Source organism: Alosa sapidissima, chromosome 20 (genome assembly GCF_018492685.1).
Source record: "Alosa sapidissima isolate fAloSap1 chromosome 20, fAloSap1.pri, whole genome shotgun sequence".
Classification (NCBI taxonomy): domain Eukaryota; kingdom Metazoa; phylum Chordata; class Actinopteri; order Clupeiformes; family Clupeidae; genus Alosa; species Alosa sapidissima.
In genome coordinates this window covers 22,845,271-22,917,359 of record NC_055976.1, presented here as the reverse complement: position 1 = coordinate 22,917,359, position 72,089 = coordinate 22,845,271, and the positions used below count along the sequence as shown (strand labels likewise).

The window sequence follows — 72,089 nt, the reverse complement described above, 5'->3', positions numbered from 1 at the left end:
TCCATTGCGTTCAATGGCCCTATGGATACCACAAATATGATTTAGGAATATTGGAATATAAATAGGGATATTTTAAGTCCACATCAATTGAAAGCACTCAAAATGAACATCTCTTTGAATATCCTTTACATTTCAAAAAAAAAAATCTTATCGGAGTGCTAACTATATATGAATATACTGCTACTCAAGTACATGAGTCAATAATAAAATCAACACACAGCAAATGCAGCTGTCCACAGAGGAAGGTGAAATTCCCACCTGAAACACTGCCAGCTTGGTGAAAGTATCTGTCATTGGATCAATCAATCAATCATCAATCATTCTGTCATGGGATGAAATCAAATGCAGCAAAGCACACGTGGGCTTACATAGCCCCTAATAGTGGCAATTTATTTTTAGAGCCCCATTTATGCATTCTTTCGCAATAAATTTTCTTTCTGCATTCCAGTGTTTGCCAAGGCAGGACAAAAAGTGCTAGGCTATCAAAAGTAAAAAAAGTAAAAAAGGGTGGATTGTCCGCACACTTGCTCCCATCAGGAATTTCACCTGTGTGTACACCTGTGTTTGCACTACAGTGTGTGTGTGTGTGTGTGTACAGTGGAGATAAATAGATAGACCATTTACGGATAGCCATATTTTAACACTTCAGAGAAGGCCTGTCAGACACTTTTTAGGTAGTCTGAAAAACTATATACATTTACATTAATATCTGTAATCACTGAAAAAAGGACCACTTATGGTTAATTCTGGACATCCACGGCAATGATAATATGAAAGTTAAAGGCATTTAAAGGCATACACTTTCATAGTAAACCTACTTTCACAGTTGCTCAGATATTGTAAAACAAACACACATTTCTGGTAGCCTGGCAAACTGGTCTGGGAACTATACATTCATTTTCTCGTATTTGAAACGTGGTTTACAAATGCCCAGAGCCGTTTATTGGGCGCTACGAATGTCTATCAAATGCGTCTGTATGTAGCTCATAACCGCTTCGGTGTGTCGTCATCATCTTGCTGTCCCCTCTCTGTTCTGTGATTGGTTCCTTTGTTGAGGTGAAAACAAACTCAATGGAATCCAGGCTGCCTAGCAGCAAGAATAAAATTGCGTGCGTAAGGCAGCATGGTGAAACCCAGGCTACATTTCTGGCCCAGTCTTTTGAGCTCTGGGTTGGCTACACATTGGTGATAAAAGCCTTCAGAAATGTAAAGTGGTTTCACTACTAATAATCAGAACTTCAGAGTCCATTTTCCTTGAGAACCAGTGGCCTGAATATTAATGAGGTAGGTGTCTGTCCTCTTCTCCAGCAGCAGTTATCCGGGCACAGAATAATAGCAGTACCCTGTTAGTCCACTAGGGGGCCTCATAATCCAGTACAAGAACAGGAGTGTCAGCTCTCTAGCTCCGGCATGACCCTCCTCAGAGCTTCACCTGAGTAATGCCCAAAGGGTTTAATCATTTACATTAAGGATCTGAGATACAAGAGGTGAGGAGAGGTGAGAAGACCCACAAGGCTCCAGGACCTGATGGTGTGTCCCCCTCTTGTCTGCGTGTCTTCTGCTGAACAGCTGGCGCCAATCTTCACGCAGATCTTTAACCAATCCCTAGAGCTGTGTGAAGTAGGACTCCTGCTTCAAACGATCCACCATCATCCCAGTCCCCAAACAATCCTCCATCACAGGATTAAATGACTACAGGCCCGTTGCCCTGACGTCTGTGGTCATGAAATCTTTTGAAAGACTGGTGATGAGCCATCTGAAGGACATATCAGGACCACTGCTGGACCCCCAGTCGACTCCCCAGGAATGTATGCCAGAATCCTGTTTGTGGACTTCAGCTCGGCGTTCAACACCATCATGCCTGAACTACATCAGAAGCTCACCCAGTTCTTAGTGCCTGCCTCTACCTGTCTGTGGATCATCAGCTTTCTGACTGACAGGCAGCAGCATGTCAGACTGGGGAGCATCTCATCCAAAATCCGGTCCATCATCAGTACAGGCGCCCCACAGGGGTGTGTCCTCTCCCCACTGCTCTTCTCCCTCTACACTAATGACTGCACCTCAAAGAGCCCGTCTGTAAAACTCCTGAAGCTTGCAGATGACACCACCGTCATTGGTTTGATCCAGGATGGTGATGAGTCTGCATACAGGCAGGAGGAGAAGACTGTGGAGATGACATTGGACTTTAGGAGAAGCCCCCCCTCGCCATTCGGAATGACACAGAGTCCAATGTGGATTCCTTTAGGTTCCTGGGATCAACCATTTCACAGGACCTAAAATGGTCTCCACATCGACACTATCCAGAAGAAGGCCCAGCAGAGGTTATACTTCCTGAGACAACTAAAGAAGTTTAATCTGCCTAAGGAGCTGCTGATCACTTTCTACTCAGCCATCATTCAGTCTGTCATCTGCACCTCTATCACTGTCTGGTTTGGGTCTGCCACCAAACGGGACAGGGCCAGACTGCAACGGACAATTAGGGCTGCAGAGAGGATCATTGGAGATGACCTCCCCTCCATCCAGGACCTGTACAGGGTCAGGAAAAGGGCAGATAAAATCTCTACAGACCCCTCACATCCTGGTCACAGACTGTTCAACCTCCTTCCCTCTCGTAGGCAATACAGGGCACTGTTTGCCAAAACCAGCCGACACAAAGACAGCTTCTTCCCCCAAGCAGTCACTCTGTTGAACACTCAGTGACAGCCTCCACCCTTACACTGAACAAAGTCAATCAACACTGTACTGCTCATCTACCTCATGTGTACTTCAACCTCACAGTTACAGTATTGTTATTAATACATTATCATTGCACTGAACTGCCTTGCACTATTTTTATTTTTAATCTTAAACCTCAGTCTATACTGATATCTCCACCCTTTCAACTGTATATTGCATCTTGTACATATTTGCAAATGTACATACTGTATTTATTCTCATACATAGACATATTCTACTGCCTTCATTCTATTCTTACTGTTCTGTTTTTATGTATGTCTGTTTTATGTTTTTTTGTATCCTTATATGTTATGTGAATGTTGTACTTGCGAGCAAAGATTAACCGGAGTCAAATTCCTTGTTTGTGTACGCAAACCTGGCAAATAAAACTGATTCTGATTCTGAATCGTCCATATTCAAGGTAATGCAGGTAATGATGGGGCATTAGAGCTGCTATGAACTCTGTTTTCTTCAGGATGCTTGTTGCTTCCCATATCTCCTCTGGGGGATTACCTAGGCCTATATATAATTAATGTCCATCTGGTCATAGCAGGATAACATCTGAATATAAATCAAGTCAAGTCAAGTTTATTTATATAGCGCATTTCATACACAGAGACTCATGAGTCAAATTTCTTGTTTTTATATGCAAACCTGGCCAATAACGTTACAGCTGATTCTGATTCTGATTCAATGTGCTTTACATAAACAAAAGCAAACAGGAATAGCTAATAATAGCATAGAATAGTCAAAGAATATTATAAAAAGTAAATAATAAAAAAGAAAACATAAAACAGTGGAGATAAATAGATAGACCATTTAAGGATAGCCATATTATAATACTGAAGGCCTGTCAGACACTTTTTAGGTAGTCTGAAAAACTATATACATTTTCATATATTTCCCCTATCTGTAATCACTGACGCAAAAGGGTCACTTATGGTTAAATTCTGGACATCCTTGGCAATAATAATATGAGAGTTAAAGACATGAAATCTTTTTTTTTTATTTAAGGTATATGGAAACATACACATTCATATTAAACCTACAGTACTTTCACAGTTGCTCATTGTTGTTTTGTAAAAAAAAACACACACACATTTCTGGCCCAGTCTTTTGAACTCTGGGTTGGCTACACATTGGTGATAAAAGCATGGCCAATAACGTTAAAGCTGATTCTGATTCAATGTGCTTTACATAAACAAAAGCAAACATGAATAGCTAATAATAGCATAGAATAGTCAAAGAATATTATAAATAGTAAAGAATAAAAGATATAACACACAAGGTACAAAACAGCATAAAAGGGCAATAGTTTAAAAGACATTCATGAAATGACATAAAATCGGTCATAGTGATACTCGGTCATAGTGATACTAGTCAAGCACCCAGTGAACAGCATCACTCTATGGAGATTCTTGAAGTATAAATAGACTTTTGCTCTGCTCAGTGAAGGAATATTTTTTATTTAAAAACAATTTGCCATAATTAACATTACAATCATTAGACCACGTGGCCTACACGTGTATACATGGCTTGCAAATGTACCACCAAAAACATATATATTGCAAATAAATAGGCCTAGTTAATAAATAATAATAAATAGATGAATAATAACCTCTCCCATGGACAACATGGATGCCACAACATAGGTTAAAACATACGCTCACTAATCCTAAATAAACAAGTGTATTTGCTTAAAATAAAGTGTGAGACACATGTGAAAGAAAGATATGCAGCTTTCAAGTAACAAAAACGGCAAATTCCCAAGTTAACATTAAAACTGTTGGACATGAAAGGCCACATGGACTACAAACGAACTACAATGTGACGACAAAAGTGATGACGAGCCTCTAACTGCGCAACATGTTAGCAAAATCTAGCCCTACTTTCCGACCTCTGACTCACAGATTACCTGACGTGAATGATGCGGAATGATGACGTTTTCACTGGGAAAAAGTTTTTTCCCAATGCCCATGAACGCTAGGTATGGCACGCTTTCTTGTTCCAGGCTTGCATGTACTGTATAAGATGAACCCCTTTATGAGCGTGCTTAATGTCCTCCGGTCCAAGATCATACGATCCCTACTACACTTCTCCACCTGAAACAGAAAGATCGAGAAATACATAATACATAGTGAAATATATATTTCTTGTATAAATTAATTATGTGTAATAAATAATATTATATAATATAAGTGAAGTATAATAGTGAAATGAGAACAGGTGAAATTCCCATCGGTGCATTGATCAGCATGAGAAGAAGAGAGGTGACTAACCAAAGTCCCATCTTGTAAAAGCACACACACTGATTGCATTGATTACTTTTGTATTGCATGCCTAGCCCCTGAAGAAGGTCAGTGTTGAGGGAGGTCTACTGTAAATAAGCATCCTCAAAGAGACTGGACTTTGGCTCACCCCGTCTGCTTTGGGCTCCAGCAACTTTGCCTCCAGGTTTGTCCTGGCCCTGTCCAGACACCTCCCATTCTCTGGTTTGCTGGCGTGCAGGAGGTTCAGAGTGGTGTTTAGGTTCTCCACAAAGGACGTCTCACACTGGCACTGTGACAACAAGTTAGTATTCTGGAAGAGTTAGTATTCTGGAAGGGTGTGGGTGTGAATGTGTGTGTTTAGATGCGGGTGGATGCATACACTGTCAAACATTTCTTCTGCAAGATGTGATGAACTAGACTGACCGGATTTATTGAGTGCTACAGCCAAATGTCAGTGCAGAACCCTGTGAGAAAATGTCAGAGCAAAACACTCACCACATGAGCTTTAGACATGAGCAGTTTCTCGTTGCCCTTTTTTGACTGTAACGAAAATATGAAAATGAACAATAGATCAAATATCTATCAAAAACTACTACTGCTGACTCAAGCAACACAGGTCAGAATAATTCATTTTGCATAAGTTACACAGCAGGTACTTACAAAGTTGAAGTTGATGTCTCCTTGTTTAATATCATTCACCAGACACTTGAGATTGTCTAGCAAATCATAAAAATTGCCTGCTAGGCAAAGAGGCAGAAAGAAGGCCATGATCATAATGTACTTCATCTTAAACAGTGTACATCTGCGCATGCAATCACAATGGCCAATGGCAGCTAAAGGCATTACTTATACTGCTCAAACAGGAAGAGTTTGGTAGAGACAGAATGTTTAATGTTTCTCACATTAAGTGATGCTCGTTTACTGATGTTAGAGTTCATACATTTCAAGTACACCTTTACAGTTTGCACAGCACTGGTATAGCAGTTAACAGATCCAACATGACAGTCTGCAATGTCTGATCATAGCTCGTGTAACCGAGGCAGACTGAGCTAGCGTGCTAGTTGCCTGTGTAAATCCTCACAGCCCTAACCTTAAGAACGCTTCTAACCGCTGAGTTAGAAGCCTGGGCTTTTAGCTCAGTGGTTAGAGCGTTCGTCTCCCATGCCGGTGTGTGTGTCAAGGTGGCGGGTTTGAGGCCCGTGAGCAGCGAACGAACCGACCTTGTGACACTGGATTGTTTTGAATTACCGGTATTGCAAAAGCAGTCTGTCTGGTCACAGTGGGATACTACTGACTTTGCAAGTAAAGCTTCTCTCTGTGCTCTGTCAGTGTGTTTAACATTTGTCTGCACATGTTCAAATATTGTCTTGGAGGTCCTCTGGCAGAAATAAATGATGACAGTAACACTATGTAAGTGCTACTGTTTGTGACTATTGTGCTGATATTGTAGCAACTTTGTCTGAGTACTGTAAGTGATATTTACATATACAGTATTGTAGAGAGAGACAGAGAGAGAGATAGCATAGAAGAGCAATAGTCCAAGAGTAGTGTAAAATGTTTTACTTAAGTAAATAATTAAAAAGAAAACCTTTAACAGACAATCACAAAGCAGTACAAATCACATCCAGGATGACGTGACACACATACAGTATACATAACCTCATGATTGAATTTAGCTGAAAGACTTTCCCAAATTCAAAAATGTGTAATTCAGTGATAATGATCCTAGTCAAACACCCAGTAAACAGCAGCACTCTATGGAGATTCTTGAAGTATAAATAGACTTTTGCTCTGCTCAATGAAGGAATATATTTTTTTAAAATTTAAAAACAGTTTGCCATAATGAATATTACAATCGAGACCACATGGCTTGCATGTGTGTACAGGGCATGCAAATGTATCACCAAAAACAGATAGATAAATACATTTCAAATAAATAGTTTAATAAATAATAAATAGATAAATAATATAAAAAATATAAAAAAACAGCAACATACTGTTTTATCTTTGCTCAAGTTTTTCTTGAAACAGTATAATTTTTCTTGTAGTAGTAAAACTGTCAGAAGTTATCTCTCCCATATACAACACGAGTGAGTTGAGTGAGGGATCATATTTTAAGTCAAGGGCACGGTTTCTTGTTCCAGGCTTGCAGGTATAAGATGAACCCCTTTATGAGCACGCTTAATGTCCTCCGGTCCAAGATCATAAGATCCCTACCACACTTCTCCACCTGAAACAGAAAGATTGAGAAATACATAATAGTGAAATATATAATATATGTCATGTATAAATTTAATACAAATATTATATAATATAAGTGAAGTATAATAGTGAAATGAGAACAGGTGAAATTCCCATCGGTGCATTGATCAGCATGAAAAGAAGAGAGGTGACTAACCAAAGTCCCATCTTGTAAAAGCACACACACTGATTGCATTGATTACTTTTGTATTACATGCCTAGCCCATGAAGAAGGTCAGTGTTGAGGGAGGTCTAAATAAGCATCCTCAAAGAGACTGGACTTTGGCTCACCCCGTCTGCTTTAGGCTCCAGCAACTTTGCCTCCAGGTTTGTCCTGGCCCTGTCCAGACACCTCCCATTCTCTGGTTTGCTGGCATGCAGGAGGTTCAGAGTGGTGTTTAGGTTCTCCACAAAGGACGTCTCACACTGGCACTGTGACAACAAGAGCAATAAGAGTTAGTATTCTGGAAGTGTGTGTGTGTGTGTGTGTGTGTGGATGCACAATAGATCAAACACTGACGAAGATGTGTTGAACTAGACCGCATGTGTGCGGATTTATTCAGTGTGCATGCTACAACCACACGTCACAGTGCAGAACCCTGTGAGAAAATGTCAGAGCAAAACACTCACCACATGTGATGCAAACATGAGCAGTTTCTTGTTCCCCTCTGTTGACTGTAATGAAAATATGAAAATGAACAATAAATCAAATATCTTTCAAAAACTGCTACTGCTGACTCAAACAACACAAGTCAGACTAATTCATTTTGCACAAGTTACACAGCAGGTACTTACAGAGTTGAAGTTGATGTTTCCTTGTTTAGTTTCATTCTCCAAACACTTGAGATTGTCTAGCAAATCATTAAATGTGCCTGCTAGGCAAAGAGGCAGAAAGAAGGCCATGATCACAATGCACTTCATCTTGAGCAGTGTACTGTATGTATGCACATGCAATCACAATGGCCAATGACAGCTAAAGGCATTACTTATACTGCTCAAACAGGAAGAGTTTGGTAGAGACAGAAACTGTGATGTCAGATGTGAAAATCGTTGGGATTTCCCAATCAAATCAATTGATTCCTTTTTCGACTGAAATCATGGTTTCTGTGAGTCATTCATTATGGATAATTGATCATTTTTCTTACATTAAGTGATGCTTATTTACTGATGTTAGAGTTCATTCATTTCAAGTACACCTTTACAGTTTGCACAGCACTGGTATAGCAGTTAACAGATCCATTCATGTTCATCTGATTCTCATACTCAATAATACATGACAGTCTGGAATGTCTGATCATAGCTGAATTCTTTTGCATTACTGCAAAAGCAGTCTGCCTGGTCACAGTGGGATACTACTGACTTTGTGCAAGTAAATCTTCTCTCTGTGCTACTGTATCTGTTAGAGTGTTTAACATGTGTCTGCACATGTTCAAATGTTGTCTTGGGCTTCAGCACCTCTGGCAGAAATAAATGATGACAGTAACACTATGTAAGTGCTACTGTTGTGAGTATTGTGCTGATATTGTTGCAACTTTACAAGAAATATTTAATACAGTATTGAAGAGAGAAAGAGAGAGAGAGAATGTGTGTGTGTTCACTTGCCTGTGCTCACAGGTACTGTAGACACATCACAGGTTCTCTTTGTCCACTGTTCTGTAACAATCAGCAAACTCAGGCTCAAACTGAATGTATAGGCTTCTATTGAAGAGGCTCAAACTCAATGTATAGGCTTTTATTGAAGAGGCAGAGGACACAAACAGTGATATAGGGAGACACGAGAGTACCCGCAATCATACACGCAGCACACAATAAGACTTGTTGGAAGTACAGCCCCCAAACCATGCAGATGTGCCACCAGCCTATTGTGCTCCTCCAGCAAACCAGCGTCCCATTGGGGGTCTTGTTGTCGTGTTGATACCCACTTCCCATTGGGGGTGGGGGGGGGGGGGGGGTGTTCTTGTTGTCGTGTTGATACCCACTTCCCATTGGGGGGGTGGGGGGGGGGGGTGGTCTTGTTGTGGTGGTGATATCCACTTCCCATTGAGGGGGGGGGGGGGGGGGTTGGTCTTGTTGTCGTGGCGATATCCACTTCCCATTGGGGGGTCTTGTTGTCGTGGCGATATCCACTTCCCATTGGGGGGTCTTGTTGTGGTGGTGATATCCACAAACTTGTAGTTGATGACTCCTTGCAGTTGAGCTATTGATGGTGATGAGGTCTGCCCTCACTCCTTTTGTCCTGTAGTTGACAAGCAGGGTTGTTTTCCTGGCACTATTGTGACAAGTTGCTGACCTCTCTCCAATAGGCTGTCTCGTCATTGATGGTGAGTAAGTGAGTAAGTATTTTTTTTCTATAGTGCATTTTTCATGCACAAAACGTACCTCAAAGCGCTCCACACACAAACACAGACAGAGCAGCGAAGTCACCAGAGTACCCGTTAGGTAATGAGTGCGGTACATAAAACACATAATCAGGCATAATGATAACATGTGGTAATCAGGTCAATCACTGTGGGGCCGTCTGCAAACTTGATAATCATGTTGGAGCAGGCCACAGTGAGTAAAGGAGTGGACTCAGGACACAGCCCTGGACGGCTCTTGTATTAAGAGTCGGAGGGGGAGAAATGTTAAAGCCCATTCTCACCACCTGGTGTCATCCTGACAGGGAGTCCAGAATGCTGCAGTACTGTGCTGATGGCATCTTCCATAAATCATTTTTTTTTGTCAGCAAGCAAAATGATGAGGGTCCACATCATTAGGGTAGGTGGTAATATGACATAGTCCTTTCCATCTCTAAAAGCATTTGCACATGATAGGAGTGCAACTAGACGCCAGTCATTTAAGAGTGCTGCTTTGCTTGTCTTCGGCACTTGAACAATGATAGATGATTTTAATACACAGGGGGACACAACTTCCATGGAAAGTGAGTGGTTGAACTTCTCAGTGACCACTCCAGCTTTGTGGATATTGACCCACATGAAGGATTTGCGCAGGACAATCTGATTACTGTATACCTTTGTGATGATTAGAGCATTGGAGGTGTTAGTGGTGGTGCTTTGATTGTTCTCCGAAGTTCATGACTAACACTGAGATAGAAACCGATCTGAGAAAACTGCTCTTTAGGATAACAAGCTGAAGCTAAGGTGCTAACCACACCAGCGTCACTAGTTTACTTTCAAAGAAACATAGACACATTATATGAATACAAATATTTTTTCACTGAAGGAATTTGAGATTTAATGTTTAAATCTTCATCTTTTTGATGAAGAAACTGAGTAACGTCAGTTTTCAGTGGTGGGAGAGATATTGGAAACAGCAGCAGGAGGATTTAAAATAAAGTTGATGGTATTAAACATTATTTTAGGTCTGTGAGCATTATTGGCAATCAACTTAGAGTAATACTCTGTTCTAGCTGACTTTAATAGAGTTTTGGTACATCTTTAGAGAATCTCTACAAATATCATAAGAGACTTTTTTTCCGCTCATTTCTCCTACACACTTGTCTAAGAGAATGGGTAGAATCATTAAACCAGGGAGTGGAGTTGGTTTTAGATCACTTTAGGTTCAAAGGGGCAAATCAGTCTAGAGTAGCAGAACAGGAAGTGTTGAAGAGACTAACTAATTCACAGCAGGTGGACAGGGCATCATTGATAGCAGGTGATTGAGTAAGCATAAAGTTGTTAGAGAAATTTAGACATTTTTGTTAAAGAAATGTTAAAGCTGTGGTTGAATTGATGGCTCAGACTTCGGACTTGGGGGGAGTGACAGGGGAACAAAACATAGAGAATTCAAACAAAGTCATAGAGTGGTCAGAAATACCAATATCAACCATTTCTAAACTAGATGTACCGCAGAGCGGTACAAAATATGACTGCCGCCCAGTCCAGCACATGTTTTCCACAGAAATAAGTCACGCTGAAAGGCATATATTATTCTAACTGTCTCACTGAATTGCATTATGCACACTCAATTCTCACTGGTATCTGCTAGACAACAAGTACCAAAACATGATTAGTTCATAGATTTCACATGTAATATACATTTTATACAACCCCACCCCCATCTTGCCTGTTCATAATTCTGAGAAATTCTTGAATTGTGTGCATGTGTGCGTGTACATGTTTATGTTTATGTGTGGGTGGGTGTGTGTGCGTGCATGTGTGTGTTTGCCTGTTCATGTGCCTGTGTGTGTGCATGTGCATGCATGCGTACATATGTCTACTGTGTGAGTATGTGTCATATGTAGGATTACTGTGAAATGTATGTGTGTGCGTGTGTTTATGTTTATTACATCTGTTTATGCACATGTGTGCATATGGAATGGGTTTACATGACCCCTGGAGGCAAACATACACAAAAAAATGGTCATCCTAGGCCCTACGGTTCAAGATATTCACAGAAAACTGTGTCTGCCCTACCCTCCTTTCGGGGGGTCCAGTCCAGCGGGGGGGCTACAGATCAAAACGAAAAGCGATGGTTCCATGCTATCCATGTGGGGTTACATGTCCACCAAGTTTCGTGTACCCCGGTCTTTCAGTGTCCCGGGAATCCTTGTTGGTGTACGGTCACTAAATGTACACATAAATGATTTTATTGTAAGGCCCCCCATGAACGAAAGTCCACGAAACTTGACATGCATTTGGAGGGTGTCATAATGATCCTACACTTTCAATTTCGTGCAGTTTTGACCATGTCAGCCAGAGATATTGTGATGAAAACACCTAATGTTTTGCTTTTTAATTTTTAACTAGGTGGCGCTATACATGAAATAAGTGGTAATGGGATAGGTTGACATGCCCCCTTAAGACCAACATACAAAAAAAGGTGGACCTCCTAGGCCCTACGGTTCTCGAGATATTCACAGAAAACTGTCTCCGGCCACCTACAGGCCTGTTGGTGTATAGTAACATAAATTAATTTATTGTGTGGCCCCCCATGAACGGAATTCCACGAAACTTGGCGTGCATTCAGAGGATGTCATAATGATCCTACACTTCCAATTTCGTGCAGTTTTGACGACACTGTAAAAAATAAGACTTCCATTTATTTGTGATAACTTTATTTGTGATTAACTGTCATAATAACTACAAAATATGGGAATTACCAATTGCCAATTTTTTGGTTTTTGAGGTCTGAACTCAATGAAAAGTTCATTAGACCTCAAAATGCTATTTTACTGAAATTAAAAAAGATAGTCAAAACCATATCCAGATGAATGCTTTTGTGATTGGCTGGTTCTTCATACAGCAACTGCAAAGTTGATGCAACCTGTTCGCCATTTTCTCTCGTTCACTACAAGGCGATCTGAAGATCTTTGCTACTGCTTTGGAGAAACTTCACAACTAATAAAGTAAGTAACTTAAAGTTAAACAGTTATTAGCTTGGTCTATTAAAGCAACTAGCTGAAATGCTGTTAGCATCTAAACTGCAGAACATAGATAGAAAATGTGCATGTTCCATAGTTAGGCTAACGTTAGTTAATGGAGACTGTAGACTGTTATATGTGGTGTTAACGTGTGTATGTCAGGTTAAAAAACATTTTTGACAAATGAAAGGACATGAAGCAAGATAGTAGTGAGTAGTGATACTGTATGCACTTTAATAAGATTCGAAATTACAGTGTTAAGCTTTTAAACGTGTATTGGTTGAATATTAAGGGCGATTAACACCAGCAATGACGTGCAAAACAAATGATTGGACCGCAGTGTGGCTTTTATTACAGTCTAGAAACGTGGTAGTTTGAGTCATGAAAAAGAAAAAGGGGAGCCCTAGCTAGTCGACATGTTGTCTCTGTAGGCTAGTGCTACATTTGTTGGTGAGGTACTTTTATAGCCTACTATATTTTGTATTTATATTAAGGTTTTCTTTTAGCGACCAAAACGTGGACGTTACCAAAAAAATGCCACAATGCAAGTGATGACCACTTAGCTCAGGCTTATTATCTAGATATCACAGCATTTGTGTATGTTAAAGGAGAATTCCGGTGTGATATTGACCTAAAGTGTGTTGAAACATGATACCGAGTGTGAACGTATGTCTCATAGCCCATCTCGGCTTGTCCCCTGTACTCCAAAATCTGGCGCTAGTTAGCCGATGCTACCAACAGCTTTTTCAATGGTGGTGCTTCGGCATCTACTAACTTTTTTAAGTTAAAACCATGTTTTATTTTTTACAGTGTATGTTAGGTCACAGATACCTGCGATTACAACACCTCATTTTTACTTTTTTGTGTTTAACTAGGTGGCGCTATACATGAAATGAGTGGTTATGGAATGGGTTGACATGGCCCTTTGAGATCAACATACAAAAAAAAACGGTCCTCCTAAACCCTACGGTTCTCGAGATATTCACAGAAAACTGTGTCTGCCCTACCCTCCTTTCGGGGGGTCCGCTGCGCGGCGGTCATAATAAGACACAGAGAAACCGGAGGAAAATACAAGGTCTAGAGTGTGGCCTTTCTGATGTGTTGCCATCACTGATTGAGTAAGGTCAAAAGAGTCCACTATGCATAAAAACTCATGAACCAAAGGTTTTGATGGGCAACAGATGTGAATGTTGAAATCCCCTAGAATCACCCTAATTTGTCAGAATGAATGGCCATGAATGATAAAAGGTCAGAGAATTCTTGAATAAAATTAGAAACCAATTTTAGGTGGTCTGTGCACTAATGCAGAGAGGACAGGAGAATTACCATGATTTTTTAAAAGCTGAACCTCAAAATTAGAGTAAACATCAGTTGGTATAATTCTACAATTAAAACCGTCTTTTAAACACTGTTGCTAGACCACCTCCACAACCAGTAGGGGAGTTGAAAAAGCTGCACTTAGGAGGGAAAAGTTTACCAAATGGAATGAGATCACCATTGTTAAAGTGATGGTCGACATTTCTTCCGTGATTTGGATAAAGCCCGTAAAAGTCCTTGCAGGAAGCGATTACATCAACGTTTTTTGGTATATCCAGTTTTTAATATTTTTTTCCCGAAGTGTTTACAACTTAGTGTTAACTAATAATTGTTGCAAACTGGACTACGAACAAAATATTAGTGCATTCCTGGATCTACATCCTTATGCATGCTTCCTGCCAGGACTTTTACGGGCTTTTCCCAAATCACGGAAGAAACGTCAACGCAGCGGTATAGTAGCAGATAATCAGGCAAGTCTTATTTAAATAAACTCCTGGTGCACTTACAAACTTTCTAATGCCTCGTTATTGGACTAAAGGTCATAGTTGTATACAGGAGAAGTTTCGTACCATTCAGGGCATTATTAGTGGGGTAATCTACGAGGTAAAGGTTGGTTCCATCACGACTGCAAAACGTCATTAGTTTCTGACAGCGCTACTCGACAATGGTTCGACCAAGGGAAAAAAGGTTCTGGGAGGGTGTTTAGCTCGGGGTCATGGTGCAAAGGACCCTAGGGTGAAATTACTCCGAACCATCGCTTTAAGCCAAGTCTCTGTGATAAATGGAAAGTCCATCTGACGAGACTTAAAGTTGTCCTGGAGAACGAAGGTCTTGTTCAAAAGAGACCTCACATTCATTACAGCAGCTTTGACTGCGGAAGGGCTCTGGATGTACTACAAAGCTCGCTGGGATGGTGCACCAAACATCTGGCACTGTCGGAGATTAGCAGCATTAATTCCAGCGGTATTCAGTCCAGAGCATAGGGAGTTGGTGTGTGATGAAGCAGGAGACACCAGGTGACACTACGTCACTGTGTGTGTGCTGTGGCTGTTTATGATCCAATCAGCAACATCAGAAATATAGAAAAGAACATGTAACACAATAATAGAGAAGAATCAGTCATTCCTCTTCATTGCTGTGGCCGTTTATGATTCAATCAGCAACATATCAGAAATACTTAGCAGTATATATATAGCCTATAGGGTTTGCTAACAAATTCTTAGCCTAACAAATGCTTAGGCTCCCGTTGATGTGGACTCTAAGCGGTTAGCCTTAGTATGTTCTTAGTATGTGTTGTGATTGTATGACTTTATATACAGACGTTTAATGAACGACTGGAAGACTGGCAGCTTTAACCCTTAACCCCCTACAAGCATGGACAGATTATGAACCACTGGGCCCCTGGGCACAGACATGAAAAGGGCTACAAGTAGTCTACAAGCAAAGAAAAACTCCCATATTCCAGGAAGAAACCTTGAGCAGAACCTGACTTAATAGGGCGAGCCCATCTGCTTCTGGCCGGCTGCAGCTCTAATGGCAGCAGTTGAATGTAGAATCTGAAAAAATAGTCTACAACAGGGATTCCCCAACTGTGGCACGAGCTCCCACTATACAGATAAAAAGGGTAAGGTCAGAAAGGTGTTAAAATTATTAATTAATTAATAATCCAATTAATTCATAAAAAATAAATAATTTTGAATCGAGTTATAATGATATGAAACGTGAAATTAAAGGAAATCATTAAACTCTATAGTAGGCTATGTTTTCATTAAAAAATAAGCTACCCACAATGCATGTGATTTCCTGCGGGAAGCCAGAATATCTGGCACGTTAAGTTTGTGGAAGTGTAGGCTATGTAGAAGGCAGGGTTGTGCACAATTCCAGAATTTCATTGAAACTGGCTTTTAAATTCCAATTAAATTCTTGAATTTCACTTGCATTTCAATTGAGGTGGCAAACAGGAAGCAGAATTGCAATTCGAATTTTGCACAACCCTGGTAGAAGGCTATAGCCTGGGTGCCATTCCGAACTTAGTCCCGCCCACAATATTTGAGGTCGGGAAGTTCGGTCTGGCATTGCTCCATTGTGGAGCAGGCAAGTATGCGCGCCCTAGATCAGGCGGACCAATCAAATTGGGTTTTACGATGATGGACAGGTGAGCAACAGCACCTGGTTTATCACGTCATCTGAGCACACTTAGATTAGGTTTATGTTTGAAACAAAAACGCTGTAGCTAGAGGGATACATGGCTTTTAAGACCCCATATGGAAAATTCATATGCATTGCGACATGTTCCCTCGTTCGTTTGAAATCTCTAATTGACCACCTGTTCGAGGGATTTGCGACAGCTTTTCCCAGCTGTTTAACATGTTTGTAGCATATCAGTGTTCAACAGTATTATTTTTAAAAACGGAGAGGATATAAGCTGTCAGTTTTTTCCTAATAGCCTACCCTACTATGTATCTCTTAGATTTCGCTAATGAGTGTTGTAGGCTAGGAGTTATTGACGGCACTAACTTTTACAAAAGACCAGAAAACAATGTTAAGGCATTTGTGGAGAAGAAGGATGGTTCGTGTGCAGGGGCGGAGTGGGGCACTAAAATCCACCAGGAAAATTCTGACAGCACCTGTGTTAATTTAAGAACAAACAAACAAATTAAATTGTCATTTTTTTTTTATTTGGGACCATGAAAGTTCTGTAACGCCTGAATAAGACAAAAATGAATTAAGGTAAAAAATTAAGGCTAGCCTTTACAAAAATCAGCATGGGAGAGATGAGTGTGCAGGGTAACCATAAATGACATGTAGACAGTGAGCGAGTGGTATAAATATTGGTTGGACTTCTCAAACCCCCGAAGTGTAAATCTCAGAGATTTTCGCGGAAAAATCTATATGTATTTCTTATGTACGACTCATGGCTGCGTTAAAATATCTATGGGCCGGCCCGCACCTCGGCCGGCCCACTGGGAAAACTCCTGACCGCCCCGATTGCCATTCCGCCCCTGTTTGTGGGTTTTCTTCCTACACCTCACGGTAAGCTATTTCGTTGCTCTGATTGGTTAGGTCTATCCAATTGAGTGCAGAGGCATTCCCCCCCTGTATCGGTTGAAACACGCCCCATAATTATGCCCCAATGGAGCAGTATCAGACTCATATTCTGACTAGTATTGAGTATGACTACGGTCAGGCTAAGAAGGCTACGTAAACATGGAAAACTGACTAATTAAAGCCATCGAAGAGGAGAAGCGAGAGAAACAGCAGGAGACAGGTAATGATGGAATGGGATGGGGGGCAGAATCATGAGGATGAAGGTGGGGTGCAGGGGGATAAAAGAAAGGACGAGATAGAAATGACTGCGCGAAGAAAATGAAAGTAGCCAATGATGAGGCATATAGGCCTAGGCTTCGCGTGGATTGGGAGACAGACCCAAAGACTGTACCCAAAGCCACAATGCGTGGTTTGCAGTGATGTGCTATCTAACAGCTAATTAAGAACTCGCCCCTTTGATGTACAGAGGCAGAGTGTTCCATAACTTTGAGGCATAATGGATAAAAGCAGCTTCTCCACTTTGCTTGTGGAGAACTTTGGGCATGGGCAGATTATGAACTTTCGGGCCCCTGGGCCCAGATGTACAGTATTAAGGGCCCCCCACGTATTATCGTATATGTGGGAGGGGGGTTTGGGGGTCCTCCCCCAGAATTTTTTTAATTTGTTTGATGTGATTTCCTGTATTCTGGTGCTTTTTGGGGATGGCCAATACTAAATTCAATCAGATTCATAGCCTACATCCTGATTTGTTGATATTAAGGCAATGATTCCATGCAAAGGCTTGGGCTTCAGGGCCCCCTGACCCCTTGGGCCCCTGGGCCTGGGCCCGGTAGGCCTGTGCAGTAATCCATCCCTGACTTTGGGTACAATTAAAAGATTAGCATTGGAAGATCTAAGTTTCCTTTGTGGTTGATAAGATATTAAAAACTCATACTGTCTCTATTTTTCATATTTTAGTAGTGTTGGCCTAGAAAAAGATATTGTAATTTTTATACCAATTTGTCTGTAAATGTGTGAAAAAGAGATTGTAGCGCTCTTTTTTTTTACACTGTAACGCTAAATGTGCTAAAACAATTTAAAAGGTAGAGTACAATAAGAACATGTGCATCAGTGAGTGCTGAACAACAAATGAGAAACGTTTGAATTGGCCGGAGCGCACTAGTGGGGGAGCTAGACGTCATTCTTCTGAGGAGCTCAATAGTCGAGAGATAGCCTGTATGAGGGCATTCAAGTAGGTTGGAGCAGAACCAGAGATTACTTTGTAGACTTGTGTTAGAGACTTGTTTTTAATGCGAGCGGCCATAGGTAGCCAGTATACTGTAGCTGGATGAGCAGCAGGGTAACATGTGCCCTTTTGGGCTAGTTATAGACCCAGTGGCGGTCTTAACATAGAGGCATATAGAGCCTTATCATCATGAACGCTTTAAAAGCATGGTAAATTTGTATTAATATTCTTAAGAAATACGTTGAAACGTTGAAGTAGTAGTTAAAATGTCCAGTTCATGGTTATGTCCCTACACATACACCCCCTACTTTCACAATGAAATGGACTAGTCTGTAACGTTGTGCGGCACGAAAGATAAACAGTGAATAAGTTTGCCAGATCGGGTAGCGGATCTGTAGTTTGATGGAATGAGACATAAGAAACTACAAATTTGACTTGCATCTGATGTTGCAATACATCGTACTTTAATAAATCATACAACATATTCTACCTTGTCTGTGGACGTTGTTATTTGCAAAGCCGGTGCTGGATAAACAAATAGCGTGCGTGCGACAGAGGGAAAGTTCATTGGTGTTGCTTTAAGTCTTGCTTTATGAAGTATTGATGAACATACTATGAAGCATTCATGTAAGCTTTTTTGAATGTGTTATGAACTCACCCATCAAGTAAAGTGTTACCAAAATACCTGAGGGTTTTTTTCCTATTGTACAATCTCTCTCTCACACACACACACTCATACATACACACATACTCACACACAAAAGCAATTAGTAATATCTACTTTAGTTTGAATTTACAGACAGCACCATTGCAACACCAACAAACAAAACATGAATAAAACATACATGAAAGGAACACATAAATATATGTGAATGAATGAATGAATGAATGAATGAATGAATAAATAATAAATAAATAAATAAATAAATAAATAAATAAATACATCACTATTAAAACGAATGTGTTGTCCCTATCTGGGCACAGAGATGTGTTAAAAACAACACAAGTGAATACATCGTTGGTCTGTTTTGAGGAGCTTCCCAGTTGTTGCACTGTAGGCCTAGCACTGTATATGCCATTGTGCGATGTAAAATAGGAAGGGGCGTACGCCTTTGTGAGTAGAAGTAGTCAAACAATCTTCCTAAACAAACAAAAAAATAAAATAATAGTGTCAGTATTGATTTGTACAAAACAAATTACAAGAGATACAGCCTGGAATAGCTCCAGGGTTTCCTAAACAATGTTATGCTCACCTGCTCTGTCTGTGTCAAGTTTCCCAGGTTCGTTTTAAGTATGTTTAGGTTTGTCTTGATGTTGTCAATGATCTTGGATGCATTGGCATTGAGTTTGAAATTGTTTAACAAGTTGTCCATGAAGACTTCTACATTTTTTGCCAATGAACTTTCACATCCACACCTGGACTGGAAACGGGTCAAATGTATTTGTAAAATGGATTAGCACAACACATTTAAAAGCAACATAAAAAAAAAATCAAAATGGACAAACATAATCAAATGAACAAATACAGAGACATGATAGCCCTTTTTACAAATTGAGTATCTGTAAAGCATTATCAACACATTCATCAACACATTCATTCAAGAAAGGGGTAGTGTCCACCGAGGTGTGTGTGTGTGTGTCGATATACAAAATTATTGGACGAGGCAGAGGCAAAGAATTCCACTCAATGCATTATAGTTTCTTTCACCTCTGTAATGTCATCACTCATGTTACACTTTACAGCCTTTTATGGCTGAATGCTTGAGTTTAAGGCAGTTGTTCTCAAACTTTTTCTGTTATCATTTGAATTTATATGTCAGTCTGTTTATGACGCCTATGTTTGTGCGTGGCTATTTTGTTTTGAATATATGATCTTCCTTGTCAAAAAAGAAAGGTATTATTAAAGATGGGCACAAAAAAAACAAATGTCCCCCTACCCATCACGCCCCACCTGTCATGTCTCTATTCCCCACTAGTGGGGCCCGCCCCACACTTTGAGAGCCGCTGGATTAAGTTAAGTCTTACAGATACCGTATGTCAAGGGCACAGATATGTCCTGAAGGTCAACAAAGGTGTGCATGCAAAATATAAAGGCCAACACTGAGAGATATTTCTTATCTTTTCATGACTGGAAGTATAAATCCGATCCAGTTAAGGGATTACTGTCTCTACATGTCACTGACAGCAAGCTCAAATGCAAAGCCCAGTGTAAAACAAAAGGACATGAAAAAGAAATAAACTTACAGTAGTTGGGTTGTAATACCGGGGAGCTGGAGCTGTATACAGCTGAATGGAATATGAATAAAAATGTATTGTTGTAAGAATCATATAAGAATATATATATATATGATTATATATATATAGAAATATATATATATTTCTCTCATTTCAAAAAAGCAAAGTTACTTACCTTGTAACTGGTCAGATTTTCAAGGTTGTTCTGAATTTCTTTAAAAATATTTCTAATATTTTCTTTTGCCAGACAAGTTTGAAAAAGAACGGCCATAATCACGATAAACTTCATCTTCTGCAGTGTACAACTGACTGTAATGGTACTGTGTTAGCTCTGTTGCTGTTGATTTCAGTTCATGATAAGGATCCCTGCATTCATCGGTGACTTATAAAAGGAAGCCATGATGTCACTAATAGAAAAAAACTAGTGGAGTGGATTATTCACCAAACTAACCCACTTTGTCACCAACATTAGGTGAATCCCTCAAAACTGTGGGGTGCAATGGGAAAAGTACCTCATTTTCTTTCATTGTCATATAAACATTTTATTTGATTAATACTTAAAATTAATAATTTATTGTTTAATATGGTAATCATCATCAACATTTTGTAACTTGCTGTTGGATGTCAAAAGCTGGATTTGGGGTGATTGTTTTAGAAGTAGGACTTACAAGTTACTGTACATCCTTCAGTTTGTCACAGCTGCAACTCTGAAGAGCTTTCATTTCTACTGGGATTGCACCAGACACAGCCAAAAATCAAGCCCTGATCTGGTGTGGATCTGGTAGCCATGCGGAAGGGCAGGTCACCAGGACTAAGCCACAGAAGTAAATCCCAGTAAATGGCCTTTTCTATTAGAATTGCAGAATTTTTTTATTTATTTTTTTAAATACAAATATTTTTTAGGCAGGTATCGTACTAGTTTTTGATCAAAGTTCTATAAGCTGTTTACACTGAGCTCAGTATATGTTACATAGAAGTGCAAACTGTTTTATGATGATACACAATAGGCCTACATTGGGACTTGGCTTAGGATAAGGGTTGGTCAAATATAAAGGTATTACTGTAAAGTATCATTCACCACAAGTTCTCCCTGAGGGCACATAAAACAAAACCTTGATTTGAGAGAGTTCCAATCATAATAATAAGCCCCAAGAGTCTGTAGCTTCCAGTTTTTCATTTATTCAGATTTATTCATAGATTTATTTATTCAGATTTATTATATTTCTTCTATCAGAATGGTTACCATGCAGCTAACTTTTCTATCAATTAATCGTAGTGCAGTAATGAATGAATGAATAAATGAAATGTGATCCATTGGTTGTGGTCCATGGGTTGTGCGTTTTTTTTTTTTTTACAATGACGTCAAACCCGATTCAGCCAGTCATGATTAAGGACCATATTTAAGAACTATCCATTTTTTAAAGAGTGTTTTACTTTTCCTATATGATTACACTGCACATATTCTGACGAGTGGGCCACCCATGTGATCTATTCACTGGGGGTTGGGAGTAGGATGCACCTTGTGGTCACCTCTTAACTCAGTCAATTGGGTCATTCCCTGTCAAATCAGATAAGGTTGTTGTATCATTGCCTCAGATTTTGTTCAAACCTTGTCTATATTAATAATGGGTCCCAAAACCAAGGCCTGTCAATTATTTGTGTTATTAATTTGTTAATTAATCTGATATATTTCTTGGAATTACACCAGTTGTACAGCCTGGGAAGCCATGCTTGGGCATTAATATCATAAGAAGTATTATTCATAGGCAGCCCAAACTTTGTACGGTGGAAGACAAACATTTTCTCAGTATGACTGAACCATTAAAAGTTTGTATGGCATTCTCATTGATGTTCTACAAAGCCCTAGATTTGGGGAAAAGTGCCAAAAGTCTGACATTAATATAAACTTGTTTTGTACACATTTGGTGTCAGTCATTATTTTTTTCTTTACATACTATATTTTATTATTGTTGTGTTGTGTTGTGTTTTTCTGTAATTTGCATAGGATGAAAATGGTATGTGGGGTAATTAGTAGGCACTCAAAAATCTATGTGGAAGTAGTTAAGTGTATCATTCAGTGTACAAAATGCCAATATTGTACTGTACCATAGATAAATAAATAGAGTCAAAATCATTGTTTTGCCTCAGGGACAAGAATGAAATGCATTGGTATACAATGTAACCAAGTGTGTGTATTTATGTATGAATGAAACAGCACATCATTGGCACTATACACACAAAATGACTATAAATGTAAATGTAAATCAGGTTTATAGGCCAACTATACTTGCGTATACAAGGAATTTGGTCTCTGCATTAATCCCATCTGTGAATTAGTGATCACACATAGAGCACACACAGTGAGGTGAACAGAATGAGTACACAGTGCTCCTACTAGCTACCCCACATACCATTTTAGTCCTATGAACATTACCAAAAAATGCAATCACACCTTGTTTTATCCCTGTTTTATCCTTTATCTTCATGTGCAATTGTTGCAGAGACTTCAAATATTGGCTCAACATCAATATGTTTATTTGCAACCAAAATAATGGTGTCATGTGAATGCAGATATATGCAAAAATAGTTAAAAAGATCCTCAACGTCACCAGTTTTGCATTTTGTTCCATATCTAGGGCCTTAATAGGCATGCAGTACAAACTTTTAATGGTCCAAAAGTTTTTTACAGGTCTTAGTTTTGGGACCTAAATATTTGGTAGATAAACTTTAAGCAAAATCTGAAATGGTGCAGCAACCATTTTCTTGGATTTTGTCTGATTTGACACGGAATAACCCATTTAACAAAATGTAACTGAAGTTTCAATGAATCCCTATTTTGCACTGCGTTCTAAATTATGCAAATTACATTTTTCTCAGATTTTCCTAAATAGTTGATGCAAATGACAGTCGGAATAATTTCAAGTCATCAACCGTTAGAGTATAATTTGACTTTTATTGAACAAACCTCCCAATGATAACAGTATTTTTTCAAAAACAAAAAATTCAAAATGTACTGTTCCAAATTAGTATATGCCCAACAGAGTTTCAAAGCATTATATAAGTTGTAAAGAACTAAAAATGATAATTTGTTGAATTTGCAGCATCAGGAGATCATATAAATTAAATTAAAAGTTATTTCAATCAAAAACATCTTAACAGGCTAAGTTACATGTTAACATAGGACCGCTTCATTGATATCACCTACTATTCTTGCATCCATTGAACTTGTGAGTTCTTGGAGTTTCTGCTTAAATGTCTTTGCAGGATCTCGCTGCTTGGATGTGAACTGCCTCCAACTCTCATAGATCTTTTGCTTGATGATGCTCCAAAGGTTCTCACCACACCATGAGTTTCTCTCCTTATGCCCATAGCAGCCAATGACCCAGAGGTATTCTTTGCAGCATGAGATTGTCATGCATAAAGATGATTTTGCTACGGAAGGCACAGTTCTTCTTTTTGTACCACGGAAGAAAGTGGTCAGTCAGAAACTCTACATACTTTGCCAAGGTCATTTAGATAGATAGATAGATAGATAGATAGATACTTTATTGATCCCCAGGGGAAATTCAAGGTCTCAGCAGCAGCATACATACAACACAAACACATTCTTTAACAGCAGAAAGAGTAATTAAAGTATATAATATAAAAACACAACTACCTGTAAGCAGTAAGGACAGTATAAGATCAAGAATATGCTAAATATACTAAAATACAAATTATACTAACACTTAATACAATATATAAAAATATACTAAAATACAAATTACAAAAATACAAATTATACTAACACTTAATCTAAATCAATTCTAAAAACAGTATCCACATAGTGGTGATTAATAAATCAGAGGCGCTTGCAATGACTGAGGCAGGGACTGAGCCTGTGATTCTCTGTGCATAGTAAGGTATGGTAAGGTGCTCTGTGTGAATGAGTGTCATGGTGGTAGTGCAATGGTGATAGTGGTCATGGTGATAGTGCAAATGAGTAAGTCAACAGTGCAACAATGCAGAAATAAAGTAAAGTCTATATATCTATATATTTAACTATTTAAGAAAATGTATAAGTGTGGCCACAGTTCAGCTGTGGCATGGAGGGGGGGGGGTTATGCATATGTGCTAATGTGCTAATATAGCACGCAAACAGTGAGGCATAAAGACAGTGGTACAAGTGGCTAGTGGACAGACAGTACCAAACATGGAGGGGGTGAAGAGGCAGACAGACTAGAAGTCTATCTCTCCTCTTCCCTTAAGTGAGGCATTGAACAGTTCAATGGCCCTGGGGACAAATGACTTTCTCAGTCTGTCAGTTGTGCAAGGCAGTGAGCGAAGTCTCCAGCTGATCAGGCTCTTCTGCTTAACAATAGTGCTGTGGAGTGGGTGACACTCATTGTCCAAGATGTTGATCAGTTTGTTCAGGGTCCTTTTGTCAGATAGTGAAGTGATGCACTCCAGTTCAGCTCCCACCACAGAGCCAGCTTTCCTTACCACCCTGTCAATTCGCCCCACATCCTTCTTCCTTGTGCTTCCTCCCCAGCATACTACTGCATAGAAGAGGACGCTGGCAACAACAGACTGGTAGAACATCCTGAGGAGCTTACTGCACACATTGAAGGACCGCAGCCTCCTCAGGAAGTACAGCCTGCTCTGCCCTTTCTTGTAGAGTGCATCAGTGTTGGCTGGCCAGTCCAGTTTATTGTCCAGGTGGAGACCCAGATACTTGTAGGTGCTAACCACCTCCACATTGACATTGACATTTTCATACTGTCAAGGACCTACCAGCTTTCTCCCCATGATTTTGGCCCAAAAAATGACTCCGCCACCTCCTTGCTGACGTCTCAGCCTTGTTGGGACATGGTGGCCATTCACCAACCATCCATTACTTTATCCATCTGGATCATCTAGGGTTGCACGGCACTCATCCGTAAACAAAACTGTTTGAAAATTAGTCTGCATGTATTCCTGAGCCCACTGCAACATGCCTGTAAGCATTGTTTAGGGGTGGCCGAATAGTAGGTTTATGCACACTGCTTGAGGATCCCACACCTTGAGGTTCGCGGGACCAGTGGCTTCAAATACCTGTTTGCTGCTTTGCAATGGCATTTTAGCAGCTGCTCTCTTAATCCTATGAATTTGTCTGGCAGAAAAAAATAAATGTTAATGACACTTAAATCCAATTTGCATAATAATTTTGGAACATGGTGTATTTTATTTGTTTTTTACTCACTTTTTAAACTGATATACTGTATTATCACAATACATGTATGTACATGTAAGGTTAAGGTATACGCTTTAACTGTGTGCTCATTGTGTATAACTATGAGAGGTACACAGGGAGGTGTGTCACTTAGTTACCTGCTCAGGGGGGCCGGCAGGAGGCCCCCAGAGAGCATATAATATATAGTATTATTGGGGGTGGGGGGGGGGGGGTGTTCACATTTTCTAGCAGCGCCCCTGCTCTGTATTATAATGAGAGTTCTGGTATTTGATTAATTGACGTGAAACACTGCAAACTTACAAATTAACCACCAGGGTGTGTGTGTGTGTATCTGTGTGTGTGTGTGTGTGTGTGTGTGTGTGTGTGGTGTGCATGTCTGTGTGAGGGAAGTATTCTTAATCATCACCTGTCACACCATCAAGCTTTAATCAGTGCAATTCTACGTCCTTTGAGCATGACAAAACAGGGAAGTAAGCTCTGTAACTTCCCCCTAGTTCCACCCACTGGGCCTTAATCATAGAAAGATGGTGGCAACTGCCCACAACGTATAGGTAATGTGGGCGACACTGTATGGATCGATGGAGTTACACAAGATTGTGTAATTGACATAATTGAGTTACACAAGATTGTGTAACTACATCAATGTCATCAAAAGTCATCAGACACCCTTAGCATGTGGCCCAGAGGTCATGAATGAGCTTAGCCTAGGGTTAGGGTTGAGAAGACAAGGCTTCAAATCTTGAAGCCCAAAGCTTCAAAAGTCATCAGACACCCTTAGCATGTGGCCCACACAGGGGTTAAAGTGGGGGGATGGGGCGAAACGCAGTTCCATCAGCATGTACTGTCAAACTGCAGCCTGCCTCTCCTTCAGGATCATGGTGTATCAAAATATATCACCCCCTGGGCTGGCCCCGCCTTCACTAACACCCCCTGGGCTGGCCCCGCCTTCACTAACACCCCCTGGGCTGGCCCCACCTTCACTAACACCCCCTGGGCTGGCCCCGCCTTCACTAACACCCCCTGGGCTGACCCGCTATCTCCCCGTTGTCCCTTCCTGACGTTACAGTAGGTTCTCATGGGTCTCCTGTCTGATTTGAGTGCACATGTGTCGGTTGACGCATGCAGATCAAGTCGCTGTGTTTACAGTTGCTGTTCTAGCCAGAGCACGTAGATGTTGAAGGGAAGTTAAAGTCAAAGGTGAAGTGATGTTAAAATTCCACAATTTAAACATGACAACACGGCAGTATACGGCTCTAGCTCTAGCTGTTCATCTGCTGGTCAATGACAAACGTTTGGTTAACTGTGTGTTGCCCCCTGCAGGTAACCCCCAGAACCTAGTCAACGTCAGCCGTTTTTCAGACGTAACCCCAGGCCTAGGCAGTTAAGACCCACGATACCCCCTAGAGGTTATTGTAGATAGCAGGGACCTACTGTCGAGCGAAGTTGCACGTCTTCCCTCTGCGGCGCAGATAACCTATTACTCCTATTTTAAAATATCCCCCTTGGAAGTTGATCGGGCTTCCGTGGTGGATTTATTGAGATGTTTATGAAATGAGGAGCGACTACGCCTAGGTCTCGAACAGTTGGCTAGCGTGCAAAGATGTTTGACCCTAGAGTTTATCTAGAAACACAGGTTATAGGATACTTCTTGCTCAGGTTTTATAAGGATGGAGATTTTATTACCGTCCTGCAGTACTAAAGTCCAACCAACCCAAGTCTTAGGGGCTTGAAGACGCAAAAATCTGAAGACTCCTTCCAGAGTGTAGAGTTTTGAAGACGACCCGGGTTGCGTCTCCATCTAAACGGCTAAACCAAAGATCCTTGATTACCTCTCTGGCTAAACTGTCAAATTAGAATGTCTGCGCGTGACGTACCGGGGTTCTATCACACCACCACCCAGCGGTCTGGAATGCATATCCAATCGAATATCACATACTCTTGCGTCTTCATATAAACAAAGATTTCCCCCTGAGAATGCTCGTCTAAACGCAAATAAAAAAAATGAAGACGAGACGCCACTTCTGCGTCTTCTCTTTTCATCGTCACCGTATAAACGTAGCCTTAGACAGAGCAGATGAATAACCACAGAAGAGTCAAGTTATCTTACCCTCCTGCTGGAATTCGTAGAAAAACCAAGAAAAGACACAAATACTGCTTGAAGAATTGGATGCCAAGGTTAAATGAGTTTTTTACTTTTCAGCACTTTGGTGATGTTACAAAATGCGGCGTAATATCCACTTGCAGGTTACAATGTTGTAGAAAATGGAAAAAGAGTAAATCCACAAAATAGGAAAATAGTAGATCCACAAATGGAGAAGAGATTACTATAAAAATGGTAAATCCACAAATGGAGAAAAAGAGAATATAAGGAAAAAAGTAAGTCCTCAAAAAGGGGAAAAAGTCAGCTGATTGTCTTCTGCAGTCACTCTCTGTCGGAGTAGCAGGTCTGATATCTGCAACAGGTTCCACAGTGTTTCGGTCCGCGACTCAGCCTGGCACGACGTCCAACACTTTGCTTCTCAACGAATTTCGGAGGACAAATTCTAACAACCGCACGCAACATCATAAAGCAAAAATCCAACGAGTTGAAGGAAGGAAAAAAAGAAGAAGCAGCCCCGATCATTTGGTTCGACCCCTATTTATACTAGGTAGTCTTGACCTCCCCCACACATTCCTAAGGCAAATCAATCCTACTTTCCCACGACAGTTTAGAACCTTCTAGAAGTTCCCACGATAGCTGGGAATATTCTCACGGTAGCTGGGAATATAGCTGGGAATATCCTCACGATAGCTAATACATTCTAGAAGTCACTGATCTTAACCAACAATTTAAAATGACACACATTACTTCTCCGGGTTACATTTCGGAGATGCTACATTACATTCAGGTTTACAGATAGTTTCCAGAGGTTACATAAACAGTTTACATTCAATGACAATTATAACAATGTGACACATTACATTTAACAACATACACTTTTACAGTCATCAAGAGAGTTCGGTTACATTCTTACAGGTTACAAACACTTATGGCATTACAATGCAATCTGAATACATTCATTTAAACAGTTTAAGGCACTTTACCCATTCTCTAAGTACATAATTCCCTAAACTTTACAATATCAGGCTACTAAAGTACTTGTATTGATACATTTCATTCATCGCACTTTATTATTTATTATGAGGTCATTGTTTGCAGTTATGGTTCATTTTCCATTCTTTAATTCACATTCAATATTCATCAAGTATTTCTGAGGTCAGGGCAATCTGGTTTAGTAATCCAGCACATTGTTCATCATCTGTTACAACACATTCATCCACTTCCACACTTTCAGGTAAACTTAATTCAAGAGTAGGTTGCAAGGTCATTGGTTTAACATTACGATTCAATTCCTGGTCAGTTTCTTTCCTAATTTGCCTAAATATATTTTCTAGGTCAGACAGATTACCTTAATAGCTAATGCTGAATCTAGCCTTTCTGCCTTTTCGCCTTGTAAGTCGTATTGGTTTTGTGCTACCGCTCTGTGGTCCATATGGATGGTGTTCAGGCAACACGTCAACTGCAAGGTAGCTGGCTAGCACTCCAGCTTGTCAATATTAACAGAGAAAAAATAGCCTATTGTTTCCTGATTGGAAAACACGTTGGTAATGTTAATGTCACACAATCTGTCCACAAAGAATCACATGAACGAGCTTTCAAGTTCTTCCCAATTAACACAGAGAAAGTGAAAAAGGTAATCTCACTTCTATCAAATAGCAAAGCTAAGGACATATATGGTTGTGATACAGCTTTTTTAAAACAACACAAGACATCCATTATGATACCTCTAGCCGTGATCATAAACAAGTCTTTTAATGAAAATGTCTTTCCCAGTGTGCTTAAGCCTGCCATTGTCACCCCTGTGCAGAAATCTGGGGATGCTGACCCATCAGTACTCTCTCTGCTACGCTGCTTCAAAGGTACAACTAATGCACATCTGACTAACTAGCAGAACAACTAATTGCACATCTGGACTCTAAGTCCCTCTTACATCCTATGCAATTTGGTTTCAGAAAAATACATTCCACTGAAACAGCATGCTGCTACTGTACTTCCTTGAGGAAATTGAAACTAGCTCAGATCCAGGAGGAGTGGTGGGGGCAGTCTTCCTAGATTTACGCAAAGCCTTTGATACAGTAAATCATGAGGTACTGATACACAAACTTGGCAAATATGATATCTCCACAAATGTCCAAAATTGGATACAATCCTACCTAAGTAGCCAAAAACAATTATGTATGCTGATGACCCCGTTTTATATCCACATGGGAGAAGTGAAACTGTCAAGTTGTCAGTTTAGTTGTGCAGATTCCCCAACTTGAAAGGGATCTTGACCCGTCTACATGGAGATTAAAACTGGAATCCACTCAGTTTGTTTTCTTTTCCACTTTTCTTTTTCTTTTTATTTCCTTTAGCAGTGGTCAAACAGGTAAAAAAAAACTTTAAACAACCAGAAAAATACACACATAAGTAATCGCACAAAACACATAAATATCCAGAGTTGCAACGGTTTGGCTTGAATTCCCTGCTACTTGAAAACAAAGAAGATGGATGTTGGCGAACAGCCTATGACACGAGTAAAGCTTTTTTTTTTTTACTGAAAGTTGGCAAAAGTTTGAACTAGCCAACTAGCTCCGTTGGTGGGAAAACACATGGGACTCATATCGCTGTCCTATTGCGTTTAGAGGGAATTTGAAAGACACCCGATTATCCCGCCTCTCGGACTGAGCACTGCGAACGGTGAGTGCCCAGACCCTACATTTTAATGTGGGTCTGGCTCGTCAGACTAGTCTGATGAACCTGGAGAACAACATCATTGACATTCAACTTGTGCAGGTTACTGGTGTCATAGATGTTATATAAATGGTTATTCATGTCACAACACACACCACTCTTGTCTCTCAAATGTTCTGTCACTCTCTTTAGCTTTCTCTCTCACTCACACACAAACACACACACACACATCTCTCCTACAAACCACACTAAAATTACATTCAGTCCCAAACTTTTCCTTGCGTTGGCTAAAAAAGACAAAGAAAAACAAGCATGGTTGAACATTATCACTGATCAGAATCAGTTGAACATTATCTTTGTTTATCAACCTCATTTGTGTACTAGATGTCTCCCTTCGTGTGAGGTTAGCGGGAGTCACAACATAGTAAAAGAGGGGCTAAAAAGAAGTCTTGAACTTGAGCTTAAGGAGCAAAGCACACAGCACTCCTATGACGTCTGGCACTTTGAAAAGAGTAAAACTTGTCTCTGTGTTATTTTCAATTCAAAATATAATTTGATTAACAACTAATCACTAATGATCAGCGGGCAACCTGTAGAGTGAGAATTAAGTTTTAAATACCTTGGTGTCCACCAGGCTTGGAATTTCACCATTCTGGGGGCAAGGCCACTTGGCCTTCAGTTGGGCATATTGGCATACAGGGGGCACAAAGGCCACATGTCAGGGCACCAAGGCCAAAGTTAACTATACAGTAGTAGCATATAAAAATGATCAAAGTTGTATTTAACCATATTCACTGCAGTAGACCTGCATCACTGAATGAAACATTACAAAAACATGAAACATGACATATTACATAGAACTGTAAATCATCTGATCATCTAATAATTACAGATATCTAGGCTATATATAACATTTATTTTATATTTGGCCTGCTATTAAATCATGTATATTGAACAATTTAAGCACAGCTCAGCTTTAAGAAACTCAAATAGCCTAGATGCATGCTTAGCATTTTGTGATCATTAAGGCTACTTTCACAAACTCTTAGTCAGCTGTCCTCTGATTTACCAATATCTAGGCGATATTTGTAACATATATTTTGTATTTGGCCCGTTATGAAATCATGTGGAACAATTTAATCACTGTACAACTTAAAGCCCAAATTTGGAGACATCCATGCATGTCGAAATTTACTGCAAATTCAAAACTGGATTACTCTGGAACGGCTAACTGTACAGGGGACTGCTTTACACCTTTGCGTTCAGTAAGGTCTGCTGTTTATTCTGATATATGGTTTGTCATGTGTTAAAAGAAGGGTTCGTGAAGTATAAGAGTAGATGAATGGGTAGGGAGATCATGGACGCAAAACCTTCAGTAGAATGTATGATTAAATTGAATTATATTATTTACTTTTCTCGTGAACCGTTCAACACAGCAATTATCGGCCAACATCGTTTAAAAGCTGAGAAAAAGCTCTTTCATGTGATACTTGTGATGTCTGTGTGATGATGAGTAGGCTACTTCGCAAGTATTTCAACTGAGAAGAATGGGTGAATTTGGACGCACTTTCTTTCTTGCGCTGTCACTTTCTCCACTGCGTAAAATACTAAATTAATTTGCGCTGTGAATGCTAAGATTATTTTGACAGGCCACAGGCTAAATAAAAATCGCTATTAGTAGGACGCAAAGCAGAATATTGAAAGAAGGGGGCACCAAGGCCACCGTGGCCTGTAAACCTCTGATTTTCAAAGCCATGGCCGCCGTGAAATTCCTACCCTGGTGTCCACATTACTGAAGACTTAACATGGACTGTTAACACTCAATATGTTCTGAAGAAGTCCAGACAACGACTCTACTTCCTTCGTCAGCAAAGGAAATTCAAAGTTTCTACATCCATCATGAAGGCCTTCTACACTTCAGCGGTTAAGAGTGTTCTAACTGGTAGCATCATCACCTGGTATGGGAACTCCACAGTTAGAGATTGTAGTACTCTGCAGAGAGTAGTGCGCTCACCTGAACGTACTATAAGAACTCAACTCCCTGCTCTACAAGATATCTATTCCAGAAGAGTACTCCTAAGAGCCCAAAAGATTCTTAAGGACTCTTCTCATCCTAACAATGGATTATTCCTACCGCTGAAATCAAGACGCCTATGTAGTCACAAAGCCAGAACTGAGAGACTGAGGAGAAGTTTTTATCCCCAGGCCATCCGAACTCTGAACTCACACTATACTGACTTTGCACACATTCACTCCTCAGCACTCTCAAACATTTCCCAACTCTGAACTCACACTATACTGACACTAACTCACACACACCTACAAGACTTTTAGCACTTTTACATCCCTCTCCCTATGCTACAGACCTTTTATTTATTTTCTTATTTCATCACACGTCAAAACACACACACACACACACACACACACACACATATCTGACGTTCTCCAACTTTTGCACATCTCCATAGAACTTTTTATTTATTATTTTTGATTTCTCCTCCATCTACCTATGTCCGTGATTGCCTAGCCTTTCTGCCCCCCCCCACCCCCATCCCCAACACACACACAAAAAACACACATACTTACATCATCACTGTCATCACCTCACATACATACAGCACACTGCTTGCTACAGTAAGCCTCCTCTACATACTTGCTGCACACTGCCCCCCCCCCCTCCCTACATACACAGCACATTGTCTTCAGGATCTTCTCCAACACACATCCTCTACATACTTACAGCACACTGCCCCCACCTACCCACACACACACACACAGTCACTGCTCCACTCCCCTCCCGCCCACACACACATCTTCACTGTCATCTTCACACTCACATACATCATACATACAGTACTCTGCTTGCAATAGTAAGTCCCTTTACCATACTTGCAGTACACTGCCCTACATACACAGCACATTATTTCATCAGGAAGCTTCTCCAACACACATCCCCAACATACTTACAGCACACTGCCCCCCCCCCCCCCCCCCCCAATACACAGCACATTGTCTCATGAGGAAGCTTTTCCAACACACATATTACACACTACCCTCTCCCCACATACACAGCACACTATCCCATCTCCCCTGTCATCCCCCCAACACACCAAGACCCCTGGCAGTTGGGTTAGCCCCTTGAGCCGTGGATCTGCCCAAGGTTTCTTCCTTGGTAAGGGAGTTTTTCCTTGCCCCTGTTGCTCTTGGGTGCTCCTTGTTGGTGCCCCCCCCTAATCCCAATCCTCCCCCACCTTTCTTATGCAGCCCTTGCCACTTAATCTACTAAACCCCTCTTCTACCCCCCCCCCATAAATGCACAAATAGGCTGACACCAGACATAATTTCACTGCATTTCTTACTTCCAGGAACTATATGCATGTGACAATAAACTTCCTTGTATCCTTGTATCCTTCAAATTAAAATACCAAAACTGTAATAGATTTAGAGTATAGAGTGTTTAGAAGTAAACAATTTATTTTGTTCATCAGATTCATTTTGACACCTTCTATGTTGTTCATCAGGTCTGTCTAAGAAACTGGACAAAATTGCCAAAGAGAAGGAGTGTGCAGTTGTGAAGAAGTGGCAGCGCGGAATCAGGAACCATGTTTATTGGTGTGCAACCTCATCATCCACAGGGACAGAGAAGGTTGTGAACCACATAGAAAATAAACACAAGTGCCTGCATCCAGTTCGCCAGACAAGAGATCATAAGACATGTGTAATCATCCATTGTACATAATGTTGTATAATTACTTTTGTTGTTATTCAGTTATTAATTAACAATATGCATTTAGGTTCCAAAGCCCTCTTCAAAGTTGAGAAGCTGCTGTCAAATAAAAGGGTCCTTACTGATGTGGAGAAGTTGAGCTCCAAGTACCAGACCTCAACATTGGAGGCCTTCCACAATATTGTCACACGCTTCACTCCAAAAAATGTTGTGTTTTCATACATTGGGATGTTGTGCAGGTATATTTTGATGTATTAACAGTCTAAGACTATATTTATAAATGGAAAAAATGCAGTAAACAATGACATGAATGGATATTCTAGTTTGATTTGACCTTTCTAGCTCAAGCTTTGAATGGATATTCTAGCATTTCAACGAAAATGCTGGCCGCACCCAGGCCAGGACAACATCAGGGAAACTAAGATACAGGGTGCTATTTCCTAAGGCCAAAAAGGGAGCACACACCATGAAGGCAGTGAAAACACAGGCCACATACTGTAAGTTGTTCAAAGAACTAGATGTACCTCAGAGCGGTACAAAATATGACCGCCGCCCAGTCCAGCACATTTTTTCCACAAAAATAAATCACACTGAAAGGCCTATATGATTCTAACTGTCGCACTAAATTGCATTATCCACACTCAATCCTCACTGGTATCTTCTAGACAACAAGTACCAAAACATGATTAGTTCATAGATTTCACATGTAAAATTAATTTTATACAACCCCACCCCCATCTTGCCTGTTCATAATTCTGAGAAATTCTTGAATTGTGTGCATGTACATGTTTATGTTTATGTGTGTGGGTGTGTGTGTGTGCGTGCTTGTGTGTGTGCCTGCATACAGTATGTGCCTGTGTTTGTGCATATGCATGCATGCGTACGGTACATATGTCTACTGTGTGAGTATGTGTCATACGTATGATTACTGTGAATGTATGTGTGCGTGTGTATCTGTTTATGCACATGTGTGCATATGGAATGGGTTAACATGACCCCTGAAGGCAAACATTCGGAAAAAATTGGTCATCCTAGGCCCTACAGTTCTCAAGATATTCACAGAAAACTGTGTCTGCCCTACCCTCCTTTTGGGAGGTCCAGTCCAGCGGGGGGGCTACAGATCAAAATGAAAAACGGTTCCATGCTATCCATGTGGGGTTACATGCCCACCAAGTTTCGTGTACCCTGGTCTTTCAGTGTCCCGGGAATCCTTGTTGGTGTAGGTCACTAAATGTACACATAAATTATTTTATTGTAAGGCCCCCCATGAATGAAAGTTCACAAAACTTGGCATGCATTCGGAGGGTGTCATAATGATCCTACACTTTCAATTTCGTACAGTTTTGACCATGTCAGCCAGAGATATTGTGATAAAAACACCTAATTTTTTGCTTTTTAATTTTTAACTAGGTGGCGCTATACATGAAATAAGTGGTAATGGGATAGGTTGACATACCCCCTTATGTTCCCCGTTTTCCCCCAAAAGGGTCCTATGTTCCCCGCTAATTGTCGGGGAACATAGAACCCATTTTTTAAAAAACGGTTCTATGTTCCCCGCAATTCCTTAACAGGTCCTAATATTATTATATGGGCGGTGGTAGTGTAGTGGTTAAGGAGCTGGGCTAGCATGCAGTAGCCTGAAAGTTGTCGGTTTAATTCCCGGCTTCCACCGTTGTGCCCTTGAGCAAGGCACTTAACCCCAAGTTGCTCCGGGGACAATGTGATCCCTTGTAATATAGCTGACATATGTAAGTCACTTTGGTCAAGAAGTGTCTGCTAAATGTAATGTAATGTAATGTAATGTAATATTATAGTGCTGATGAAAAATCTCTCTACCGACACTGTACAAACTAGTATGGTCAGTAGGAGGTGTCCGCTTCGAAAATAACAAACCAAATCTAATTTACTCCTACTTTACAATCGCTTGTCTCACTGTCATACACAACAGCACAACACAACTCATCCACACGTAATCCACATCAACTCTGACTAACTACAATAAACGTCTTAGAACTCATTATTCTAATCCCACCCCTTATCAATAACTGACCTATCTAAACCCCTAAATATTCCCTCCCGGACACCTCCCCCCAATCATAACACATCAAAATTGATTGACACATTCTATGATACATAATGGAGAGGTAGAAACACTCTTGCGCATGCACGCACAGACACCGGGAAAACAGGAGACACAGTCGAACACAGAACAGCACAGGGACAGTCCAACAAGGAGGCAAATAGCCTCGCTACAATATTTAGAAAGGGCTTGTTTTTTCCACCATAATTTCCATAATTGCTGGATTGCATGACAAAAGCCTATGCCTTTGCTGATTTGCATTAGAACCAATAGGCCTATTGCTTATCACAAATGATTGGCTTTAGAATACCGTCTGAAATAGGCTAAACTCATTCGCTTGCATGGATCTCTCGGTGGGCACAGATCGGTAATTTAGATAGATAGATAGATAGATCGATACTTTATTGATCCCCAGGGGAAATTCAAGAATTTGACCAGGAGCGCAGCAGCGTTCACTCTGAAAAAAAATTTCAACAGATGTTTTAAAGTCACACAGTCAACTAAGAAAAGTATTTTGCCTGCCTAATTTTTTGACTGCTGAATTTCGGGTACTAGGCTGTTGCCCTCCCAAATTGTGTTAGGCTACTGTAGCCTACTCAGCCAGAAATGTATGTGCATGTGCGTTCGTGAATTTGGAGATTGCCGACAGTTCGGGTCAGGTGAAAGTTTGTGCCAATGTAGCCTATAGGCCTATGTGTAAGAAAACTGTCACAACCTGCCTGTTATTTCAATTGATTAATCATTGACGGGGCGGGAAAATTCATTCAGCAGAGGTAGGGATGTACAAACCAGAGGGGGAGTTGATCCCCTCCATTCCCCCCAACAAATTACACACTGAGTGTATTTATTATCAGTATCAATTGTTTATTTAGTTTAGTTTATTTAAAAATATCCAAACGTGACAAAACAAAAGCCTGTAAACAACATTTACAGCCTAATCTCTCCTCATCTAGGCCTATTTGGATGTGCCCGTCAAACGGCCTGTAGCCTATTTGCCATGGAATTTGGCACTGATGGTGGAAAAAATAACAGACCGGGGAACATAGGACCTTTTTTCAAAAATTGAATATTAATGAGAACTGGCACAAATCGAGCTGAGCCTTCCTGCAGGGTCCACGCTAGAATGGCTTGAAACAAGGTAACCAAGGCCTTTTCTCCACAAAAAATGTTACAGAGTCCATGGTAAACTCAAGATATTGTCACAAAAGTAATGAAATACAAGTGGCAGGGCACCTTTAAAGGTTGTATCAGCAATTATGGGTGATGTCACTTCTGTTGGGTGTTTGAAGCGAGATCCCAAACAAACCGAGCTAGCTCGCCCCTCCCTTCCATGTTTCGTGCATCATGAAAAAAACGATAATGAACGATTATGAGTCCCATGCGTTTTCCTACCCACGGAGCTAGTTGGCTACAGTAGTTCAAACTTTTGCCAACTTAAAGAAAGCTTAACTTGTGTCACGCTGTTCGCCAACAGCAACATCCATCTTCTTTGTTTTCAAGTAGCAGGGAATTCACGCCGAACCGTTGCAACTCTGCCATCAATCATTATGTTAAGCCCACCTACCGACTACACGGATGTGATTGGCCTTATCGAAGTTTATTTTTTTCAGCTCGCAAGCCAACGGAGAGTTGCTAGACTACTGTGGCAGCAAAATACATAAATTACATTTGCTGCCGCTAGGGTGCGTCTAGATTTCTAGGTTAGAGAAAAACATGAATTGAATCCATTTAAGATGAGTCTGGAACATAACAAAATGTGCACAACTTGAAAGGGACTGAAAACTTTTAGTATGCACTGTAGATAAATGCAAAGGACAAGATAGTTGTGGTCCAAAGGGGCTGAGTAAGTCGTCACATCCCCTGTGTCATTGTTAAGTGGGGAATTCTCCATACATGATTGTGATTCATTGTCCTTGAATTAAAATACCATAGTAAGGGGTGTATTCAATTTATTTTTGATAGTGTGAGAAAATCATCTGTGGTGGGCCGAACAGTGAACATAAGAGGAGGAACAAACCAAGGTGTGAAATTGAAACCAAAGATCTTAGAGCATGCATTCTATTACATGCACAGGGGCAAGCCCCCGTTCTGTCTGAGAGGTTCCTAGTGTCTGTAGCCACAGGTCATACTAAAATTTGACCTTTGCCATAAATAAGGAAAGTAAAGACTATAAGGCCATGTTTATTAATCAATAAGAGTGATAAGAGAGTTTTAAAACATGTATGTGTAATGTTTTGCTTGAAATGCGGTCCTAATTAATATCAAGATACAAAATAAATATTTTTGAATCACTGCCTGAAGGATAAGAATTGTATTTGTTCATGCCAAGGCCTCCCAAATAGCAGAACTTCTGATCTAGGCCCACCTTTGTCAAGATGTGTTCAAAAACATTTGTTCTCCATTTTTGTAAGGTAGCTGGCAGCAGTAGCTAACTAACTTGGATGCTAGCACGCTGTCAGGAACAAAGCAGCTTTGTGGTAGAAGCAGCCATTGTTACATGTTACTGTTTTTTTTTTTTTACAATTGCTTAAACACTAAAATCAAAAGTATTCCACAGTTAGGGATTGTTCGTTATTTATTGAAGGGGGCAGCGGAGGGATTTGGTGTGCTTCTGTCAAAAATTGCATGACCCTCCCTTGCCTGCAAGAAAAATTTCAATGACCCTCCGTCAGAATTTTCAAAAAAGACATGACCCTCCCCTGCCAATAGTCGCTGTATTCCACCCGCACTGCTTTGCGCTAAGTAGATACACTGTGATGACGTTAATAAATCAACCTCTGCTTTCTGATCTTACACATCACACTCCACCAAGATGGTGGCTATTTCAGTAGATTTACTCAACTGTGGAAACACAATAAGCATGGAAACTAAATGCACACTTCCTGCATAACTGCATTACTTAAAATACTAAGTTACTCCTCTAGTAAACTAGTATTCACATGAAATAAAACAATAAAACATTGAGACCACCCAACAAAGCACACTGGGTAATAACAAATTCAACACATGAACTGGTTGCTATGGACTTGTCTCTAGGCTTCCTCAGTCATTGTATATTTTAGCATATATGTAAAGCTGCCGAGGCTGAACATTATCCAAAACTCCATTTCTCAGACAAGCGTCAATTTGGGAGCTTGCATGCTACCACTCCTTCCTACTCAAATGCCTTGAAAAGGCTGTTTGCACAATTTCACAAATAATCACAGGGTCTGAAATATAACATGCCAACTTTTTCCGGATTTATCACATATTTTTACTTTCCCCCGCTGTCTTGCTGTTTCAATATTTTCCTGTAGAATCCCGTAGAAAGTACTCCCAAAGTGCAAAACGTTTTCGGTCCCATTCAGACCCATGGGAGCACTTTGCACTTTTCAATGATTGGATTAAAATTTGCATCGGCAACATTGGTGTGCAAGTTCTTTCTTGACCGAAGGACTGATCTACTTTAGACACAGAAATCTCAGATAATGTCTCCTCTTTGCAATTTCAAGGCACTACCTTCCAAAATACATACCCATGAACCAATTGATCAAACACAACTAAGACACTGTATAACTGTAAACTCAACTGTCAGTCCTAACCACTGATCAACAGGTGAGCCAAGATTTTGTGTGTAAACAGTTGAAAAAAACTGTGTTCTTGTCATGTGGTTGCACCCTTTGTGTGGACTTGCTTGTTTTTGTTTGTTCGTGGGGATTTCTCCAATTTTGAACATTCCCGGGAGCTGGGAGGTTTTGGACACCACCCCTGGGCTCTTTGTCTCCCGGAGACACCTGCTTTAGTTTAGTTTATTGGTTTATTTAAAGGAACACGCCACTCAATGTCAGTAGTAATATATGTTCTTACCTTAGCTTTCATGAGTTGAGTCATACCTCTCCCGTGTCGGTACGTGCACTCAAACGCTCTGGCGCGCGGCGCGAATGTGTTAGCATGTTGCTATGCTAGCGGGCTCAGACGTAGCCATAGAGGGAGGAAGATAGCAGTAATCAAACACATCCACATTTTCAATGAAGGCTTTATTTACATTAGCCTAGCTACTTTACATTACCATGCCCGATACCATGACATACAATGATACGGGCATTGTATTTTCATCTTACAGTAGGTGAGACACAGAAAGAGTACTAAATAAAGAGTCTATTTATGTAAATGCCCTTGACAATACTTACTATAACTTATTCCACTGCTTGGTTGAATTTCCCATTGTCCTACGTAATTTAGAACGACCATTAACCGTATGTTATCTGCACAACTATGAAGTAGATCCAGTTTTTTGGCCGTATCACACTTGTATATTAATTCGCCGAACTCGTTGTGAAGTTTAAATGAACTGCAACATTGTAGCATATGACGGAGGTGGCTTTTAGCTAGATGGATGACAGCAGGCTAAGTAAAAGCGATGTTTCAAAGCTAAAGTTAATCAGAATCTTGGGATACGCCCGCTTGACAACGGGAGAGATAGAACTAACGACTGGCCTTTGGCCGTAGCAACCATCCATTTAGAACTAGTAACGGCAGTTTGTCTTGTGAGTTGAGAAATTAGTTGATATGTGTCGGAAGAAACTAGTTCTACAAACAAGACAGTTTTAGCAATTAAAACGTTAAAATTGTAACAGGAAATGAAACTTACGAGGTTTAAAAGGCCCTCCGCTTCGCGTCGGGGCCGTTTTACAACCTCGACCGTGCATTAACTTCTGTGAACAGACCACCGTGTCGTCCATTATCCCTTACCTATTCTGATTAAAGAAAAACAAATACTACTGGTAATTTATGCCAGTTTTTTCTATTGCATTGGAAAAAGGTGGCCTAATCTTGGATTGTAATTTCTGTCTGAACTGTGTTAATTACTAAACAGGCAGAATTGAGTGATGCAGATCTGCCTGGACAAGAGAACCTTTTTGCTGGTGTAGGTCATTCAACCCCCAGTCGCTTCACGTTGCACGCCCAGGTGGAGTGGAAACTCTGCCTTTGCCTCTAGGGCCTTAGGGGTATAGCCTATACATAATCCTCACATCACAATCTTCACATGCTATTACAGACGTATTACAGTAGATGGTCCTAAACAAATTGTTATGATATTATGTTATAGTTTACCTGTTACTGCTGAGCATCATTAGCCTGGCGGGCCATCCTATATAATTGAAATGTACAGTCTGGAATCGAACCATTTACCTCGCTTAATCCAAGGGGCGGGCAGAGAATTGTCTTTCAAACTGCCTAGGCATGCAATAGGCCAGCGCTACGACCATATCCATATCCGGTCGGCAAAACGGCAAATACATCCTTCTTCGAAAGGAATTACTTAAGTGCATTGTGTTGCTCAACTTTCAAAGAAAAGCACAAGTCCAACTCCTCCAAAGTTGACGCCAACGCCGATTCAAACAACCGCTCTTCGTTAGCCATAGCCACCTTCCTTGTTGTTCACCGTCACAGGACTGTTGTTATCCTGTTAAGCCCGCCTTAAGACTCTCAAACAAAATAGAGCGCTGTGATTGGATGAAGTCCACGGCGTCAGCCAATAGAAATCCCTATGGTTTGATACTAGACGTACAAGCTGAGCAAATTAATTTGCCGCCGCTAGGGTGCGTCTAGATTTCTAGGATAGAGCATCATGTGAGGGGAGCGACATAATTCACAAGCGCCTCCTCAGTGTATAGGTAGAGGGTGTGGCCTCATTCAGGGTTACATATTAGTATTTGTGTGTGTAGGGGTAAGGGTAGGGGTAGGATGGGCAAACATGTCATCACAGCACACTGTGACATCAAAACAATAGCCTCAGGTACAATATTTCATTTAGGGCTGCAGCTATCGATTCTTTTTGTAATCGATTAATCTAGCACTTTATCGATCTATTACTCGGATACATTTTTTTTTGCATTTTTAAACAACCAAAACACATAATGCATAACGAAAATGACATGGCTGTAAAATGATCAAGCAATTGGCCCAGAGGTATTTATTCTAACTCCAAGATTAGGCTACAAAACTAAGCCCATTTATTGCAATTTACCCATTTAGTGTTTTTAAGTGCCAGTGCCATCAATTAAATAATGTTCAAAATGCTCTCTGTAAAATTGCAGCCTCTTGTGCATGACTTAGCTGGGCGAACAAAGCTGTCCATACTATGTTGTGAAGGGCTGGGAGGGAGAAGAGGGAAAGCAATTTAATGTATTAATATGTAGCCTACAACAAGTTTCATGCTGTAATCTAGACCTGACATCAACATAAATATCTGATAAATAGCCTTGCCTACTTTATTGACGCTTGGTGAAACAGCATGGACATTCTCTGCCATTTATGGATATCTTGACTCCACCATCGCGCCAGCTAAATTCAGAATGTATCACGATTCACGCGCTAGTGGTGTGCTTCCTGAACAACGGTCTGCGTGGAACAATCAGATCCCTGCGCGTATAGTGCGCGTTATAGGAATTTAACGAGGCTTCGAGGCAGGGTTTTTGCCTCGAGTAATTTTTGTAATCGAGTTATTCGAGTAACTTGATGAATCGTTTCAGCCCTAATTTCATTAGTAGGCAAATCTAGTAGTAACAGTTCGGCATTTAGCTTAAGAGTTTCAAACATTTTATTCAAATACTAAATAAATAGTTAAAATACAGATAAATAAAAAAAATAGATAGTTAAAATATGGTAATCAACCTTGCTTCTAAACATGTTTCAAGTAAATTCTTCAGAAAGCCATCAACCTGTTTCATGGTCCTCTTTTTTCATGAATTATTCATTATCCGAGACAACAATTTTAACCATGTACATTAATTTCAAGCATTTTCTCTAGTTTTGATCTTAAATCTGAGCATGGCATTGAATTCCCTATATGTGAAAACCTATAAAAGCACATTACATTCAGGTGTTTACCTTGTACAGTCCAAAAGATAAGTGATTAATTAGATTTTGACCTGGCGGTGGCGGCCATATTGGATTTCTCAATTTTGAGGCATTATGGGACATTTTTGAGCCTGGCATACAGAAGATTTGAATTCAGCACCCTTCAAAACCCCTAAAAATAACATGATTTGCCTTCGGGGCTTTAAATAAGCACATTTTCCAAAATCTTGCCTAGTCAAGAACACAGCACCCTCTACTCCTCCCTTGTCAAGACTAGCCTTAGGGCCTGTCCACACGGAGACGCTTTTTAGGTTAAACGCAGAGGTTTTGCTTCGTCTTGGCCGAGCGTCCAAACGAATCCTGTAAACGCACTGCCCGAAACCGCACTTTTCTGAAACCTGGTCCCAGAGTGGAAAAATCTGAAACCGTAGCCCGTTTGAATTCGTTTAGACAGCGAAACCGCACATCCTGCTTGCGTATTGATGATGTCATCGCCACAGCTCAGCTGCCCTGGACTTGCACTTATAGTATTGCCTAACAATACTAGTTTTCATACATGACATTACCTACGATTACACTCCGTAAGATAAATATCACAACTGGTGCTGCGCAGCGCCGATAGCTTATGACTTGGTGGACTGAACACTGTTTTTCCCAGTGTTTTTTTATGCATTCTAGCTACTGTCAGTGACGCGAGAGAACTTAAGTTATTAGGAAAGTGCGGTGTAAGTTTAGGCTACATTAATTTGTGCGTAGTGCCAGTGTCATTCATTTATTTTACATGTCTTACAACATATATACATGCATTCACAGTCGAGTGAAATCAGATATAAACATACAAAGACGTTAAGCCGATGGTAGCACACTGAATGCAAATGCGCGATTTGATGCAGGCAAACGTATTGACTGTTACTAACGAAGGTTTTATAGCAATATTATAAATGTGGCGACAGAATAGCCTAGAACTTGGATAAGCCTTGCGTTTAGTAGCCTAATTGCGGTGATAGACAAAACTAATGTGAATCACGGACTATCCTACAACCAAAGAAAGTAAAGGTGATTAGTAGGCCTACCTGCGTTAGCCAAATAAAGGACGGGACTGCACCCTTCACAAACCGTAAAATAAAGTTTATTAGTTTTACTGTTGACTACAGTTGACAATTCACCATCAGTCCACACAAACAATTCTGGTTTCCTTGCACTAGCCATTTCGTCGTAGCCTATTCTGTCTGTTTGTAAAGCGCACGTTTTGGTCAATTTCTGTAAAGAAACAGTGCCACCTATAGGCCTGGGGTATGAAGTAACGTGTTGAGTCATGTTGAGATGGATCCGTTTGGACGCAAATATTCTTCCAGGGAAGACGGAGGAAAAAAAGATCGGTTTGGTACGTGTGTACTAGGCCTTAATGTTTTCAGTAAAATAGCAGCATGCAGTGTCAGTAGAGTGGTTAGCTCTAAACCCAAACTGCATGGGATGCATTAGATTTTTTGCGCCAAAGTGCGCTATTAACTGCTCTGACACTGTTTTTTCAACCACCTTAGAGATGGCTGGCAGTATACTAATTGGCCTATAATTGCTGACATCCTGCCTATCCCCTGCTTTAAAGATATGAGTTACTACTGCCATTTTGAGAGCATTAGGGGTTTTTTTTCCCCTCCAATGATCTATTTACAATGTGTGTTATGGGCTGGCCCAGGGGCCTGACTCCTCCCTTTCAACACCTTAAAGGAGAATTCCGGCGATTTGTAACGTAGTTCTCTGTTTCTTGAGGTCAGCGAGTACTGTCGATATGGGGGAAAAACTAAAACAATCAGTTCTACCTAGCTCGAGTTGCTGCAGCCAACAACTAGAGCTGCCAGGCAGCTACAGTGCTACACTCTGGGGGCATGGTCATGAGGTTCAGATGCTAGCACCCATGTGTCTTAGCCTCTCTGCTAGCATACCTGCTTTCCAGTCTGAGGTGCCATGCCAGGAGTTTGCAGGTTCAAACATGGTGCTGGACCGCGGGGTCAGCACACAGCAACTCACACATATGCATCAGATGATACAATGTTGCATTATGTGAGGCATCATCAAGTTTCCAAGGTGACACTTATTGAATGACTCAGTAAGAGTGACTACATGAACCAAAAAAAAAACCCATTAGGTTTCCACTTTGCTCCGCTCCACTCCGTTCTTGTGGCGTTTTCACACTCGCCGTTGTCTTGACACAATCTCTGGCCTCAACGAGGAACTCAGATCACAGGCATGTGTGAGGCACCCGTCTTGCATTGCAAAACCTCCGCTCGAAAGAGGGAATTCATCTTAATCATCATCATGTCACTGCACACTATTGCGCTTAAGTCATGAGAATTTTGAGACACCAGTTATAACACTGTGGACTCATTTTATTGTGTCCTTTTTACCTCCCAAGGAACCACCATCACTAAGTGTGATGAAGTAAACCTCTAATGAAATATACAGTACATTGTGTGTGTGGCCCTCTTGTGGTCATAGAAGAAGTTTACTTAATGCAAACAGAAGTTTGCATTAAGTACAGTAAAGCCACTTTCCACACACCATTATTAGCTTAGGATGTACTGGCCATGTGCAGTGATGAAAAATAAAAGATTAATGGCACACTGTAATGGTTTGGCTTTTTGACTTGACCTGAGTTTTAAGGCCACAGGTTGCATCCCATAATGCCAGCTCCTACAACTTACTGCTTAATAGTTATAACTAGAATTAGAGTATTTTGCAGACACTTTTGTCCCAAGTGTCTTCTACTTATTGTACACTTGTGGTGCCAGGTGTTAAAAACGACATCTGGGAAATCCCCTTCTCTCTCTGTGGAGTGTGGACATGTCTGTCTGTCTTCTTTGCCTGTCTGTCTCTTCCAATGCCCAGTTGGCACAGCTTCACCCGCTCTTGTGAATACACAACAATGCCCAGTTGGCACAGCTTCACCCGCTCTTGTGAATACACAACAATGCCCAGTTGGCACAGCTTCACCCGCTCTTGTGAATACACAACAATGCCCAGTTGGCAGAGCTGCAGTGCATACGGAAAATATTCACAGCGCTTCACTTCTTCCACATTTTATTATTTTACAGCCTTATTCCAAAATGGCGCTGTGAATACTTTCCGTATGCACTGTAGTATATCACTGCATTCAATCTGTTTACTCAGTTTATGGGCTGTCAGTTAAATTCATGAGGCGATTTTATTCACAAACTGCACTCATGAAATGTGAGAAAAAACTAAATCCCCTTATCTCTATGGATACTATCTGGTACAAATCTATCCCAGTTCGTCTTATCCGTATCTCAGCAATTATATCAACTTCTTTTCAATCCTTTCTTCTCTGTCCCTGTTGTTCCCTCCAGCAACCTCACTTATCAATTAATATTAGACCTTGGGCTCTATAAACCATCTGAAAGGAAATACTATAAATCAATAGTATAGTAATCAATAGTATGGGTGCTACATAAAGGATTACAATTGAATTGACTTGGCAATTCAAGATTGGCATTCTACAGTAACATTTTCTGTTGACTTTTTCACCTTAAAACTTAGGAAACCCCTCATTGAGCTGTCAAGAAATCTGTTGGGGTTTCTTGTGCTTGACTAAGTACAAGTAGGGGAGGTGATACTTTAGTAAGGACCTTTACTATAGTGAGTCTCTGTTTTCTCCTACACAAGATGGTGTGGAGATAGGTGCCCGTGCAGGAAAACCCTCCTAGGCCGCTGGCTCTTCTCAGCAAGTCACTCATGATTGCCTATGCGTGAGCAACAAAACCACCCCAAAGTCTATTTCTGAATGTGAAAGTATTGACCTCGGTGTCTTTCTCTTGTGGCATCCTGAAATGTGCCACCGTAGGCACTCTCCAATGATGCGACTAAGGCCCACAGAGGGTACCTTCTGCCCGTGGCACAACACCTGTCCGACCACAATTTCCAGTTCCCTCGAAATACACTCCAAAAATAGTTTACTACAGTCATACACACAACACCATTATGCATTAATCACAGGACATTCAGAGTTATAGTAAGAGTGTCTTGTATATTTTTAACCCTCCTGTTGTGTTCATTTTATGTTAACTAGTTTTGTGTTCCCGGTCAAAAATGACCGCCTTATTCTGACTTGTTATAAATCCATAGTAACACAGTGTTATAGTAGTATAGTATGTTGTGATCAGACCTTTGTATCAACTTATGTTCTATTGGATATAACCGGTTTTGAACGTCCATTTGCTATTTATGGCCTGCAGGCCTCACTGACCTGAGCTCATGCAAGTCAGAAAGGAGAAGATTCTATTAGGGAAAGGATCCAGTGGGCTGGCATAGAACCAAGGAGGAGGAGTGAGGGGGGTTTGTGTGAATGTGTGAATGTACAGAAGCATAGATACAGTCCATCTGATCAACAGGTATGTTCCTGAACTCAATTTTTTACACTGACTATTTTCTCACCCATTCATTTCTAATGGCCGGTCATTTTTGACCGGGAACACAATGGGTGTTCTAAAGTTAAATAAAACACCAAAATTGTTATGAAAATTGTGTGATAACAAAGTCATGGAGCCTCATGATAGTCAGAATAAATTAACAACTTTTTTGAGAGAAAAGAATTGTCAATCGGACAAATTTGACCGCAAACACAACAAGAGGGTATGGATAAGTGCACAAGATTGTTGTATTACTCACTCTGGTTGTTAGTCAATATTTCTGGTCAAAGGTGTGATGTCATCCTTAACTATTTATGCACACTGATGCAACCATAGACAGTAAAAGAAATGCCCATGTCGCCATTAGAAATGACCTCTCAGGGACCGTGTAACGAGAGCATCAGCCTTTCAACTAAGCATTGCATTTTTAAATGAATCAATTGCATTAAAAAAATAAAAAATAAAATCACATTATAAAATAGCAATCAGCAAGACTCACTCAATTTGTCTAACCATCTCACTCCTGAGTAACCAACCAGCGAAGGCAATGAGTTCTCAGTAGAGGTAGAGTGAGAGCAGTAAGGAGCCCATTAATGACCATTTCCGGACTTCCACAGGCGTAACCAGCAGTGAAGTTAAACTAAGGCGAGGATCACATCAACCAGCGGCAAGCGGCAGCAGCAAACGTAACGCAACACTCAGACCATAATAAGTTTTATCTCGTTCCTAAGCAACACAAACGGTTTGTCAATTGAATACGCTTGCGTTTCACCGTTCCGCTGCCGAACCATAGAGAACAATAGGAAACCTGGCGCTTGTGATCCCTGCCTTAATGTATATGCATTAAAGTCTTTCCAGACGAACCTGCTGAGCAAATTAAATTTCTCTCACAGCTTCGTCTGGGTTAACCCAGGCTACTCAACTCCAAAGAAAATAGATAATGTGTGTCATTTAACAATGAGGCCATCAGCGCAGCCACTGGTATTGCTCAACACTCTCCTAACTCTTTTCCTCTGTCTGTCGCCGTGCCAGTGAGTTTTTAGTGGTTCAGAATCGGGCTCAAATGGGAGCAAGCCAGACAGATCTGCTGAGCAAATTCAAATGTGCTCACAGATTCATCAAAGTTCACCTAGGCTACCTTTCCACACATTGTTCTTTTTGCATCACTGATAAAGAGAGAGATTAATCAAACTTATTTCTGAGAAACCATTTAATTAACCATTCATTTTTTTTTTTGTTTAAATATTTTTTTATTACTGATAAGGTAGTGGTAAATCATATATTTTTGCTTGATATTTTTACTGAAATTCTAGTTTTGAGGAGGCAAACTACTCACTGCTGTAGTTCAAATGCTCAGAGAGCCAACAGAGGGCGCTATAGGCACAAGCATGGTGTGACACAGCAAGAACACTAATTATGATGAAAATGTAAAGTATTTAGATTATTTGTTTGTTGAAGAATTGACTATGAATTCTAAATCCTTTAAATAACTCTTTTTTTTACAAACGTGCCATGCCCTACATATCAATTACGCATTTGTGGTTTTAACCAATATTAAAATGCTCTCCTTTAAAGGCCTGCACATTCCTTCATGACCTGCACATTAACATTACTTTCTATTGCACTATTGTGTATGCATGGTGTTCATCTTTGCATCATTTTATTTGTGAGGAAATGTGAGTAAGTAGGGCTTTCTCCTAAACAGAGAGTACACTGCAGACCAGAACTATCTTGAGCTCGTGAGACAGGAAATTGTCATTTCTGTAGAGATAACAATCAGAGTCTGCACTCTGCATGCAACATGGAAATGCAAAGGGCTTCTGAAATGTGCTGTCTAATACTAACTTTAGCCTACATAAAACAGCATCAGATTCAGACTCATTGCAAAGTTTCTTTCCCTTGCTAGTTTGTGATTAAAAGGGTCTCAAGTCTCTATTTGTATTAATAAAATGTCACCATTTGCCTCAATGTTTTTAACACTATGGCTGGTGGACTAAACTGTCAAGAGGACGTTTTTAATAGGAACAATAGGAGTGATCGTCTCCTGGAGGAGGAGAGAGCGGTGCTTTTCTGATTGGAACAGGTGTAGGTGATACCCCTGGGGGTGGGGGTTAATACATGACGGCAGAGCACCACACATTGGAAAGATGGAGGCTGAAGTAGAGGGAAGGTGTTCCTGTTCATTCCATGCACCATGTAGTTCAATGATGGCCCTTATGGTTGTAGTCATCAGCTTTGCGTCAAGAGAACTTTCCAGGGTGTCCTTGTGGTATCGTGGACCACTCACCCTCTTCCCCTATAGCCATAGGCCGAAGGCCTTCTCACCTTGCATAAGCAGTTTGGTTTCCACTGTGCATATTTGCATATATCTATCTCTGTCTCTCTCTCTCTCTCTCTCTAACATACACTCTCACACACACATTCTAAGCTTGACCTCATGGGTTTCAGCAGAAGATCTGTCAGCAGGATGTGAAATCATCTTTGAGATAAGATCGCATGTCAAGCCTCCTCGTCAACAGTTGTATTTCCTTCCCCTCCATTGCCTTTCTCCCTTCTGTCTTCTTACATGCTCTGTAGTAGATGTGGGTTGATTGTGTCTTAAAGCGTTTAGAAACCAACTTAAATCAGCAAACTTCAAAGAGCTCACTCTTTCCCACACATGATCTGGTATATGGGGATGCAGTCTCTGAATATGAGGTGTATCTCTCAAGATGTACCCTGTGATCAAACATGACACTTTATTATCCTATTCTTCAGATGTATATTCTTTTATGATAAATGTATTTAGAAGACAGGCAAAGTGGAGACAGTACACCCAAATGAGCTTGTCCAACAGCCTACCCAAGTCACTTTTATAAAGTAAAAAAAAGTCCGTCAAGACAAAAAAAAGGTTCATAAACGACACATTACATGTATAAAGAGATACATTTCTAGATGAATAAATATCCAAATGAAGAACACAGTATGAAGCCTGTCTTATGTCTTATAGCAGGTCATGAACATACAGCACCTATTGTAAGGTCCTCAGATAACTAACATAATGGCACCCTCTACTGGAAGGTAAAAGACACCATATTCAATACTGATACAAATGAATATACAACAAATAAGGTCTCTTTTACTCATGCTAACCTACGCTTGCAATATAGACCCTTTCAAGAGAGTTCCATTATCAACATCAGAGTTGGCCCCACAAGGCTTCCGTTTTAACATTCCATATGTTATCTTAATGCAAAGGAAGTAGATTGGGAACCAAATAGAACGTTCAAGCATTGTTTTTGTTTTTATTGTTGAATACCAAGTATAAAAAGAAGCTTAATTAGATAAGGAAATAAGGGGGAAATAAAATTCTATGATGTGAACAAACTAACTGTCCAAACAATAGCTTAGCAGTAACAAACTTAAACGTATGTATTCTTCATTGTGCCACGGCGTCCTGCATCGAACCTGGCAGGACAAAGTCCCAAACAACACCATCTTGGAGAGAATATACTTTTGTTCTCAAAGTGCGGCCCGGGGGCCAATGGCGGCCTGCGGAAACATTTCTGGCGGCCCGCGAACATCTGATAACATCTGTAAAACTGTTAAACTGTACAACTGTACTGTGTGCTTTGAAAAGAATGAATCTCCGTTTAGTGGTGTTTTGTGGCCGTCAGGTTTTACTGTGGTGCTTTGGTAGCTGGAATTGGCCCTGAATAAGAACTATGCTGATAAGAAGCAAGGCACACTGAGACTGTTTGTTATAAATACGTTTGTACTTGAAATGGACTGCAACCAGAACTGTTATATCCCACATTTGTCTGTTCAAGGGGAAGAGAACCCCAGGGACTGTGTGTGCATTACAAATTTTCTTAAGATTTCCACAAGTTTTGCCAGGTTTAGCCTCAGTTATGAATTAAAATGTGTGTTAATGCAATAAATATAAGCTGTAGAGATGCAACCTGCTCATTAAAATGATTTTTTCTTTTCTTTTTTTCTTTTTCTCCCCCCGCCCCTTTGGCGGCCCGCAGTTCAATGTTGGGTTCCTGAATTGGCCCTCACCAATCAAAACTTTGAGAACCCCTGATTTACATGCTCCTGTTGCAGAGGGGTGTGTGGTGGCCTGGTCACATGTCCAAAAGGAAAATGGCCGAATGAACTACAGCCAATCAACAGTGTTGCTTCAGGAGCATGGAAGGGAGGGGTGTATTTGATTGACTGTTGAGTTTTAAGCATGACAAAAGGGGAATCGACATGTAGCTGTCTTAAGCTGACTGCATAACGTGATCATTTCTGATATTCTGATACGTTTTCAACCCGGAATTGTGCATACGTCATGGTTGAGAATGTATCAGAATCTCAGAAAAAAATCACGTTATAGTCAGCTTAAGACAGCTGCAGGCGGGTACATGAAGTCGAATCCCCCTGCTCCAGTCCTTCTTGGGTTCAGTCATCTGAAGTGATCAAGGGCCTGCTACTGCTGATTCTGTGGTCCTGCTCCCTGAGCAAAGAGGGGCTAGAGCTCAAGTAATATCAATTTCATTGTTCGAACATTTTAATTTCTGTGCAATTTCACGTTAAAGCTGCAGTTGGCAAGTCTAACAGATTGAGGGGACTTAGCCAACATTTTGAATGTTTACAACTCACATGCCCCTCTCCCACTACCACCGAGCACCCTCTCATCGAGTTTGTGCTCGTCAGTGCGCACCAGACTGCACCAGACTGTGACTGACAGTCAGATCTCACATAGCCATGCTCTGGACCAGAAGAACCGGGAGCTGTGGATTTTTGAAAAACAAATAACAGGCTCTAGGTGGAGGTAGAAATGTGTTTTTTTTCTAAAACCGGCTGTTTTATGTTGTTCTGTCGGAGCATAGTGTCGGTTTCAGTGAATATCAAAAAAATCTTGCCAACTGCAGCTTTAATTTCACGAATGATCAAAAGTACAGTGCATACGGAGAGGTTTCAGGCCCTTTCAAGTTTTCCACATTTTGTCATGTTTCAGATTCATTTTTTTTCATCAACACAACACTCCACAAAAAAGAGGTGTTGGAGTGTTTTGTAAATTTATAAAAAATAAAAGACTGAAATATTAAATTAACATAACTATTCAGACCCTTTGTTATGATGCTTGCAATTGAGCTCTGGTGCATTCTACTTCTATCAATGGTCCTCTTGAGATGCTTTTACAACTTGATTCGAGTACACCTGTGCCTAAATTAATTCACTGGACATTATGAGGAGAGGCACAAGGTCTCACAGTTGATGGTGTACTTCATGTCAGAGTGAAAACCAAGCCACGAGGTTGAGAGAATTGTCCGTAGAGCTGCAAGACAGGGTTGTGTGAAAACACAGATCTGGGGAAGGATACAAGAACATTTCTGCAGCATTCAAAGTGCCCAAGAGCACGGTAGCCTCCATCATTCTCAAATGGAAAGTTTGGAACAACCAACAGTCTTCCTAGATCTGGCCACTCAGCAAAACTGAATAATCCAGGACGAAAGGCCTTGGACAGACAGGTAACCAAGGACCCAATGTGTATAATGTTTGCAGTGTGAGCTTAACTATTAGACCACAACGAAGATGACAATGATGATACTTTATCAGCACACGTTACTTTATTAACTTATTCTTCTCTCCTTGTTACATCCCACCTCCGTAACCCATTAGCGCCTCCTAGGGCCTTGACATTCCATTACATCCCCCCCTTTTAGTCATTAACCATATTCTTTTTAACTCTGGTAAATCTACACAACGTGGTTACAGAACAAACCACACTTTCAGTATTGTACATTTTCTTCAAACATGAACGATACCATTCTTTTTTTTTTTTCCTAATCTGAAGGACAGGGTAGACTACCTGAACCTTCTGACTCTGCCTTAGGGGTTTATTCTGCCCTTTTAACAGCAGGCCTACTAAAGCTAAAGTGTGAGTGTTACCAGTCCAGTCTTTCTGGTGGACGGGAGATTCTTCCGGATCTGGTCACAGTTGCACTGGAGTCGGGCTGGACAGGTTCTGGAAGAGCAGTAAGCTGAGCGCGGTTTCTCCTCAGTGTTCCCTGCTCCGTCTCCACATCATATGATCTTGGAGTTGAAGATGGTGCTTGGACTGTTCCGGTGGTCTTGGCTGTCCTGATCCATACTCTCTGACCAGGTTCAAGTATTGGCAACTCTCTTGCCCTGTGTCTTGCTCCATAAGCTTTCTTTTGATTTTCTTTCAGCCTTGAGTCCTTCCTTTTAAAAGCTTGGAGGTCTGGCCACTTTGGCTTGAGAGTTTGCTGAGGAACCGGAACTGTTGACCTCAACCTTCTTCCCATCAGGAGTTCGGCAGGTGAGACTCCATGAGCTAACGGTGTTGTTCTGTAGGCCAAGAGAGCTTTCTGATGATCTTGATTTTTGCTCAGTATCTGCTTTACGGTTCTGACTGCTCTCTCTGCCTCCCCGTTACTCTGAGGATATCTGGGACTACTAGTGACATGTTCAAAGTCATATTCATTAGCAAATGCTGCAAATTCAGAAGACGCAAACTGCGGTCCATTATCAGTCACTAAGACCTCTGGGATGCCAAATCTGGTGAAGATGACTTTCAGCCTCTCCACTGTGGTCGCAGTTGTGAGCGTTGGCAGGTTTGCTACCTCAATGTACCCTGAGAAATAGTCAATTATGACTAGGTAATGGCCTTTTCGCCACTGAAAGAGGTCTGCAGCCAGTCTCTGCCATGGTCTTGCAGGTAAGGGGGTTGTGAGTAGCGGTTCTGTGCGGTAACTAGAATACTGGCAGCACACTTCACATCGCTCTACCAGTTCTCTGATGTCCCTTGTTAACCCTGGCCACCACATAGACTGTTGTGCTCTGGCAAAGCACTTAGTCATGCCCTGATGGCCATGGTGGATTCTCTCCAGCATCTCTCTGCGCATAGTTGGTGGTATGACGATTCGTTCTCCCTTCAGGAGGATCTCTTCTGCGACATGTATGTCTGCTCTATATGACCAGTATGGCAGGAGATTCTCTGGAACTGTTTTTCTGTGCTCAGGCCACCCTTTCTCTGTGTACACTCTGAGTTGTTTCATGGTTCCGTCTTTGTTCTGTAAGTCTTTAATCTGTTCCAATTTCGTCTTTGTTGCAGGAATGTTGTCCATAATGTGATCTATGTAGACTTTACACTCTCTTTCCAGCGTGTCACAATCTGTGTTGTTTTCAGGTCCAAGTGGCGCTCGTGACAGCGTGTCAGCTAGCACCAGCTGCTTCCCTGGCACATGAATGATCTTGTACCTGAATCTCATCATTCTCAGCCTGAATCTGAGGATACGTGGAGGCAAGTCGTCCAGTGGACGGGTGCCGAACAACGAGATGAGAGGCTTGTGATCTGTGCGTAGAGTGAAGTCTAATCCCAGGAGATAGGCACTCAGTCGTTCGCATGCCCAGGTCACGGCGAGGGCTTCCTTTTTCGATCTGTGCGTATCGAGTTTCGGTGGGCGTTAGACTTCTGGATATGTACACCACTGGTCTGAATTCTCCATCTCGCCGTCTCTGCGTTAGCACTCCTCCCAGGCCATAAGACGATGCATCGGCTGAGAGTCTCACGCTTGGAGCTGTATTGAGCTAAGACGGCTGGCGAGCTCAGCTCTTTCTTCACTGCCTCAAAAGTAGTCTTTTGTTGCATGTCCCATGTCCATGTGCTATCATTTTCAACAAGTCTCTCAGAGGTTTTGTGAGAGTGGGCAGGTGAGGGGAAAATTTGCCAACGTAATTTACCATTCCCATAAAGCGTCTCACTCCTTCGATGTTTTGCGGTTCGGGCATGTTGAGAATAGCTTTGATTTTGTCTGGGTCAGCCTCAATTCCTTGGGCACTGAGTCTGTGTCCCAGAAACTTCACTTGTCTCACTCCGAACTCACATTTCTCATTGAGGGTCAGACCTGCACTCTCAAACTTACTAAGAACTTCACACAGCCTGTCGTCGTGTTCAGGTTGGTCTTTGCCAAACACTAAGATGTCGTCGGCATGGCACAGTGTACCTGGTGTGCCTGCAACAATCTGAGAGATCCTCAGCTGGAAATGTTCAGGCGCTGAGGAGATTCCGAAAGGAAGTCTCCTGAAACAATATCTCCCAAAAGGAGTTATGAATGTTGTCAGATCCACGCAAATCCTGATGTTTCCATTAGGCTTCGGGACAACCACCATCCCTGCACACCATTCAGTCGGTTCTTGGATCTGCCGGATGACACCCATGTTTTCCATCCTCTGGAGCTCTGACTTTACTTTGTCCATAAGGGGCAATGCTACACGTCTAGGAGCTGACAGGGCATATGGCATTGCACCATCGGCTAACTCAATCTTATAGCTACCTTGTAGCTTTCCTAAACCTGAGAAAACTTTTAGGAACATGATTTTAAATTTGTTTCCCATTGCTTGCACTGCTGCCACCTGCTGCAGCAGTGGTAGACTCTGAATAGCAGGGAGACATAGCAGTGGCATTACTAGATCTTTCATTACAAATATTTCCTGCTCCGTTTTCTTTTTGCCCTTTTTCAAACATGCTTTGAATGTACCCAGTACAGTAAGTGGTTGATTATTTGCACCACTTATCATTCTTTGTGCATTCTGTAACTCACCATCTCTGGCTCTTGAATACATTGAGTCTGGTATGGCAGTGACCGCCGCACCCGTGTCCCAATGAAATGAATCAGTTCTCCATTCAACTGTATGTTCTGTTTCCAGATTTCTTGTTTCTGACTTTGAATTGTCCCCATGAATGTGCATTCTGCCATCTCATGGCTTTCTTCAATTGCCTCCACTCTCTGGCTTGTTCGACACACTGCTGCGAAATGCCCTTTCTTTTTACATTTTCGACACTCCGCTTCTCTAGCTGGACACTGTTTCCATGAGTGCTGAGGGTTTTTCCCGCATCTTTTACAGTTTTCTGTTTTCTGTGTAAAGTAACTTTTCTGTTGGCCCCGCCATTTTGAACTTCCCTGGTTTTCTTGCAGCTATTGCATCCACATTTGCTTCTTTAATTTCTGTCTTTTCTCGTCTAATTAGTGGTTGCTGTTTCTTAACTTCTTCATTTTGTCTCACTTTAACTATTGTTTTAGCCAGTGTAAGATCTGGATCTAACTAATCTTTCTGAGAGTTTTGCGTCTCTGATTCCCACCACAATCCTATCTCTAATCATCTCATCTCTTCCATATTGACAATGCTCCGCGAGCTTATGAACATCAGTGACAAAGTTTTCCACTGTTTCTCCTGGCTGTTGATATCTGCTGTTGAATTTGGCTCTCTCATATATCACATTGTGTTTGCCAATGAAATGCTCACCCAGGGCTGTGCACACGTCAGTGTATTTCTTTTTCTTTTCGTCATCCAATGTCAGCGTGTTCAAAACGTCGTCGCTTTTCTCCCCCATGATGTACAGTAGCGAGTTGATTTGGTACTCCTCACTCTTTTCACCTAGTCCAGAAGCTATCCTAAGCGTCCTCGAAGCGTCGTATCCATTGCGTCCAACCATTTGGCTCATCAAAGTTGAAGCTTCCCGGGGGTGATATCGCGAATATCTGGTCCATCCTCTCGTTATCCCTCTCCTTTCGTTATGGGCGAACAACGAGCTAACTGGCTAACGGTTAGCAGCTAAGTTGCTACTGCTTGCAAAACAGTCTTTTCTCGACTGGTTACTTGTTGTAGACTTTTTCTACTCACGGATCCTTATCACCAACTTCTGACACCATGTATAATGTTTGCAGTGTGAGCTTAACTATTAGACCACGACGAAGATGACAATGATGATACTTTATCAGCACACGTTACTTTATTAACTTATTCTTCTCTCCTTGTTACATCCCACCTCCGTAACCCATCAGCGCCTCCTAGGGCCCTGACATTCCATTACACAATGGTCACTATGAGATCCAGAGTTCCTTTGAGAAGATCTCTACAGCAAAAGGCCTGCTACATAAAAAAAAAAAATTGTCAGCCATTTATTAGTAATGATTTACACTGTTGATTATCTATTTCCCTGACCATTTAGGACATGTGTTCTTTTTTGTGTGTTCATGTCCTTGTGATGTGTGTGTCTTTGTCAGCTAAGAAAAAAACAACAAAAAAAACATCAACAAAAACAACAAAAAGAAAACAAATACTAACATTGTCTCTTGTCTTGTCTCGTCATCTCACTCCTGATCTGTGCCTTGCCGTGGCAAGTGAGCTTTTGAACTAAACAGGTCTTGTCTAAAGGCCAGCCTACCGCTACATGCATTTGGTTTGTTTCTGCCATTTATTAGTAATGATTTATACAGTTTGTTTACTACTTACTATTTACCTGAGCATTCAGTATTGTGCAATATAGCATACAGAAGGTGAGGGACATTTTGGGGGAAAAGAAGTGGTGCATTTTATCATTCAAACATGCAACTTTTCATGAAAATTCTATAATCCAAGATAGCTGCCACCATATGACGTCATAATATGCAAATTAGATATAAACATATAAACTTTGGGTCATCCTTAATATTTCTCTAATTTACAGAAAGTCTCTATCTCTTATCACTTTTAAGATATAGCCTTTTGAAATGAAGATGTCAAAATCGAACGTTTCGAAAAAAAAACCTCTGGCGCCTAAAGGGTTAAGCTTAATTATCCACCATTTGGGCTACAGTATTAGTATAGTTTTATCATGTAATCATGCACAAACTGAAAGAATTTGACTTGACTTTAAGTACATCATTGAGACCATCTCTGAGACATTGATATTTTCAACAAGTTTTTCATTTATTTGGCAAAAAAGTAGAATGTGTTATTGCCATCTACAGGAACTTTTGTGCCTTTTTAGCACACTAAGGCCCTGTTTACACGACAACACTCGTGGGTGATAACGACAAAATATTTTATTAGATTTGCCTTTCGTTTAGATGGCGATGGCGTTTTTGGGGCTTAAAAAGGGAAACTTGGCAGGATTTCCCCCTCTGTTGGAAAAATTGTGTATTATGCTATTTCAAACTGTGGAAAAAGGTAACGATAAAGCACATGGATTTGTTTACAAGCTAGCAAAACGGTTAGCATAGGTTCGGCAGACACTGTGGATGTTACAAGGTAAGAAACACGATTTAAAACGAGTTTCTTGTTTCTCACTTCTCTTTCCGGGACGGTAGTCTCAATGTTGCAAGGTTGGTTTTCCACCTGGGGACGCTAGGGGCAGCGGGAAAAGTCACCATTTTCACCGGAACAGGTCATTTAACCATCCAAATGATTTCTAAACAGGTTTATTACGTTGAAATAGTTGCCAAGTTCCCCTTTAAAAACGCAGAAAAGTGAAACCACTCTCCAGAGTGGAAATCTTAAAAACGCTCCACTGTCACGTTCCCGTCTAGAATAGAATAGAATAGAAGTCTATTAAACATATATATTGTAACACCCCCAATTATCACCACTTTTGTTCGGAAATTTTGTTATTTAACTCTTCAAAATAACATTTGCTACATGAACCTTACATTTTTCAGTAGCCATAGGTGTGTAGATTTGAGCAAAATCTGTGCATTTACTGTCTGAAATATCCGATTTTGTTTACCACGCTCAGAGTTGTAGTGCTGGCCTGATGGGTCGCCTATTTACGCTGTTTCAATGGCACATGAACGATTTGACCGAGAATTCTCGTCATGAAATTAAAATTCCACTGGAGCTCCAAGCGGTTGTGTACACGCAGCCTTACAACACTGTTTACAGTTCTTCGAGTCACAGTAAAATGTCATTTTTGGTACATAGCTAATTTAGATACACCTATGGTGAGGGTGCTTTTTTTTAGGAATCCGCTGTCTTGGTTTGTATAGAAATGGATATTAAGTGACATACACGCAAGACGGCGGAAATACAACAACATATAGCACACACAAACAAGACTACACAGCAAGTGCAACATACAGCACATACAAACAAGACTACACAGCAGCCCGCCGGACAATTTTCAAAACCCAATGTGGCCCTTGCCCTGAGCCAAAAAGTTTGCCCACCCCTGGTCTAAAGGGTAAAAACGCAAGTCTGTGCCGGTCTGCTCACGGTAACTCTCATCGTGTACGCGTTTACGCTACCACCTAGCTGCCTGCCGTGCATATTACATCGAATTTCACACACTTCACCGTCACCGTATGCACGCAGATTTCCCCAAAAGAAACGCTTGTCTAAACATCTTTACTTTATTAGACTTTGCCAGGTATTTATAGTAACAGTTTTAGAAAATCAGTAAGCCACTCAAGTCAGTAGGTTACACTGATTTTACAACAGCTAAGGGGGGTTTTAGGCACTCTGCTAGCGCGTCGTGCCTAACAAGGTTCCTTAGCCGTTGTAAAATCAGTGTAACCTTCTGCCTCAAACTTCGCAGTCATCATCCCAACTGCGTCCTTAAACACCCCATCCACACTCACCGGGGCATCATCCCGACTGCGTCCCCAAACACCCCATCCACACTCACCGGGGCATCAAGGAGTGGGGTCTTCTCTCGATCTGAGAGCTGAGCCAGCGAGAGCCACAGCAAGCGCTGTGTCGCCACTGATGCTGCCATTGCACGCCCCACAGCCTGTGAGGAGCTGCGGGTGAGGCGGAGAGAGAGGTCCGTTGCCCTGCGCAGCTCCACCGCCACTATCTCTGCAGCAGTGCCGCTGTGTTGATGGAGCATGCTGCTCGCCCAGCCGCCAGGTAGTCCTTCTCTTCCAGGGCGGCTTGGTGTCTTCCCAACGGGGTGGGGAAGAGGGGCCAACGGCCCAGGCGCATAGTGGGTGACGATGGGGACAGCATCCTCCACCGGTGGGAAGGAGAGGTATCCACACTCATTCGCCTGGTCCAGGTGCATGTAAGCTGCAAAGCCTGGAGTCCAAGAGTGCGCCTCACACACACCAGCTCCGTTGATTAGAGAGTCACATTTGAAATGTCGGGTAGCCTAAATTATAGCCTATAGCGCGTGCATCTCAGAGGAAGAGATTTTGGAGAGAGAGAGGATTTAACCTAGGTGATGATTATTTGTGTCTGGTGGTAATTATGGACGAATTGTTTTGAATTAAAAAAAAAGATGAAGACAACGAATGAAATGTGACCCTGCAAGGCGAAACCAAAAGGTCGTTTTGGTAAAATTTACAAAATTAAGTTACTCACACGAACGACCATAAACTAAGCTTTCCAACAGTATATCGAGGGTATTTCAAATAGGGATGTAACGATTACCGGTATAATGGTAAACCGCGATAAAAATGTTGACGATAATAATTACCGTTTTCATTTCAAATATCATGATTATCACTCTTGATTACCGCGGTGTGGAAACCGTGTGTTTAATCCTTCCCAGCTTCATCCGAGCCTGCTTTTGACATACAGTAGGCCTGGTACAATGACAGTGGTTTACTGTAAAAGGAGCGTTGGATATCCCGCCTGTCTTTGCCCAATTATAGGGCCATGATAATGCATGTGCTAGCCTAAAGTCGAGAGAAAGAAGAGTTGCCGACCGTTTTCCCCTGAGAGCTTAGAGAATAAAATGAGGAGAGCTACCTGTGTTTTACATAATGTGTAACATTTATTCACATGGCCAGTTCAAAATCACCTGAGGTTCTGACTGAAATGTGTGCCGATATCAATTATTGGGAAAAACATTGTTTGGAGTGGATGGCGGGTGGATTGTTGATGATCATGTGTTGATGATGTGATGCAGGTGCAGATGATATGACTACAGCTCATCCATGCATCTAGGATGTTGGAATTTGATAGGATACAGGAACTGCAGAGATAAATTGAAAATGAGGATTGGTAATGTCGGAATAGCGGTACTAAAAAAAAACGTAGGGGCATGTCTAAATAGAGGCATGTCGTAATAACGGTATGTCGTAATAGAGGGTTGTCGTAATAACGGGATGACGTAATAAAGAGTGAACCCCACAGGAACTAGCAAGCTAGTTGGTTAACAGGCTTGCCAGCTAACGTTAACATTAACTTCTTAAGTTTGATCCAACTCGTGGCACTCAAAGCCAGTGACCAGCGAAAAAGTCACTCACCGGCTTAAGCGAGTAAAGCCCTCCTTACACTGACAGACTTTGGAAAGATTTGGAAAAGATTTTTGAAAGACTACAATCTCAGACCCTCTTACATCTAAAGACAAGTAGTAGAGTTTTAAGTCACAGACTATGATTTTGCAATGACTAGGGATCTTGCTAGCCTGGCCTCAGCCTGCCTATGTACTTCCACTCAATTTCTTTTCCCTGCACTACTCCGTCTGGAATAGGTTGATTCATGCTTGTTTACTTCGGAGATTGGGCAGCCGACCAACCAGCGAACAGAGGGCGTCCCTGAGAGCGATTATGTTACCCAGGCATGGTGTTTCAATTACTACGTCCCCGCCCCCGAAGTAGACCACTTGGAATACATCAGCGTAGGGAGCGAAAAGGGCTTACTGTATACTTATGAAATCTTTGAGCAAATGTGAATAAAAGACCCAAATAAGGTTGGTGTGAGTTATTTTAGCTCTTTCTAGTTTAGCCTATTAACAGGAGTGTCACGAACAAAGTCACATAACAGTGGAGTAAGATGTTATATCGTCAGCTAAACTTTAGTCATAGATTTTGTCACTTGAAATAGGCTACGAACGTAACCGAGTCAAACCTTAGTTTAGTAGGCTACATGGTCGCGTCAAAATCGCTATTTTTCAAACACTTGAAGGCTCGACATAACATGAAACTTTGATCGAAGCATCATCAGTGTCTCTACATATGAACTCGAGCATTGAGAACATTGTTTGTGTACATATAGTTTACTAAAAAGAAAGATTTTGGACAACTCACTCCTTGAGATGGCAATATGGCAGCGAGCAGAAAAAACAAGTGAGTTGTTCAAAACCTTTCTTTTAGTAAACTCTGTGTACACCAACAATGTTCTCAATGCTCGAGTTCATGTGTAGAGACACTGATGATACTTCGATCAAAGTTTCATGTTGTGTCGAGCCTTCGTAGTGTTTGAAAAATAGCGATTTTGACGCGATTGTATCAAAAAAGTAGTGGCCCTATTAGGATTCCCATTCAAAAGGTAATTTCACCCGAAAACGACAATGCGAAAGTTTGACTTGGGTACATTCACAAAACACTATATGATGCATTTTGGCGAGAGTTACGCAGATGAAACGTGTGATTTGCTGATGAGATGCACGCCTGCTTGTTATGGGCTTGATGCAGAGAAACTTCTCTGTATTACTAAACACCGGTTGTTATGATTGGTTCAAAGCGGTTCAAAGGAACTCCAATAATTTTAAACCTCAAACTGTGCCCTCCCACCCGGAAATAAACATACACCTATGGATCTAGGCCAGACACTCTGCGAAGTCAGAGAGTCTTAGCCTAGAAATCTAGATGCACCCTAGCGGCAGCAGATTACATTTGCTGCCAGGGCTAGTCTAGCAACTCTCCGTTGGCTTGTGAGCTTGAAAAATTAAACTTCTATCAGGCCAATCAAATCGTGTATAGAGTCGTTAGGCAGGCTTAACATGGTTTGGCTTGAATTCCCTGCTACTTGAAAACAAAGAAGATGGATGTTGCTGTTGGCTAACAGTGTGACACGAGTTAAGCTTTTTTTAAGTTGGCAAAAGTTTGAACTAGCCAACTAGCTCCGCTGGTGGGAAAACGCATGGGACTCATAGCGCTGTCCAATTGCGTGCAGAGGGAATTTGAAAGACAAACGATTATCCCGCCCCTCGGACTGAGCACTGCGAACGGTAAGTGCCCAGACCATACATTTTAATGTGGGTCTGGCTCGTCAGGCTAAAAGAGTCTAGTTTCCAGGCTAGGATCTTGCAGGGTCACTATTTACAAGACTGCAACTAGATTCCTTTAAATTATTACCTGTCATGCAATAGATAAACAGGAACTGAAATGATAGCCTACTAAACTCAAAGTCGTATTTTCGTGTTTCTGCAGCATTGTTTCATGCGTGACATCCCTAACCGATATAGAGTTGTTCTGTCACGTGGAAGAGCCGACTAAATATGTATAAGAAATGACAAATATTCTAAGAATAACAAATAATCATATAGGCTACAGCTGTCGCCTACTTTGCCCCTTCCTGTTTGGTGTTGGAGAGAGGTCACCAGGGTAGGAATTTCACGGCCGTCGTAGCCCCTTGCATTGGCCGAGATGCCCCTTTGAAAATCAGAGGTTTACAGGCCACTGTGGCCTTGGTGCCCACTTCTCTCAATATTCTGGTTTGCGTCGGACTAATAGCGTATTTTATTAGCCTATGGCCTGACAAAATAATCTTTCACAGCGCAAATTATTGTAGCATTTTACGCAGTGGAAAAGTGACAGCGCACGGCAAGAAAGTAAGTGCGTCCAGATTCCCATTCTTCTCAGTTGAACTACTCGCGAAGTAGCCTACTCATCATACAGGCATCACAAGTATCACATCACATGAAAGAGCTTTTTCTCAGCTTTTAAACGATGTTAGCCATTTGGTGAACGGTTCGCGAGACAAATAAATACTATGATTAAATTGAATCATAAATTCTAGGATCTGCGCCCATCTCCCTCATTCATCTTGGAATACTTAACGAACATTTCGTTCAAAACATGGCAAACCATATATCAAAATAAACAGCAGACCTTACCGAACACGAAGGTTTAAAGCAGTCCCCTGTATAGTAAGCCATTCCAGAGTAATCCGGTTTTGAATTTGTAGCAAATTTCGACATGCATGTCTCCAAATTTGGGCTTTAAGTTTCACAACGTGTTTAATTTTTTTCCTACGTGATTTCATAACATGCCAAATACAAAATAAATGTTACAAATATCGCCTAGATGTCGGTAAATATTAAAATCAGAGGATATACAGCTGACTTAGAGTTTGTTAAAGTAGCCTTAATGATGACAAAATGCTAAGCATGCATCTAGGCTATTTGAATTTCTTAAAGCTGAGCTGTGCTTAAATTGTTCAATACATGATTTCATAACAGGCTAAATATAAAATAAATGTTAAATATAGCCTAGATATCTGTACATATTAGATGATCAGATGATTTACAGTTCTATGTAATATGTCATGTTTTTGTAATGTTTCATACAGTGATGCAGGTCTATTGAATAGGCTAAATACAATTTCAATCATTTTTATAGCCTACTGTATGGTTAACTTTGGCCTTTGTGCCCCCCACCAAATATGCCCAACTGAAGGCCAAGTGGCCTTGCCCCCAAAATGGTGAAATTCCAAGCCTGGAGGTCACTATTGCTTTTTATAGTTCACATCACTATTTGCATGAGCCACGACTAGAAAGACTTGCGATAATATCAAACATGTTTGATATTGTCGTAACGGCAAAACTAGAAAAAAACTGACTCCGACTGATTTACAACTGCTAAGATTGGCACCTTACACTTAACGATCTAGTTGACGCGAGCGCGCCGCGATTTCTGCCATGATTTCTGTCTGACTTTGGAAATTTAGTCGACGACTGAAAACAGACCAAAATCGTACAATGTAAGGCCGCCATTAGGCTCACAGAGTGAAATACGAATATTCTCGAATCTGAGAGCAAATCTCGAATCTGAGAGGACGTGTCTCCATTACAAAAGAACTTCTCCTCTCAGCATCATCTACTAGACAGAAGTACCGGTATTTCTTAGAAGATGAAAAAAGCAAAGAGAAGACGTGCAGCGTGGAGAAAAGAGAAAGGTCCTCTTAGAAGAGGTTGATGAACTAAAGAAAACAAAAAAACGAATTGAGTTGAACATCAGTGGCCTCTTGTCCTCCGCTGATGATTTGGCTGCCAAAGCGGAGCAGCTTCCCAGATAGCAAGCATAGTCGGCCCGATTCTGGCTGAGTGCTGGCAGTGTCGGCTGAGGTCCGAGTCGGCTTAAGCACAGTAAACACAGTCGGCCCGATCCTGGCTGAGTGCTGCCACTGTCGGCGGAGTTTCAGGTCGGCTGAGGCACTGTCCCCTTGAATGGGCCGACACTGACACGCAGTAGTTGGGCTGATTACTGAGTGTCTTATTTGGCCCGATTGGGGTTTGATGGGCTACTGCCAGTTTTCGAATCAATCTCGGCAGACGGATTTCATACAGTGTGTGGCCCGATACTTCAGGAACGAACACTGATCAGTATCGAGGCTGTTGGCGGCAAAAATGAAACATTTAGCGACAGCCGGACGCTAAACGTACATGGCCCAATTCTGTGAAGTGACTGTCGGCCCATTACATGTTGAAGAGCCACGAGCAGAGCAACTGTTCAGTTTGAAACCAGCAGGACGGCGCGAAACTGTCTCGTTTTGGACACTGCCTGTGGTAAGTAACATGCAACTTTACCTGTTATTGCATGTAAATCATTATGAATGTACGTAGGCTTATTATTGCAGACAAAGTTGAACAAGTAGCATAACAAGAATGGGTGTTTCAATCTAACCCCCTTGACGATGACGAAGCTAGCGGTAACATACGTTATGATTTCTTAGCCTACTTTGTTGGCCTAATTAGCTGCTACCTTTAACGTCAGTGTTGGTGGTCAAAAACGTTCAGTGCTGTAACGTTAGCTATACTTGCATAATTATGTGGTTTTCAAAGAAAAGTGTGATCTAATCATTTTAGAAATAGCTTAACAGTTAACCAGTATTGCATGACTTAGAATATAGCGATTGGTAATTGGGCATTTCATCGTTATCTATCCAACTTCAGGCACTAGGCAGGCAGGACTGAGACTGTATGCCTTAAGAGAGTGTGTGTGTGAGAGAGAGAGAGAGAGAGATGGTAGCAGGGTGGGTCCTGTCCTGGTCATGTAAAGCTCATCAAAATCTGTATTTTAAGGTCGTTCTGTATTTTGTACTGAGGGGTTGTTTTATGATCATGTAATCATTTTGAGCACATATACTTCCATTAACCTAACGTTACTGTGACTTTTTTTAAATGTACACCTCAGAATCCAGGCCACACTGACCAGAGACCTGCCTGCACTGAAGGCTACCCATGTATACATGTGTGAACCATTTCTTGTGTTGGAAAAACAGGAGACCTGAAGAGCTCTTGGTAAGTTGTACATTGATTTAATAGAATAAGTAATATGTTTTTGTTTAGATGAGCCAAATCATAGGAATCAGCTTTCATCTAGGCCTGTGTTTTGTGATGTGTCATTTTTAGATGCTTTTGGTTTGCCTCATCCATTATGTCAGCAAAGAACAGGAGTGGGCAGGAAACATGCGCTGTTGAAAACATGGCCAACCAACTGGAGCACCCACAAGGCTCTTGTGAAGGAAGTCCACAAGTGCTTCAGGTCTGTATGTGTTGACAAATATGTCTTGCTCTTGGTGATTGTCATTGGTAATATATCAGCATTTAACAATCACACAATGTCAATGTTGCCCAAAATAACTACCAGGGAGGTGTTACCAAGACAGCTGCAGAATGGCAAGACTGGGCTTTAGTAATATTTTGTCAGACAGTAAAGGATACATAGTTTAATGATTTTTTTCTTTTCTTTTGAAATGACATGCTGTCCATGCATCTCAAATTGAAGGATGGATGGAAAGAACTCTTTGATCAACCCCCACAGAGAGCTGAGGTGGCTATCTGTAAGTATATTTGAGTGGACAAACAGAACTTCTGACAGATGACATGTTGAAATCTTGCTTTAGACCTCATAATGATCTTATAATATTCTTTTATACCTAAATGCAGTTTGGAGACACCCCCGGCTGGTAGTGCTGCTGAAACTGGTGGAGGCAACAATGAAGCGGCAACAGAAAGAGAAGGCAGGTGGCAAAGGTTGCTGCTATTGAAAAATACTTTGAGAGTGAGTGTGTGTGCATGTATGTAGCTGGGTAGGTCATGGTACATGGTACAAAAATACAGAATTTAAAGCACTAGCACAACACTTAACTCACAACCCATAACTACTGACAATGGAATTACTCTTTTAGAGTGAGTGAGTGAGGGAGAGAGATAGAATATTTCTGTAAATGTTTAATGTTAATTTAGAATAATTTATTTCTTTGAATCATTATACAGTTTTAAAATGTTTAATTGTTTGTGTTTTTGTATATGAAAGAAGTCGATTGTTGTAGATAAAAGTAGATTGTATATTTTAACTTGTTTAATTTCTAAAGTGTATATATGTAAAAGCTTGTATAATTTTTAAATGTTTGTTTTATTTGCAAGGTTGTGTTTGTCAAACTTGTTAATAAAAGTAGCTTGTGCTTTTAATTACTAGTTCTGGATTTGTGTTTATTTTCAAGTACTTTTGGTAGTTAATGGGCCACATGTGGCCCGGGGACCCAGCCGACATTCAGCCAACACTCAGTCAGATCAGTTTTATAGTGTGTGGGCCAGTACAGGCCCAGAGGCCCAGCCGACACTCAGCCAACACTCAGTCAGATCAGTTTTATAGTGTGTGGGCCAGTACAGGCCCAGAGGCCCAGCCGACACTCAGCCAACACTCAGTTATATAGTGTGTGGGCCAGACCTGGGCCAACAGAATGCATGACAGTCATTTCACAGTGTGTGGGCCACACCTGGGCCAACAGAAACAATAAGAGTCATTTCACAGTGTGTGGGCCACACCTGGGCCAACAGTTCCAATAAGAGTCATTTTACAGTGTGTGGGCCAGACCTGGGCCAACAGAAACAATGAGAGTCATTTTGCAGTGTGTGGGCCACATCTGGGCCAGAGGAAATTCTTTGTGTCAGTTATCAGTAATTGGGCCATTGTTGGGCCGGAGGCCCAGCCAGAACTGGGCCAACACTCACAAAACCCTGAGGCAAGGTAGTGGGCCAGAGGTGGGCCGGTCAAAGTTTGCTATCTGGGTTGGTCAAGTACCATTGATAGCCCAGTCAAATGCTATGAGGAAGGCTGCCAAAGAAAAGAAAGGGAAGCTGAATGATATCCAGAAGAAACTGGATTTAAAGTTAAATGAAATTAAAAATTAGAGTCTTTGCCATACTGTGCAGTTTATTTTTTGTTCTAACCAAGTGCGCTAGGTCAAATGTAGCCTATGCACTTTTGTTAGTGTTGTTGTGATACAGCTTGTTCAGAAGTTTTCTACATACATTCATCCATCCATGTTTTTTTATAGATAGTTTTTGTGACACTTGTTTGATGTGAAATTCATGTACTTGTGATTTTCATGTTTTGAAACGTTTTCATCAGTAAAAGCATAATTTACTGTGAATAATGCATTTGTTCATTGAATACTAGCCTATAAAAATTAACATTTCTAATAAACACAGTTGGTACAATCTCAACCAATGAAGTAGGCAGTAGGCACACAAGTATACAAGTACATAAAGTTAAGGTCTTGGGGGAAAAAAATATCAGCTTTAAAAAAGTCTGGAATTTTAATTTGGAAAAAGAGCAAGCACCCTGAGATAGCGATTTTTGGATTGTGTGCCTGACCACACCTATTGTTTTTCATTGACTCATCCGTGGCAGTTGCACTGATAAGCACAATGCCAGCAGACAGCACACCGCAGTGTCCGGCAATGCAGACTGCTCTGGGGACCTGCCTATCCAGCTGGGGATTGCCAGTCAACTTTTCATGTGTCTTTTGTGGAACTGAAATATAAGCTTAGTCCTGTCCGACCGACTCCATAAAGGCCAGCTATTAGTGTTGTTTACCTATCCTATCGCTAGCTGGCTAGCAAGTTATCCTTAGTAAACACTAAGCAGGAGTCAAAATGTACTTTTTGAAATGTAAATATCTACTAGTCACTGACAAATGAAGTGGCGAAATTCACCAGTCATTCAATAGGTAATCCGTATTTTCTGTCTGAAATCTACTATCCAACTTCAATATTTACCAGCATTTGTCTGGTGCAATTTTGAGCTCTGCTAGTAAGCTAAGCAAGCATTAGGCAACTGCAATGCATCTGGTCAGGTTAATTGGCACGACACATTTCAGTGCTCGTTTTGAGAGAGAGAGAGAGAGCGAGAGAGAGAGTTATTACACTCAGCTTTAAATAACTAAATTTAGCCAAAAGGGAACATTTGTACTGATGTTCTGAGGAGCAGAAGAGGATGTTACACTCTCTAACACTATAGCAAAAAAAAATGCAGTTTTGATACACAGTAGGCCTGCAATGTAGCCTAGAAATCTAGACGCGCCCCTAGCAACTCTCCGTTGGCTTGTGAGCTCCAGAAATTGAAATTTAATCAGGATATTGAAATCGTGTATAGAGTCGTTTGGTGGGCTTAACATAATGATTGATGGCAGAGTTGCAACGGTTTGGCTTGAATTCCCTGCTACTTGAAAACAAATATCCTATTGCGTGCAGAGGGAATTTGAAAGATAACTGATTATCCCGCCCCTCGGACTGAGCACTGCGAACGGTGAGTGCCCAGACCCTACATTTTAATGTGGGTCTGGCTCGCCAGGCTACCTGCAATGTAGGATTTTTTTGTAAGGGAGATGTTTTAACAGTGACAAACTATAAACCATTAAATATCTAGAGGGGGCTGAGACAGCTTTCATTCACCCTGTAATGAGCCATTTAACCATCAAAGTGATTACAAAGCTGGTGACAAACATAAAACAGCATTAAAAATCCCAAGTTTCATGGGAATGAACATGAATGAACATGTTTCATGGGAATGTGTTTAAATGTCTACTAAAATGTATGCAAATGCCCTATGCATAAGCAAAGGATTTGTAATTAAAATTCCAATTTCAAAAATTGTTTGTATCCTGCAATGTAGTATGTTTTTGTTGGTTTGCCACACACTGATCTGATTCCATGATTTTGTAGCGGGTAGCAGCAAAGAGGGGACACAAACAGAGGAGGAGGAGCCCGCAGCAGGAGCAGATAGGCCTATATCAGCATCAGGCATGGACACTGGTAACCATTATTCAGAGAAGGAGAAGAGAGAAGTGTAAGTGATGCAGGACAACAGTGTGGGATAAATTTTATATGTCTCTCATTGAATGTTTAGTATACCTTACATACATGTAGTGAAATCTAATTGCCATCACCCTACTCTGACCCTTGTGTCTTTTGCAACTCCTAGGTTGGAATGTTTAGTTAAATTAACCCCTGTGTCACCGAACTGTGGGTAACCCTCAGGATGGGGGGTCGTAAACATTTCTTATCTCTGTTAAAATACCAGATGGTTAAGTGATCACTGGAGGGTGACAACTTGTGATTTTCCATGGGTGTGGGGTAAGGGTATAAGAGTTGGCTTCACCCACAGATGTGTGGGCTTGTTACTTTGACATTTCATGTGGGTAACATTCTCCCGGCGTCGTGAATAAAGCTGCAGTCTCACACCAGTTGTCTTGGATTAATTTTGACCACAACAGCAAGTTATGAGAAGGACAGCAGTAAGTGATGAAAGAAGAGAGTAAGTGATAAGAACAGACATATACTGTAAACAGACTGAGACAGAACTGACACAGCAGTAAGTGATGGGGCAACCAACTCACACGATGACAGAGACAACAGGAAGTGATGAAAGATAGAAAAACTGCAAGTTATGACAGCAAAACAGCAAGTTATTAGAAGGACAAGAACAGTTGAACTGCTGATGAGAAAAAAAAACAGCAAGTGATGCCGAAGACTAGTGCAGGGAGATAGTGTGGGAAATACAGAAACACCAGTAATTGATGAACCATAAGCAACTGATGAGAGCACAGAGAGTGATGAAGAAGAGAACAGCTAGTGATGAGGACAACAGAAAACAATAGCAAGAGGTGATTATGATCTGTTTTCTCTCTCTCTCTTTCTCTCTGTGTGTGTATGTGTGCAGTCCCATTTTAACATCAAACATTTTACTGTATTTTTGGTAGATCTCTGGCATAGATCAAACAACAAAAGAGCAGTCAGGTGATGGAGAGAGAAGGGAGATCAACAGAAGGAGGTGCAGAACATTTGCTTAATGATACATTACATGCAACCTCACACTTAAACGTGTATGTACCTAGTATTTCAATAATAAATAATTTGGGCAGTCTAATGTAGCCTGTTGTCTACTATAATAACACCTTTTATGTACTGTATATATATATATATATATATAAAAATCCTCAGCTAATCTTTAAATTTACATCCGGTCCAGCCGGGCTAAGCCCAGGTTGTCCTTAAAGTCTTGAAACGCCCCTGGCCAAATTGGAATAAATGCGAGGTTTACTTGACAGTATCGACATAAGAGTGACATGACACTGTCATGACACATCAAACCTAACCCTAATCCTAACCCTAAAAACAAATGTAACTTAATAACAGAAGTGTTATGTCATAAACGTTTATGACTTGTTTATGACACGTTCATGACAGTGTCATGTCACTCTTATGTCGACACTATCAAGTAAAGTGTAACCAAATGCAAATTTATCATGATAAGCCTGTCAGTTCGACTGGCGACCCACAGCTGGATAAGGAGGTCCTGCGAGCAGTCTACATTGCCAGACACGGCGGGCTTCTCTGTCCGCTGATATTTGTTCAAAGGTCGAGGCGGTCCACTACAAACAGTCCACCAGTCTTCATGCCATTTCAGCTCAAAACACTTTTCATTTGTTAGCCTACTTAATAAACGTATCTTTATTAGTGGCAACATTAGCTATGTTAATCTCAAGCCCAATACTCAAACTGCAGTCCGAGGGATACATTTGTCTACAAAACGTTGTGAAACTTAGCCTAGAGGCTAGGATAGCC

At 41.1% G+C, this 72,089-nt stretch overlaps 2 long non-coding RNA genes across 2 annotated transcripts; one reads left to right on the top strand and one right to left on the bottom strand.

Annotated features, from left to right (window-relative positions):
* Positions 1–22,799: 22,799 nt before the first annotated feature.
* Positions 22,800–38,234, bottom strand: LOC121694454. Its single transcript, XR_006025760.1, has 3 exons — positions 38,220–38,234; positions 33,674–33,678; positions 22,800–22,877 (listed from the first exon to the last, which is right to left on the bottom strand). It is a non-coding gene; the product is annotated as an uncharacterized LOC121694454 (long non-coding RNA).
* A 27,074-nt stretch (positions 38,235–65,308) lies between these two features.
* LOC121694389 lies at positions 65,309–67,737 on the top strand. The gene is made up of 5 exons (XR_006025740.1): positions 65,309–65,741; positions 66,370–66,476; positions 66,588–66,720; positions 66,964–67,018; positions 67,125–67,737. It is a non-coding gene; the product is annotated as an uncharacterized LOC121694389 (long non-coding RNA).
* The last annotated feature ends 4,352 nt before the right edge of the window (positions 67,738–72,089 follow it).